This window comes from Anarhichas minor, unplaced genomic scaffold (assembly GCF_050575085.1).
Source record: "Anarhichas minor isolate MPS153535 unplaced genomic scaffold, ASM5057508v1 ptg000100l, whole genome shotgun sequence".
Lineage (NCBI taxonomy): Eukaryota > Metazoa > Chordata > Actinopteri > Perciformes > Anarhichadidae > Anarhichas > Anarhichas minor.
The window spans coordinates 18,868-90,105 of NW_027466546.1; the positions used below are offsets into that span (position 1 = coordinate 18,868).

The window sequence follows — 71,238 nt, forward strand, 5'->3', positions numbered from 1 at the left end:
CCCATGATGAACTTTCTATGTTTTATTGATGATTTTGGAAGCTTCAAACACAGCGCTGACAGATTTCAGTGCCACCGCGGGAGCTTTTCTAACGAGCAGTTTACATCCAGCAGACGTGGAGCTTCGTTAGCTTTTAGTCTTGTTTCTTTGTTTTCCATTTACTCTCTTTTAGCTCTGTTTTGGTCTCCACCAACCCTAACCCCATCCCGACTTGTTGGAGGTTACACTTTCAGAGAATAATGAAACAAACAGAATGTTGAGCGTAGACGCTTTGTACATGCTCAGAGCTCAGAGCTGAGACTGAATATAAGAAGTGGACGTAGTCGTCATGGTGACGTCTCTCGACGGTTTGTGGACGTTTTGAAGCCTCGAGTTCGGCATTTTGTCCGTCGCCATCTTGTTTTTTGTGCAACCAGTGAACAGGAAGTGACCATATGTGGACTGAGGAGGAGTGACGTAGAGACGCCGTATACGTCTCTGGTAGAGACCTGTCAATCACCGTGTAGCCCCGCCCTAAAGCATCCCCTGCTTTATGGTCTGTGTGACTCTAAATGGACCATAATGTACTAAATGAACATCATGCTGTATTGAAGAAGACTTGAAACTAGAGATTGAGACCATAAACTCATGTTTACAATGTTTACTGAGGTAATAAATCAAGAGAGAAGTAGAGTCATTTTCTCATAGACTTCTATACAACCAGAGGAGTCGCCCCCTGGTGGACACTAGAGAGAATGCAGCTTTAACACATGAAGCTTTGACTTCACTTTACAGTAATGGAGGTTGTCACAGACTGTTGACCCTGCAGCTAAACTCTGGGTGCCCAAACAACCCCCCCCCCAAACACAGAAACACACGCACAAACACACACACACAGGATTGAAGATGAAGACAGTGGAGGAATGTGAGAGCTGATAATCAGTCAGCAGAGATAAACTGTTGGATTCTTGTTGCTTTATTATCACAAACTGATCAGATCAGAACACCAGGTCTCATCACAGAGAACAGAACTAAAAAACAAACTGTTAGATTCAGAAACCAAAGTTTTAGACCGATTTTGACCTCGTGATGGTGCCGTTCCACCAACAGTTCATCCGATAGACCTTTCTCTCTAAACTAAATGCTGACCTGGTGAGAGAAAGTCAGAGGATCTCCAGAGTCATCACATTCATGTCTGAACCACATTCCTTCAGTCCATCCCATAGTTCATAGTTCAGTCCACTAGCATGGCTCAAAACAAACAGCATTATGATTTGAGTTGCTCTGATTGATGAGCGTTCATCACTGAACAGTTTGTCCTGAAGGGGGCGCCATACTGTCACATGTACATGGACTCAACAGCTCAACACAAACACACTCACTCTGTCTCTGTTGTGTCGGAGCACAAACATCCTCCAGAAAACTCAACAGAATAAGTCTATTTACATTCAGACATGAGTATGAATTCACCTTTTTCATAGAAATAGTAAATATAGTGCTGACTCGTCAGATTAATGCTTAAAGTCGTTCTGCTTCTGTGATGTTTCACTCTTTTCTTTTACAGTCAAAGGTTCTGTTGAGGTTCTGATGGATCTTTAAATGTGTGTCATCACTATGATGTCATCTAAACAATGAGGAAACCCTCAATTAGAATGAAGTGATTGATCAGATGAATGAGTTATTCTTCTTCTATTAAACCAACGTTCTTCTGCCTCTCTGTGTGAAAATGCTTTTAAAGGCTGAACACCAACAAACCGGATTGAAGCAGAATATCTCATGAGATAGAAACGTGTGAATGATCATTTTTCAACGAATATTTCTTTATTCGCTCTTATTGTGAATGTTTGGATCACTGAAACAATCCTACGCAGCTGGAAACTAATTCTACTGTAAACACTCAGACGTAGATTCAGAATTAGAACGTCAGCGTTGTGAATGAAGGTTTGACTCTAAATATAGAGTTCAATGATAAGTGTGACATTCTCATCGTAACATGTTGCTGCTCATCTCTTCTCCAACGTTGGCTTGAACTGGATCATAAATCTCATACATCTCATGAGTCAGCACATTTCAGTTTGTCACCTTTCTTATTATTTACGTAGAAACTTGAGTTGAATGCTTTTAGGTAATGTAGAAGTGACGGATGACTTCATAAAGATGAAGGATCTCCGTTACAGACCTGACCCACGAAGAGCTGACTTTAACGTCCCAGTCTGGCAGTGCTAGTGATGTTTTCAAATGCACCTGAAACAGAAGAGTGTAACGTCTGGACGTTAACTATAAATATTAACGTCTACTCTCTGAAGACGCTGATCATCTCACCGGGATATTCAACAACCAATCAGAGAGGAGCCCAGTTTCTGAGAATCACAAACAACCTGACGTGGTCCTCATGTCCATCCTGGAGAAGAAGGATCATCAACATCTCATGAAGCAAACTGAAGAAGTTCTGGCTCACTTCATCAGAGGAGCAGCAGAGACATTACAAACTACCACGAGGTGTTCAGGGTCCAGGAGATTAGAGCTCTACCAGCTAAAACCAGAACATCAGTGATGTTGGTGAGAAGAGATCAGAGATGTTGAGAAGGTGTACAGCCTAGCTGCGTAACCTCCTCCCAGTGCGAGTGAAGCGCTGGAAGACGGCTTGTTGAGTAACCTCCGACCTACATAATGAACGCACCCCCAAAATCTACACGCGAGACCGTCTATAGCCCGTCTACAGCCCGTCTACAGACCGTCTACAGCCCGTCTACAGCCCGTCTATAGCCCATCTACAGACCGTCTATAGCGTCTATAGCCCGTCTACAGCCCGTCTACAGACCGTCTACAGACCTTCTACAGCCCGTCTACAGACCGTCTATAGCATCTATAGCCCGTCTACAGACCGTCTACAGCCCGTCTACAGCCCGTCTACAGCCCGTCTACAGACCGTCTATAGCCCGTCTATATCCCATCTACAGACCGTCTACAGCCCGTCTACAGCCCGTCTATAGCCCGTCTATAGCCCGTCTACAGACCGTCTACAGACCTTCTACAGCCCGTCTACAGACCGTCTATAGCGTCTATAGCCCGTCTACAGACCGTCTACAGCCCGTCTACAGCCCGTCTACAGCCCGTCTACAGCCCGTCTACAGCCCGTCTACAGCCCGTCTACAGCCCGTCTACAGACCGTCTACAGACCGTCTATAGCCCGTCTATATCCCATCTACAGACCGTCTACAGCCCGTCTACAGCCCGTCTATAGCCCGTCTACAGCCCGTCTACAGCCCGTATATAGACCATATATAAACCATCTATAGCCCGTCTATAGCCCGTCTACAGACCGTCTACAGACCGTCTACAGCCCATCTACAGCCCGTATATAGACCGTATATAGCCCGTCTATAGCCCGTCTATAGCCCGTCTACAGACCGTCTACAGACCGTCTATAGCCCGTCTATAGCCCGTCTACAGACCGTCTACAGCCCGTCTACAGACCGTCTACAGACCGTCTACAGCCCATCTACAGCCCGTATATAGACCGTATATAGCCCGTCTATAGCCCGTCTACAGACCGTCTACAGCCCGTCTACAGACCGTCTACAGACCGTCTACAGCCCGTCTACAGCCCGTCTACAGCCCGTCTACAGCCCGTCTATAGCCCGTCTACAGACCGTCTATAGCCCGTCTATAGCCCATCTACAGACCGTCTACAGACCGTCTACAGCCCGTCTACAGCCCGTCTACAGCCCGTCTACAGCCCGTCTACAGCCCGTATATAGACCATATATAGACTGTCTATAGCCCGTCTACAGACCGTCTACAGCCCGTCTACAGCCCGTCTACAGCCCGTATATAGACCATATATAGACCGTCTATAGCCCGTCTATAGCCCGTCTACAGCCCGTATATAGACCGTATATAGACCGTATATAAACCATCTATAGCCCGTCTATAGCCCGTCTACAGACCGTCTACAGCCCGTCTACAGCCCGTCTACAGCCCGTATATAGACCGTATATAGCCCGTCTATAGCCCGTATATAGACCGTCTATAGCCCGTCTACAGACCGTCTACAGCCCGTCTATAGCCCGTCTTTAGCCAGGATAACTTAATACCACTAGCCACCCTCTATCACAAATTCAGGCTAAAAACGTTGGCCTTCCTGCCGGATATCAACGGATTTAGGTGTGTGTGTGTGTAACAAGTGTGTGTGTGCAACGGGTGTGTGTGATTAATAGGTGTGTATGTGCAACAGGTGTGTGTGCAACAGGTGTGTGTGTAACAGGTGTGTGTGATTAATAGGTGTGTGTGTAACAGGTGTGTGAGTAACAAACTAGTTTTATTTGTTTTTACAAAACATTTAGAAAGAAAGAAACACAGGACTTCCACCAGGAGGCCGCTGTTCACGTCCAGCAGTGAAACCACAAGTCTGTGTGGAGTTACTGTAAAGTACCAAACGTATTTAACTTGAATTCTGAGAAAAACGTACTTATTTAAACTCAAACCACGACTGTGTTCCAAATGTTTTCTTTTTACTTCCATTAGAAAGTGCAGCTGAGTACAGAGTACTTACTGGTCCATGCAGTATGCATTCAATTGGGATGAACTACCTCATCATAACATGCCACCTTGAACTTTGACCCTCTTACTCATATATCTGCTGTGCAAAGGATTGTGGGTCTGAATGACCAGAAAGCTGATCTGACGCTGATGTGGGAGCCAATGAGCTGTGTGGTCGTGCTGGACTTGTGTCGTTTATACTTCTGAACCCTGGTGTTCAGTTTGAATCAGTTGAATAGACTTTGAAGGTTTCAGCTTTATCTCTGCATCAAGTCTCTGTGGTTCGTCTGTCAGAGAACAGACATAAAGTGAAGGTTTACTACAGACCTGTTCCTCCTCAGGACCCAGTGGGGTCTGCAGGTCTCTGGATGTCACCTTATGTGTGGAAAGTCACGGCTGTGAAGGTTGCACAGATGTCATGGGGGGGGGGGGGGGGGCACTCCTCTCAGCATTCCTGCCTGTTGTGGCCCGGCGGCGTCACCACGCTGCCGTTAGCCGTTATCTCCCCCACGTGTCGGCGGGACGAGGAGCTGCTGGATGGCCCCGGGCCCCGCAGAGCCTTGTATGGCCATGGCCCGCTGGGAGAGGGACGATAAGCAGCTCACAGGCAGCTATGCCTCCATGTTTAGAGCAATGTCTGTTTCTGTTAAATTTAGAGCAGTTATCGGACGCAGCTCTCCCTCCTCAACACTCTCTCTGCTGCTGCTGCTGCATCAGGACCAGAGGTGAGTACCGGCTCACAGAAGGGACAAAAAGGAGAAGCTTTCACTGAGTTCAGCACGAGCACATCTCCATCCAGCTGGATAGGAGAAGATGCTGCTGTGATGCAATCAAGTGACCTGAAGTCATGGAGTAATACTGTGGTGTGGTAGTAATACTAGTAATACTGTGGTGTGGTAGTAGTACTAGTAATACTGTGGTGTGGTAGTAGTACTAGTAATACTGTGGTGTGGTAGTAGTACTAGTAATACTGTGGTGTGGTAGTAATACTAGTAATACTGTGGTGTGGTAGTAATACTACTGTAGTGTTGTAGTAATACTGTGGTATTGTAGTAACACTGTAGTGTTGTAGTAATTAATACTGTAGTGTTGTAGTAATACTGTAGTGTTGTAGTAATTAATACTGTGGTGTTGTAGTAATACTGTGGTATTGTAGTAACACTGTAGTGTTGTAGTAATTAATACTGTAGTGTTGTAGTAATACTGTAGTGTTGTAGTAATTAATACTGTAGTGTTGTAGTAATACTGTGGTATTGTAGTAACACTGTAGTGTTGTAGTAATTAATACTGTAGTGTTGTAGTAATACTGTAGTGTTGTAGTAATTAATACTGTGGTGTTGTAGTAATACTACTGTAGTGTTGTAGTAATACTGTAGTGTTGTAGTAATTAATACTGTGGTATTGTAGTAGTACTGTAGTGTTGTATAATTACTATAATATAATTTGATATATTGGTGCAGAAATAGGACTTCTGTATCGTCACTATTATCAAACCACAGAGCAGTTCTGTTTAAACTACAGTCTGACCCAGAATCAGCCTGAAACACTTCTACAGTCAATTCACTCAACAAGCAGAAAACATGTGAGACATCAGAGACTGAAGGCTGTCAGCAGGTCTAACTCCATCCATCTCCTCTGGACGTGTTGGAGACTCATCCCATGTGTCCCAGAGACTATATTTAGTTTCTGTTAGAATGACACATTTGTTCTGATCGGTCTAAAGTGTTTCAATCTGGTACGGATAAACTTTAGATTAGTGTCTAACAGTACAATCTGACAATTCTAGAGTCAAGGTGGAAAAACGCTACCATTGGGTTATTAGACGTCTTCCATATTCAATACATCTTAAACTGCATATATGTGAACATGTTTGATATTCATCTTTTTGTGAGTTCATAGATACAAACATGTGATTGTGCACCTTGTAGTGGCTGAGATTCAGACATTCTTTATAATAACATATTACATCATTTATTCTTATCATAAACTCTTTGTGCCCAAAAACTAAATATGTTGTGATAAGAAAAGCAATTTGAGAATTATGATTTAGAAAATGTCTCCCGATTTATGTTAAACCCAGAGAACACGTCCACCACAGAAATGTATATTATTATATTATTATAGTTATAGTATAGTTACTTATAGTATTAGAGTTATTGTGGCGTCAAAGACAATGAAGTCCAAAGAGGATTCAGGAGTGAGACGGATGATGTGAAAGCGTCGGCAGAGAAAGATGTTTCTTTACCATTTAAGACAGTTAAACAAATAAAGTTCAACAAACATAAATGTGTCTTTGATTGTCTTTAGACTGTGAGATCTTTTCCTCACTTATCACCATCTTTGTTCAGTTCTTTGTCCACTTTGTGAACTATCTTCTTCAGTCTGAAGCCTTCCTGCTTCGTGAGACCTCCTCTGTCCTTGCTTCTCATGTGAGCTCTGGCAGAGCTGGAGAGCTTCTCCTTGTCAGAGAGGTAGTCCTCCACTTTGGCTCCTCTCACGTTCTTACTCCTCTTCAGAAACTCCTTGATCTTCTCCACGCTGTAGTCTCTAGAGCTCCTACAGCTGCCAGCACCGTGTTTAGAGGGCTCACTGTCAGCAGCAGAGTCCTCCTCCTGACTGGACTCAGAGTCCTCCTCCCGACTGGACTCAGAGTCCTCTTCCATACTGGACTCAGAGTCTTCCTCCAGACTGGACTCAGACCTCACTTGCCCCGTCCTTCATCACCTCTTGTCCCCCACTTTCCCTCTCTTTTCTCACCTCCTGTACCCCACTTGTCCCCTCCTCCCTCCTCTTTTGGACCCCATCCGGCCCGTCCTGTCTGTCTTGCTTGTCCCCTCTGCCCTCTTCAGTACCTGTCTGGTTCTGGTTCTGGTCCTCATGAGAGCTGTTTTTCTCAGGACACGTTCTGCTCTGATGACCCACTTTTCCACAACTGAAACATTTAAAGTCATCAGTTGTTGCATAAACGACGTAGTCGAAGTCATCGACCCTGATCTTGAACACTAGGTTGAGCCCCTTGCTCCTGTTGTTTGGGATCAAGCGCAGCTGTCTCCTGTGAGACACCACGTGCTTCAGGAGAGGAGACCTGCACCCAGAGGACACCTTCTTCACCCCAGACACTATCCTCCCGTGTCTCGATAGTTCTCTGGTTATGTCTTCATCTCTGATGAACGGTGGGACGTTGGACACTGTTACCTTCACAGCCGGTGTGCAGAGAGGGTACACGGGGAAGAAGTTATCGCCCACCTCGATCCCGTTGTCAATCACCACTTCCGCATTTCCGATGGTGTCTAAAAAGATGACCACGGCATTGTTCATTCGCGCAGCGGACTTCACGCTGCTGTGGCCAACAAGTTCACCCACAGCCAGGCTGCATTCCTCCACTGACACCGGGAACGTCGGCGGGATCTTTATGCCGTGTTTCCTCGTTAATCCGGTCATGTCCATGGTGGCGTTTAGCAGCCGACAGCTCGCGCTGCTCGACTGCAACCACTCACAAAGACCCTAAAACCAGCTAAATGTTCACACAAACACCGTGAGATACACCATCACATCCAACGTTAACTAGTGACGAAAAAATACCGAAAAAATCAGTGTTAATCGCTTTCAAACACGCTCCGTCAACTCCACACTCCTTCCACTCAGAGAGAGAGAGAGAGAGACAGAGAGAGAGACAGAGAGAGAGACAGAGGAGAAGGTAGAGTGGGGTCCTCAGTGGGACTGCAGCAGACAGCAGTGTGGTGATTTGGTGGTTTGGTGGTTTAGTGTTTTTTTGGTTTAGTGGTTTAGTGGTCTGGTGGTTTAGTGGTTTGGTGGTTTGGTGGTTTGTTGGTTTAGTGGTTTCTGACAGCCTTCTGTTGTTTTTCTGAAGACGCTTTATTAGTGTTTCTGCCTCCACGAGGAAAACTCTTCTCGTTTCTTTGAGTTTCTGTCAGAGACTGAAACTGTTTGAGTGACGGTAGGTTTCTCCTTTACACAGTTCTGTGCTTTATATACATGTGTAACTGTGTTATTGTATAGTACTGCAATAGAGCAGGCAGTACAGCACTACATTTTATATAATACTACAGTACAGCACGGTGCTATGTTATAGTGGTGTTAGAATATTATTGGTCCATAAAACAGTGTTTAGTGTCCTTAAAAATGTATGAGTCAAAGAAAAAAGTAGTTTTTAATTTAATTGTCAATTGTCTTTGTTTTGTCAAGAACTGATCATAACTTCTAAATACTTCTACAAAACTACCTTTGTGTAGTTATTAGTCAGTTACTGTTCATGTTTGGAGAAAGATTGAAGAACATCTTGTGTTAAAATCACGTCACGTGAACATTCATAACTGTTTGTCTCTGTGATTCACGAGAAGGGAAGTCGAGAAGTCGTCCATTCAAACCAGTTTCAAACACGATCTGACAGAAAGGCACTAAAATCTCCTTCTGTGTCTTGCAGGTTTAAGCTCAACGGTCACCATGAGCCGATCCGGGACCTCGTCACGGTTCTCCACGTATCAGCTGCTTTTCCTGTCGATCATCATCTCAACTGAACTTCCAGATTCTGTGGCCGGAGGCTCCGCTCTGACCCTCACGTCCAACGACACGCTCAGCAACCACACCACCAAATGTGGAGGAGGCAGCGTCTGCGTTGAAGGCGTCATCCTGCCTGTGTGGAAGCCAGAAAACCCGGCCTTCACTGACCGCCTCGCCAGGGCCACTGTCTACTTTGTGGGGTTGGCATACATGTTCTTGGGCGTCTCCATCATCGCTGACCGCTTTATGGCGTCCATCGAGGTCATCACCTCCCAGGAGAGACAGATCACCATCAAGAAGCCCAACGGTGAGAAGATCACCACGACGGTGCGCATCTGGAACGAGACGGTGTCCAACCTGACCCTGATGGCGCTGGGTTCCTCCGCCCCAGAAATCCTCCTGTCGGTTGTGGAGGTTTGTGGTCACAACTTTAACGCCGGCCAGCTGGGCCCCAACACCATCGTAGGAAGTGCCGCCTTCAACATGTTTGTCATCATTGGCCTTTGTGTGTCCGTCATTCCTGAAGGAGAAACCAGAAAGGTGAAGCACCTCAGGGTGTTCTTCGTCACTGCCACCTGGAGCGTCTTTGCATACATCTGGCTTTACCTGATCCTGGCCGTCTTTTCTCCAGGCGTTGTTGAGATATGGGAGGGTCTGGTCACGCTCTTCTTCTTCCCCATTTGTGTTGGATTCGCTTACGTGGCCGACCGCAGACTCCTTTTCTACAAATACATGCACAAACGATACAGAGCAGGGAAGCACAAAGGAATGATCATCGAAACAGAGGGAGAACCAGAGCTTCCCTCAAAGGTCGACATCGAAATGGACGGGAAAATGCTGAACTCCGACGGACGGGACACAGGGTTTGATTTTAAGGAGCTGGATGAGGAAGAGGCCCGCAGAGAGGTGGCCAGGATCCTGAAGGAGCTTAAACAGAAACATCCCGAGAAGGAGATGGAGCAGTTGATGGAGCTCGCCAATTATCAAGTTTTAAGCCAGCAGCAGAAGAGTCGGGCTTTCTACCGCTGTCAGGCCACTAGGATCATGACGGGAGCAGGAAATATCCTGAAGAAGCATGCCGCCGACCAAGCCAAGAGAGCCACCCAGCACGACATCTGCTCCGAGGTTTCAGTGAACGATTTTTCCTCTAAGGTGTTCTTCGACCCCGGTACCTACCAGTGTCTGGAGAACTGCGGCACTGTAGCCCTGAACGTTGTGCACCATGGTGGAGACCTAACGAGCACAGTCTCCGTGGATTACCGGACTGAAGACGGCACCGCAAACGCCGGCTCAGATTACCAGTTCACTGAAGGAACTATCGTGTTCAAACCAGGCGAGACCGAAAAGGAACTCCGCATTGACATAATTGACGATGATATCTTTGAGGAAGATGAGCATTTCCTGGTTCACCTCAGCAATGTGAAGGTCATATCAGAGGGCGCCGGCTCAGACGAGCACGAGGCAAACCACGTGGACGCCCTCGCAAGTTTGGGTCTGCCGTGCTCGGCCACCGTCACCATCTTTGATGACGACCATGCAGGGATCTTTACGTTTGAGGAGCCGGCGGTGACCGTGAGCGAGAGCGTCGGCATGATAGAGGTGAAGGTGATCCGGACCTCGGGAGCTCGCGGCGTCGTGATGGTGCCGTACAAAACCATGGAGGGGACGGCTAAAGGAGGCGGCGAGGACTTTGAGGACACACATGGAGTCCTGGAGTTCGAGAACGATGAGATCTTGTAAGTACAAATCTTCTGTGTCAGTTCCTCTGATTTCTCTGCAAGGGGTCTTGGGTTTTCGAGTCTTTATGTCAAAACAAACTTTTAAATGTTAAGATTATTTCTGACTTTATTGATTACTGTTTGATGACTGATGGTTCTTTGTCTGTGAGGGGACGTTTAGACAAAGGGTCCTGAGTTAAGGAATTAGGCAGATGAAGCGGGTCAATGTGTCAGAGAAGGTTAAACATGCGCTGATGAGTTCACACGGAGCTCATGGACGTTGACGTGGGTGGGACCAAGGTGGACCTCAATGTATTATTCTCTCAATCAACATTTGCTTGACATTGCTTGTTAAATGTCTCTCGTGGACGTTCTGATGATTTGAACACTTTTTTTGACCAACCAGCCCTTCAGCTGCACAAACTGTCTTCAGTGGATGATTCTCCAAAACCTCACATTGTATTAAACAACAAGGCTCACATGGGTAAAGCAATGTGCAACGACATGAATGAGTATTACTGTGTGGTTGAAGTTAGAAATATCATGGCTACAGTTTAAAAACACAGACACAAATTGCTCAATTTTGAGACATGTGCTGCACAAATTCACTTTTCCACCTTACTGCGTATACTACTGAGGGAGGCTCCATTCATGACCTGAGAATGCTGTAAGTTACTATGTTAGCCGTCATTTAGCGCCCACTATGCAAACTTTAGTGGTGCATGTTTTTACCTGTTATCCATCTTTAAGGTATTTCAATATTCCTTCAAATTTCCACAACTTACTCGCGACGATAAAACCAACGTCCAGTGTTCTCCGGTTGAATGCTGGTTTATCAGCAGACGTGTTTCTGGTCACGTAAATACCTCTGAAGATGTAAACTGTTGGTGGAAACAGTTATAAAGATAACATTTAGATTTGCAGCCATGAAATATGATCCAGACATCCATTTGGTCCTCAGAAGATGAATCCTACTGATCCTCTAACTTTTCATCAGGTCAAAGATCTTTATTTATTTAGTGCTAAATAAAGATGACCAACGATTTTATGATTTTTATCAATATTCAAAACGATCAGAGGACAAACCTTTAATGTAGAAAGACATCTTATGTCCTTCCCCACTGATCCCTCACCGCCTGGTGGAAACAGAGACAACAGGGCCTGAAGCACCAATAATGTCAATGTCATCCAATACTTTCAGTGTACCTGATATGTTATTACCATTTTTTTATCCATAATGTACCTTTCAGCTATGTCAAACATTTTAACATAGAGGAAAAGATTTTTAGGCAGTATTGAACAAAATGGTCCCAAAATGTCTTTCAGCGATTGTTGTCGATGGATTGAAGTGCAGGTGATTGGCTAACACACACACACACACACACACACACACACACACACACACACACACACACACACACACACAGACACGGTGTGATGTCACAGGTCTGCAGAGGTACAGGTACTTGCAAAGATCTGTTTTTTTTGTGTCGCTTTTTTCCTGCAGACTTCAGTGGTGATCTGTGGTTATACGGATGTTTTCTAATCAATCAATACTCATCGATTCTCAGACTCCTAATTTATGGTGTATAAGTACATTTTTGTTTACCAGTATTTTTCTCGCTCTCTCATGTTTTTTGAGTATAAATGTGGTAAAATTCTGGTTTAAATCGGGAACTTTGCAATCAAAGAATCATAGAAAAGTCAGAATCTGAACATTTGGTGTCTTCACTAGAAGTGTTGTGGTAAGCAGCAGCAGCTGTATGATGGTCGGTATTGAACAGGAGCTCCTCCTGAGCACGATCATGTGACTCGGCCTCAGGCTTACATGCCTCTCAGACTCTTTCCACGTCTGCGGGCAGCAGGAATGAAATGACAACACGTTTATTTCCAGAGCGTAAACACGGCCGTTGGCTGCGAAGGCGACGGGAAATGAAATGGAAAAGGTGGCAAGCTCCTCTCGTTGTTTCAGTTTATTAATGAGGAAGCTGCCCTGCATTTACCCTGCTGAGCCTTATATAGAGCCTTCAGGTTACAGGTCGATGCTGAGGACCAGTCACCAGCTCACATCTATTTATTTTGGTGGGGGGGTTATCAACCAGTGAACAGGAAGTGACCATATCTGGACTGAGGAGGAGTGACGTAGAGACGCCGTATACGTCTCTGGTAGAGACCTGTCAATCACCGTGTAGCCCCGCCCTAAAGCATCCCCTGCTTTATGGTCTGTGTGACTCTAAATGGACCATAATGTACTAAATGAACATCATGCTGTATTGAAGAAGACTTGAAACTAGAGATTGAGACCATAAACTCATGTTTACAATGTTTACTGAGGTAATAAATCAAGAGAGAAGTAGAGTCATTTTCTCATAGACTTCTATACAACCAGAGGAGTCGCCCCCTGGTGGACACTAGAGAGAATGCAGCTTTAACACATGAAGCTTTGAAGAACCGGAGGTTGTCTTATTTTACTGAAGTACAGAAGTCACAAGAACAAACCTCTTACTCAGGAGGTCGCTGGTTGTTCCAGCTCCTCTCCTGCCGCCCAGTGTTTGATGAAGCGGTCTTCATACTTCCTCCTTCAAGATTGCGTCGATAAAATACAAAAGAATTTTGTTGAATATCTACAAGTTACAACTGCAATATATTTATGTCGGTATAGCTGTCGGTATAGAGGTGTTGGATGTGAGGTGTTGGATGTGAGGTGTTGGGTGTGAGGTGTTGGGTGTGAGGTGTTGGGTGTGAGGTGTTGGATGTGAGGTGATGGATGTGAGGTGTTGGGTGTGAGGTGATGGGTGTGAGGTGTTGGATGTGAGGTGTTGGATGTGAGGTGTTGGATGTGAGGTGTTGGGTGTGAGGTGATGGGTGTGAGGTGTTGGATGTGAGGTGTTGGGTGTGAGGTGTTGGGTGTGAGGTGGTGGATGTGAGGTGTTGGATGTGAGGTGTTGGGTGTGAGGTGTTGGGTGTGAGGTGTTGGATGTGAGGTGTTGGATGTGAGGTGTTGGGTGTGAGGTGTTGGGTGTGAGGTGGTGGATGTTAGGTGTTGGATGTGAGGTGTTGGATGTGAGGTGTTGGATGTGAGGTGTTGGATGTGAGGTGCTGGATGTGAGGTGATGGATGTTAGGTGTTGGATGTGAGGTGTTGGATGTGAGGTGTTGGGTGTGAGGTGATGGATGTGAGGTGTTGGATGTGAGGTGTTGGGTGTGAGGTGATGGATGTGAGGTGTTGGATGTGAGGTGTTGGATGTGAGGTGCTGGATGTGAGGTGTTGGATGTGAGGTGTTGGGTGTGAGGTGATGGATGTGAGGTGTTGGATGTTAGGTGTTGGATGTGAGGTGTTGGATGTGAGGTGTTGGGTGTGAGGTGATGGATGTGAGGTGTTGGGTGTGAGGTGATGGATGTGAGGTGTTGGGTGTGAGGTGATGGGTGTGAGGTGTTGGATGTTAGGTGTTGGATGTGAGGTGTTGGATGTGAGGTGCTGGATGTGAGGTGTTGGATGTGAGCACGTGCAGCAGGAAGTGTGACGCTGTAAACTTTGTTTCACTCGTTACTGAAGCTCCATGCTGGAGGTCTCTGTGAACAGAGCTGCTCTGTGTGACAGCAGCTTCACACTGCTGCTGTTTCTGTGATCAGGTTTCAGTGGAGCTGCTGTTTATGGAGCTTCCAGACGTCCTGTGATTGGTCGCAGGTGTTACCTTCAAGGAAGTCGTCCACGTGCTGTTTAAACACTTTCCTGGTTGATTGAGTGTTTTTAGATTCAATATATTATTATCAGTCAACTTCAGAGCTCTTCTCACTGTTAATATTATTTACTCTTCTTGTTATTAGGGCCCGAGCACCGACGTAGTCGGAGCAGAGGATCTATTGTTATTCGAATGTTTCTTCTTATTCTTATTTTTAGTGTTTCGTCGCAAAAAGGAGGTGCTTGGGATACTGGAAAACTTTTGAAATTTGGCTCGCAAGCCAGAATTTGCGAAAATTGCAGTCTGATTGGGGTGGAAATATTGGCTCGATAGCGCCCCCTATTGAGTAGCCCCAACACTGGGTTTCACCTAGCTGTATGAAATTTGGTAGGTATGTGGAACGTGATGAGACGCACAAAAAATCCTCTTGGAGTTTTTCATTAAACCAAACAGGAAGTCGGCCATTTTGACTTTTAGGACGTTTTTTGACCATTTCAAGGCGTCATACTTTAACGAACTTCTCCCAGAGATTTGACGCGATTAAATTCAAATTCGGTCAGTATACTCTTGAGACCTTGGCAGTGAAAAATTACTCAAAGATCAAAAAGTTATCGAACTATGTGTCCGTGGGGCGGCGTCAAAAAAACACCATTCGCCGCGAAACAGGAAGTTGTTGTAACTTGGCCGTACATTGTCGAATCTGCTCCAAATCTCTCATATGTCATAACATCCTGACCTGGAACACATCTATAAGACAATTTAGAATCATAGTAATAGCGCCACCTAGTGGCAACTGGAAGTTGTACGTTTTGTACTTTGACATCCTGCTCCTCACAGATTAATCAGATCCCTCTCAAATGTTGTCAGAACAGCCTTAAGACCTTGATAATGCTTCATTGTGAAAATTGTAAGAAGTTGTTGAAGGGCGGCGACGTGGCGGCTCGGCGAGTTTCGATCCTTCGCCATGAACGAATAAACTGATGTAACTCAACTCCACATCATCAGATCTTTACCAGATTTCACATGTGTGATTAGACTCCAGGCCTGAAGACATCTGCAGGCCAATTTTGAATCATAGTCATAGCGCCACCTACTGGTAACAGGAAGTTAAAGTCTTTATACTTTGGCTTGTTTCTCTTAGTAGGTAAATCAGATCAACATCAAATTACTTCCACACAAATGTAAGAAGTTCATAATGCCAGTTCATGAAGCTTTTGATGTTTCATCGAACGCCGTTGCCGTGGCGACGCAGTCTTCGCCGTGAACAACGAAGGTCATTTTGAGAGACTAAAAATGCTTGAAACATAAGCAAACTTGGCGAACAGATTTAAAGCCCAAAATGTAGTTGATAATGATTTTATTGGTTCAGAGTGGCAAATCGGCTCAATAGCGCCCCCTACAACATTTCGACGAATGGCAAATGGCACTACTGTTTTGTTAACTTTCATGTAAGTCCAAATACAATCAGCAGGACACTGCAGGGAGTTGAACCCCATCCCAGTAAACTGACAGTCTGTGATGTTACAAACACTGAAGCACATTCATTTTCTTTATGATCTTTAAAGGCTTACATTTATGATTGTATCGGATGTACACTCAAAACATTTGCGGCTTAAGACCTGGCAACATGATCTTGCTACGCTGCTGGTCTACGCAGGAAATATCTCACTCGTGCACGCAGAGTGTGATGGTCACAGAAATGCATGGCCGCGTCACCCAGAGTCCTGCCAGTACCAGGAAATACCGTTTAACTCGTGCACGCAGTGTATGACGGTCACAGAAATGCATGGCCAGAGTCCTGCTAGTACCCTCGACGTGCGTGAAGTTGCGAGGGCCCGATCAATGCTGCTCGCAGCTTTAATTTCATTTTGTTATTACTCCTCATGTTCTTATTTATTTAACATTTATCTATTTTCCACAAGGAACATGTAAATAGACAATAGAGGAGTAAAATAAATCAAGTTTCAGATTCATTGAAAAGAAATAAAAAGTTTTTTGGAGGTTGGAGGGAAAATATAAATCTTTCTTTAACATCTGTTTTTATTGGTTGATTATACGTTGTACACGCGTCTGATACCTGTTAAATACTACATGCTACTTCATAGTACACAGACGCTCAGAGAGCATGTCTCTGGCTGGCTCTGGTGTTAGCGGTTAGCTCAGCTCTCATCCAGCTTCACACAAACGATGAATCTCACTGTGAGCAGCGGCGTCACAATGTCTTCAGTTTGATCCACAATCACAGAGCAACGTATCCTGGTTTCACTTATTATTACTTTAAAAATACTTTTTATACTTCGTCCATTTTCAATCATCAGTTTCCTTTTCTAGTCAGAACGACGGAGAGAGAAAGAAAGATGCAGAGCTGACCCCCGAGGTGCAGAACTTTATCTAAACATGACAGAGTTTAGCGTCCAGAAGTGTCTGGAGACGCTGAGTCTCTGTGAGCTCCACTGCTTCTACATTGAGGCTCATTTACATTGAGGCTCATGTCGGCATCGTTCCTCATTTACATAAGAGACGAGAGACGCTCAGTTAAAGGAACATTTCAGCCTCACAGCTTTCTTTGTGTCGTGTTTGTGCAGGTTCAGCTTCTGCAAACAACCTTCAACCCTCGATGTTGAGTCAATGACTGAATTGACTGAATGAGTGGAGCGCTCCTTTAGTCTTTACCTGACGTGTTGTTGGATGTTTGTTGACCTGCAGTCGTCTCTATTCTCCGGTGAGTGTGAGTGGTTTCCAGCTCGGTGTCTCACGTGTCCTCTGTCGTGCTGCCGCTGTGTTGGCCAGATAAACATCACGCAGCTCTCTTCCTTATTAGGCCCGCCTGTGTGGAGCAGCAGCAGGATCCTGCTCATCGTCCAGCACTCGCCCCATAAAGCAGACAGATGAGTGCAGCCGCTTCCTCTCACAGAGGAGGTGACCTCCGACCTCTCGCTCTCTATTTCAGCCTGTTGGAGAACCGAGAGGGAGCGAGTAACACTGCAGACTTACTGTTGAACTCTAGCTTTACTAATCAGTATTCTTATAGTAACGGCTCACTGGTTTAGTAAAGAGTTTTAGCCTCTTTTAGAAACTAGTTTGGCTAATTTCTCCCTCAATAATTGATTTGCATTTGAATGCTTTTATCGTCTCCAGGTCAGTTCTTGTTTCTGCTGTGATACAGAATACACACGAGTATCAATGAAACACTATTAGTAGTTAGTAGTACTTTATACACAAAGTCAAGTAAAAGACGTTTTGTCTCTTACAGCGTCACATACAGATATGAAACATATCATGTTAGTTTGTCCAGAACTCTGTGGCCTGAAAGAAACACCTCGTACTGAAATAAATTAAAGTACTCTGAACGTGTATCAGCCAGTTATACTGAGAGAAGTATAAGTACCACTGGAACATGTTCTTCATCACTTTAATCATCTGTCAGTCTGTGAAAGCTAAACATCAGCTAACGTTAGCTAACGTCAGCTAACGTCAGCTAACGTTTAACTTTAACATGAAGCATAAATCCACTTTAAATGTAATTATTATTATAATACAGAGGCCATTGTATCACAGTTATTATTAGTCATCAAAAACAAAACTTTTATGTTTACTGTAGATTTAACTTTGATATTATTCTGTAACAATGTGAAGATATAAAAAACAAATGTTCTCCTTTATTTTAAAAAGATTACAGGTGATACAAACATTTATTAGAACCAGGACACATTCAAATATATGTGATTGTTGTCTATAAATAAAACTTTAACTGCAGGACTTGACTTTCACACTCAACCATATACAGACTCACAGACGGCAAACCTCCAAACTATCAATCTGCTCACATTAAATAAACATGGAAATGCATGAAGGCGTCTGTGAAGGCCGTCTGTGAAGGCCGCCGGCGTGGAAACACACACACACACACACACACACACACACACACACACACACACACCGTGGATGTGTCCAATCAGGGCTGCTGTAGCCTGCAGCCCAGTGAAGCCTCCAAACAAACTTCTAACTGTGTCAGCTGGTTTCTTCATGTTGGGTCACTGAATCTATGGGACCTCAAATCAAACTGGTCTGAACTGGAAGCTCATCACTAGTCTTTAATCAGATCAGCATCTTGGTTTCATATAAAGGATCCATTTGCAGCTGAAACTCACTGCAGAGCACAAAGCGTCAAACATACGATGATGTCGGCATCAAACCACGGAAACGTTGAATGACAACGCTTTTTGTATTGGGTCAAAGAAAGTTACGTAGTATATCAAGTGACCGTTCTTTTAAGTTCTGTTGTCGTTACGCTACGTCGTTACGCTACGTCGTTACGCTACGTCGTTACGCTACGTCGTTACGCTACGTCGTTACGCTACGTCGTTACGCTACGTCGTTACGCTACGTCGTTACGCTACGTCGTTACATTTCATTATCTTTGAACAACTTGAAGTATTTTGTTGTCTCATTTCACAGCATTAACCTCGTGTTGTGCGTTTCTGCGAGTGTGATCCAAACGGATATGAAACGTATTTATGAAACATATTTTTGGTTCAGAAACGACGACTCTCATCGTATCGGTGGTTTGCAAAAATGTACATTGCCAAGATGTTGTGCTGCTTGGGTTGGAGTTGTGTAAATCACCTTCAAAGTGTTTTTCAGGCTGTTTCCCTGCAGCCTCCAGCTCTGGTCTCTGGCATCTTTCATCACCTTGTTTTCCTCATCACGCCTCAGCCGTCTGCACACTTCTCCTTCTGCAACCTTTCTGTGTTTTTTTCTGTTTCAGCAAAACTATTCAGATCAATATAATTGATGATGAAGAATATGAGAAAAACAAGAACTTCTTCCTAGAGATCGGAGAGCCTCAGCTGCTGGAGATGAGTGAGAGGAAAGGTGGGGGTGTCGCCTTCCCATGCTGTAACCCCGCCCACATCACTAACGACCTGTAACCTCAGTTAATTCAAGCTCACCTCAAGACCTCACAGGGAGAAACATCAGAGATCAATCTATTGTCGATATCTGACGGTTAATGTCACAATGAATTTCATTATCTGTGAATCATCAAGTTTTCTTCAGTATCAAAGAAATCGCTACCGAAGCACAAAACCCGTTATCACGAGAAAACCAAAGGTTGTTTCTTGTTATTACGTGTAGCGTTAATCAAAGATCAGCAGTGTCAGTATGCTCAGACGGTATCTTGACGACAGCAGCAACTGATTTAAGCTGAAAAGGATCAAAGAGTTCTGATTATTGATCAGCGAACCAGACTCCACTTCAGTCACACAGGCAGAGATACTATTCAGATCAGCCCTCGTCACTTAAGGAGAAGAATGTTACTATTTAACGTGGAGCTAACTGTATTCTGGTTAACAGACATGTCTGGTACTGAAGCGGCTACAGTTAAACCCGGAGGAACCACTGAAGCCCGGTTAGCCTGAAGCAGAGCTGTCCAGGCCCCTGTGGTGCTGATCAAGCTTGGACTACTTATCTCCGCCTTTTGTTTTCTCTTTCAGCATAAATGAACCCATTATCACAAGAAGATAACAAAACAGTTAACTTGTGATCTCGAGATAACAGGAGTGAAAAATAATCCTTCCTGTTTACACCTCACAAACAGAAGCAAGACAACTAATACCAGTTACAAAACTATTTACATGAACTTTTATCATAGTTATTGTGTGTGGAAGCCTGTAGACAAAGTAGAAAAGAAAGAATTTCTTTTTTAAAGTTCTTCTAAAACAACTCAAATGCAAATTTAAAACTTATTGTGAAAATAACAAAATAAGTCAAACCGGGCTAAGACAGGTGGCTGCTCCAAGCCTGTAAATGAAGAGAAGATTAAACAAGCAAAATAAATGTTTTATCAGCATCACCTGAAGCTCTGTGATTGGATGTGTCTTACTCAGATGCATCATGGGATCCCAAAACACCTTTACTACTTTCCTCCTTAAAACCTGAGAAACCCAAACAACAGTCTGCGTGACTGCAATCCACCAGGTGTGAGCAGGAACAAGTGTTTCAACCTGATGATTTGGGTGAATTGGCCCTTTAACTTCCTCCCTGCAGGCCAGATGAGGTGAGCTCATCCCTGTTGCCACGGTGTTGCCATGACGACGGAGTCCTGTCAGATTGCATCCGTCGGCGTCTATGAGTGTGTTTGAATGTGTTTGTGAACTAACGCATGACCCCTGACCTCCCCTCCCACTGTACTCTGTCGTCCGCAGGAAGATCATAGCAGTTAGAGTAATTGACCATGACGAGTACGATAAGCAGGCCAACTTCTACATAGAGCTGCAGGAGCCATGTTGGAACCAGAGGAGATGGACAGGTGTGAAGAGACACCTCTGACCTTTCCTTCATCTACCTCGAGGCGCTCTTTTCCTACCTTTGTTCGGTTTTGTCCGGCTGCTGTCGCTGGGCTGCCTCCTCCTTCACCACCCGTCCTGAATGTTATCAGCTGATTGAATGAGCTTCATCAGTGGTCATCATCACCACGGTTCTACTGCCTCAGAGGGGCCAAACTGAAGCTGCGTTTAGAAACTGAAATAAAACAAATGTAGGTTTAGGCAACAAAACTCCTCAGTTGGGTTTAGGAAAAGATCCTGGTTTGGATTAAGATAAGAACGTTAGTTAAGTACATGAGTCATGTAACAAAAGTAAGTTGTCTTTTGGTTTCACACGGGACACTGACAGCTGTCTCGTGGTCAAAGTCCTGTGTCGGTTAGACCTCGTCCATCCAACCCGTCCTCCATGTAGACTTTGTGCTACGTCACCTGACTCCCTGCTTTGCTCCCGTCATAATCACTTCGGCCACTAGAGGTCGGTGTCATCTTCTTGCATTTTTATCGGTGATCAATCGTGATTGGAGGATAACAGTCTGCTGAACCTACTAGCAGGTGCAGCAGCCCCCCTTCTAACTCATATCTACGAGGCTGAAAACAAACATTCATTTTGGGTGATTACATTGGAAGCGTGCATCACAATGCCATCAGCTGAGCCCTATTGGTTTTAGAATCAGTCAGGACTGGTTCAGGCTGGTTAGCACTAGTTTGGACTGGTCAAGATTAACTATGACAAGTAACCAGTCAAGAGAACTTTAGTTAGGAGTGTTGACAGGACAGGTTAGAATGGGACTAGAGTGGTCTAGTGTGGACTGGTTGGGACTGAGCGCGAGAACTACAACTGGTGTTAGAATAAAATAGTTGTCTAAGGTGTTGGTGGGTTAGAACTAGTTAGGAATGGTTGGGGCATGGTGGGACTAGTTAGGGCAGGTTAGAACAGGTCTGGACTGGTTGAGACTGATTGAGTGCTAGGGACTAGTTTGGAGTAGTTGGGAACAGGTGAGAAATGGCTTGGAAAGGTTAGGAATGAGAAAGACATGTTGGGACTGGTTAGGACAGGAAGGGGTACTTTCAACTTGTTGGGACGTGGTGGGACACTCAATGGCAGGTCAGAAAAACTGGGACTGTCCGACAGTTAGGACTAGTTAGAACTAGTGTGGGAAGATTGGAATAAGTTGGATTGATTGGACTGGTTGGACTGGTTGGATCGGTTGGGTAAGGGGACTGGTCAGAACTGATTAGGACATCCTGGGACGGGTAGGGACAGGATGGGGTGCTTTCCACTGGTTGGGTCTCTGAGGGACAGAGAGGTCTGGACAAGTTCTGACCAGTTGGGACTGGTTAGGACAGAATGAGAATGACAAGAACAGAGTACGACATTGTTGGTCCTGGCTGGGACAGATTAGCATATACTTGGGAGAAATTAGGACTGTCTGGACATGACGGTTTTGGACACGCTGGAACAGGTTAGGACCAGTCTGGACTGGTTTGGTCAAGTTAGAACGAGTATAGACATGTCTGGAGAGGTTTGAATATGTTATATGACAGGTGAGCTTGCGGTCTGTTTGTCCCTGTCTCAGTAAACCTGCCTGTGTGTGCTTTCCCTTAAACACTTAACATCATCCAGGATTTGACATATAACTCCTACTGACATGGAAACAGGAAACGTTTGAACACAGTGATGCACTTTCATGTTGTGAGGAGTGAAGTTCTTCATGCGTGAATCCTTCATCTGGACTTGAACGTGGTCCTGCTATCGTACTCTCAGTCAGATCAGGACCGAATCATGTTCAGCTGAAACTAAACTCTCCATCTTCAGAAGATGTGAGCTCCTCTTTTTTAACTTCTTCTTTCTTGTTTTCCTGCTTCTTTTTTCTCTCTGATTTCGTCTCTCTCTGTTTCTTCTCTTCAGCTGTGCTGCTTCAGGAAGTCGGTAAGCTGCTCTAATGTTTCCTTTTCTGTCCTGCTGTTTGCCTCATTCATCATATCTCTGAAATACAGTTAGGTTCATTTTAGAATTCAAATGCGGACTGACTCTAAAATCAGAACTAAGTTTGACTTCTTCTTTCATATTTTCTATCCTTTCAGGTGGATTCGTCAAAACAGGTGGGTGAACAGGGACACTTTCTCTGCATCGTCTCATTGGTAGTGATATAATACCGGAACACTTCCTGTGAATCTGAGTTCATTTGTCCTGTTTGGCTCCTGGGCAGACAAACAGCTGTATGGTCAGACACCTCTCATCGGTGGAAACGTTAGCGTTAAAGCTTTACAACACTTAAAGCAACAACAGACAATAACAGAGCTGCAGCACTTTAATCTTCATCAGTCTCACCGCATTTCAGGAAATAGTCACGAGATGCAATCTATTGGTTTCAGTTTTTCATGTCCCTCGTAACTCATTTCTTTTCAGGACAAAACCACCAGTTAGGTTTAAGCAACAAAACCACCAGTTAGGATTAAGCAACAAAACCACCAGTGAGGTTTAAGCAACAAAACCACCAGTTAGGATTAAGCAACAAAACCAACAGTTAGGTTTAAGCAACAAAACCACCAGTTAGGATTAAGCAACTAAACCAACAGTTAGGTTTAAGCAACAAAACCAACAGTTAGGATTAAGCAACAAAACCACCAGTTAGAACTAAGCAACAAAACCAACAGTTAGGTTTAAGCAACAAAACCACCAGTTAGGATTAAGCAACAAAACCAACAGTTAGGATTAAGCAACAAAACCAACAGTTAGGATTAAGCAACAAAACCACCAGTTAGAACTAAGCAACAAAACCAACAGTTAGGTTTAAGCAACAAAACCACCAGTTAGGATTAAGCAACAAAACCAACAGTTAGGATTAAGCAACAAAACCAACAGTTAGGATTAAGCAACAAAACCAACAGTTAAGATTAAGCAACTAAACCAACAGTTAGGTTTAAGCAACAAAACCACCAGTTAGGTTTAAGCAACAAAACCAACAGTTAGGTTTAGACAACTAAACCAACAGTTAGGTTTAGGTAATTCTACATTGTGGATGAATTGAAAGCATCCTTCTCAGGAGCTGTGACTCTGTTTTGGATCTTTACTTGAATTGTACAGCAGACTCACTGTTCTCATTCTCTCTACGTTATAAATAAAGTTAAACAAACATCTGTAGCCTCGTGTCAGTGCAGTCAGATTCTCTGAGCACCACGGTTGTCTTTTCCTTAAGTCCTTAAGAATTCTCCTTCACATCTTTCCTTGACCTTGTGACATTTCCATTGAGGTCAAGGAGAAGTGGTTAGGAAAGGACACTAGGATGAGTAACTCAACCTCTGACCTCTTCCACCTATGAGGGCTGAGGGGTACGTTCATTTTCTTTTCATAGTTTCAGACAAAATTCCTGTTGGTCATGCCAGCATAGTTTTTAGATTTTTGCAAAGTTCATCTCTTCAAGATGTGGTTGTGGTTGTTGTTGTTGTGGTTGTTGTTGTGGTTGTTGTTGTTGTGGTTGTGGTTGTTGTTGTGGTTGTTGTTGTGGTTGTGGTTGTTGTTGTGGTTGTGGTTGTTGTGGTTGTTGTTGTTGTTGTGGTTGTTGTGGATGGAGATGGAGATGGAGATGTGACTTTCTCTGGTTAAGGTTCTGTTTCTGACATCAGTTTGTGGTTACCTGTTAAGGCAGAGACATCTACAGGAAGGTCCAGGGACGAGACCACCCCGTCCCCTCCACCATTATCAACATCGCAGGTACGTCCATCTTCATTCACTCACCTCCTCAAATTCATCCGTCCTCCCATCAATCAATCCGTCTATCAGTCCTTCCATCCATTCATCCAGTATGATTCTTTCTGACAGACTATACTGTGACATTTTAAAATGTTTTGATGGTTTCTGTACTATCACTATTTTATGACAATATTATGCCATACGATGCCTATACCACCCATCATGCATCCTCTCTCTCGCTTTCTCTATCTCTCCTTATCTCTCCTTCTCTCTCTCTCTCTCTCACTTTCTCCGTCACTCTCTCCTCCTCTCGCTCTCCTTATCTCTCTTCTTCCCTCTCTCTCTCCTTCTCTCTTTCCTTCTTTCTTTCTCTATCTCTCTTCTTCTTTCTCTTTCTCTCTCTCCTTCTTTCTCTCACTCGCTCTCTCTCTTTACCTCTTTATCTCTCTCTCCCTCCCCCTCTCTCTCTCTCTCTCTCTCTCTCTCTCTCAGATGAGGGGGGTGAGGAGGTTTTGACCAAGAAGGAGGAGGAGGAGAGGAGGATTGCAGAGATGGGTCGGCCGATGCTGGGCGAGCACATCAAACTGGAGGTCGTCATAGAGGAGTCGTACGAGTTCAAGGTGGGTTGAGTTTCTGTTTCTGTTTCATTACTGATCTTTAGATCGGCGACCAATCTGATGGGAGGATTTGAACAAAGAGGAACATGATCTGACTTGTCATTGCTTGACCTTGGTGATTGACGGTGGAGCTTCCTGTGACCTGCTGTCTTTCAGAGCACCGTGGATAAACTCCTTAAGAAGACCAACCTGGCCCTGGTGATCGGGACGAACAGCTGGAGAGAGCAGTTTGTGGAGGCCATCACAGTCAGCTCTGGTAAGAACTTACCTGAGTCAATCTAATACAACCCACCCAAGCTTTAAATGTGAATCAGTGTTGAGTCCCGGCTCTGCCTCCCTCTCCTGCCCAGGTGATGATGATGATGAATGCGGCGAGGAGAAGCTGCCCTCCTGTTTTGACTACGTCATGCACTTCCTCACCATCTTCTGGAAGATTCTGTTTGCCTTAGTTCCTCCCACCGACTATTTCAACGGCTGGGCCTGCTTCGTCGTCTCCATCTCCGTCATCGGCATTCTGACGGCATTCATCGGTGACCTGGCGTCGCATTTCGGCTGCACCGTCGGCCTCAAAGACTCCGTCACTGCTGTGGTGTTCGTAGCTTTGGGCACATCTGTACCAGGTCTGATTCACTTCCGATTACAGTACTTTACATTCATCTGGTTGATGCTGCTGTCCAAAGCGACTTCACAAGATTAGTAAAAAATGGTAGAGAGTCTGCCAAGCGTCAACCTAACCTTTACGGTAAAAACCAGTTCTGAACTCAAAAATAAACTGATACACTTTGACCACACCCAACATCACAGGTGTGTACAGGTGTGTTTGTTGTACTTGTACCAATACAGATATGACATGCAGCAACCACTAGATGGCAGTGAAAGCAGGATTATTGATCTGGGTTTGTTTTCTCTCTTCAGGGGAACTCCACTGGTTTGCGTTCACTTCCATAATTGTGAGACAGATTAAACAGAAATTGGTGAATAAATTGAGATATGGTTTTGATATCCTGACGTTTAGTCCCTAGTATGAGTCAAACAGCAGCAGTTAAATCGACTTGATGGATCTCAAACACAGCCGATCATCTCCACTTTCTCTCTCCCTCAGACACCTTTGCCAGTAAGGTGTCAGCCACCCAGGACCAATACGCCGACGCCTCAATCGGTAACGTGACAGGAAGTAACGCTGTCAACGTCTTCCTGGGTATTGGCGTGGCCTGGTCCATCGCTGCCGTCTACCACTACTCCAAGGGTGAGGAGTTCAAGGTTGACCCGGGCACGCTTGCCTTCTCCGTCACACTCTTCACCATCTTTGCCTTCATCTGTATCGCCGTACTCATCTACCGCCGCCGGCCCGAGATCGGCGGGGAGCTCGGCGGACCCAGAGTCCCCAAGATCCTCACCACCTGCCTGTTCTTCAGCCTGTGGTTAATGTACATTGTCTTCTCCTCGTTGGAGGCCTACTGCCACGTAAAAGGCTTCTGAAAGTTCTGCTTCTGACGGGTCCCCAAAGGTTCTGACAGGTTCTTGATGAACAGTTCTGAGGGATTTCTAAAGGTTCCAACAAGGTTCCTTTGATTTGTGTTATTGGTCTAAAGGTGTGGAAGATATCTAAAGGTTGTAACAGCTTCCTGAGAGTTGATGCATTCCTAAAGCTTCTGAAGTAAATGTTCTGACAGGCTTCTGGAAACCTGGATGAACTCATAATGGTTCCAACAGGTTTTCTGAGGTTTCTAAATGCTAAAAATGTAATTCTTCTGGACTCTTTATATTTCATTTTCTTTAAACGTCTAATAGATTCAAAACAACTTTGATGGCTTTCTACAGATCCTGACGCATTCCTTAAAGTTCCTATAGGTTCCTGCATAATGTGACAGGTTCCTGTCCTTTTCCTAAGGGTTTGAATAAACCTTTAAAGGTTCTGCTGGGTTCTGTCCAGTTTCTATAGTTTCTGTTGTTTGTCTAAGGGTTTAGATAGACGTCTTAATGTTGTAACAGGTTCCTGACAGTTGATGGATTCCTAAAGGTCCCAGTAGGTTCCTGCATATTGTAACAAGCTCCAGGTATTTGTTCAAAGTGTCTGAATAAACCTCTGGATTCTGCTGGGTTCCTGAAGGTTCCTATAATGTTATTTGTTATTTGTTAAAACAACGTTTGGATATAATTCTAGATCTTGTAGCAGGTTCCTGACAGTAGATTGGTCTCTGAGGGCTCTGCAGGATATTTAACAGTCTAACAGTTGTCTGGGTATTCTGAAAGGTTTCTGAACTCGTCTTGTTTGAACTCATAATAGCTGTTTTGATGATCTGACAGGTCTTTTTGGTCATTTTGACAAATCTCTAATATATTAACTGTAAAGTTCTCTAAAGATCTAACAGACTAAAAACATCTTTGATGGGTTTCCAAAGCTCCCACTAAAGGTGCCTGACAGATTCTGTGTGTTCTTGAATAATTCATTTCTAAAGGTTGTTGTGGAACCCTGAAACTTCTCTTTGACGTTCTCCGGTGTCTCTATTGGACTGTTATCCGGCTGCTGAGTGCTGGTAACCTCCAACAATGGACCGTCTTCATCCTCACGTACCTCCCAAACATGTATCATACATTCTTCATCTGTACCTTTGAGCAGTTTAGAACATAGAACATCTACATTTTGTTGTTGAAGGACGTTGAACCGCCGACATAATGAAAGAAGACTTCTAACTAAAACCTAAAAGACTTTTGATGTTAACGGCGACAGGAGCGGCAGTGTTGCACCTCAATGAATATCTGCACAAAATGTTTGAGAAAACATAATTGTGTATGTTTGTGTGTGAGTGTTTGTGAGTGCATACGTAACCTCAAAGAACACGAAGAAGAAGAGACAGCCCTAGTGATGTTCTGTGATGTGATTGGCTGTTTGGAAACAGCGGCTGCCTATTGGATGATGTAAACATGAGGGCTGCTGCATGTTCTCTGACAACAGAATACTTTGTCCTTTCTTCAGATATTAAAGTATAGTGTTGTCTTTCCTCTTGAATGTTTATGTTTCTCCCCTTTGATTGGTCCACAAAAATAGTTTAGTCACACGTTTATTTCAATATGACATATTATACACGAGGTAGCCAACACGGTGCACGCGGGGAACACGTGAGTCACCCGGGGGGTAGAGGCGAGGCTACGCAGTCCGACCGTAGAGGCCCGGACTAGAGGGTTGAACGCCGAAGACGCTCCTCACATATATTGTTGTTATTATTATTATTATTATTATTAAAAGGTGATTTGTGCAACTTTGTTATTCAGTAAGTTTGTATCAAACAAGTCCTTCGTGCTACTCGGTACCCTTGAAGTAGCTCTCAGGTTGGTGACGCCTGTACTAAACTATGACTTTATTCATGATATTTTTCGACATACTATACTATGATTATACATATGATATATGTATAGTCACATAGATAGATATATATATATATACCATACCTTTGCCTTTCATGACTTTTAAATGTAACTCATATTGAAAAATAAATGAAAGGAGACACATTCTGCTCATTTCAGCTTCATTTCTTTATGTTTGGTTTCTAAATGTTTACACGCTTTAATGTTCAAACTACTCATCATCCTAATAAAGCCCAGTGAGTCTCAGATGAGGGACAGTATATTCTAATGAGCCTGCATCTGATTGGCTTGTTTCTGATCCAGGCCGCCCACAACAACTGACTGGGTCGTCTTCTTTCAGTTCTTGTGCTGGTGGACGCTGCAGAACTCTACGATCTGTTATCCATGTGATTGTGAGAGACTTCCTGTTCGTGGGCAGCGTAGTTCTAAAAGTTGGAGCAAGATCATCCCCCAAACAGTCAGACGATTATTAATAATAAGAGTGAAGCGGTGCCTTAATACTGAATATAATGCTGTTGTGCTGCATCAGTGTTTTTTTATGACTGTGTTCTGGATGTCACAACAAACCAGATGTAACGTTTAAAGTATTCCTCTAAAGGTCCGTAACAGACAAACTGTTCTTCTCTTAGCTTGAGCCTCAGACTAACGTCGGCCTCCATCATCAGCGGAGATATTCTGGAAGAATGTAACAAGACGCCAATTTACAGTTTTGTTTATTGTTTCAAACTTCCAACAAGTTGTTCACATATTGTACCAAAGTGCTGAGTGTCTCTTTAAAGGGTTGGAGCTCTGCAGCAGCAGCTGAGGATCATGGGTAATGTAGTGTCTAGTGCTACCACAGCTCTGTGAAGATGTGAAGTGAAGTGAAAGACATTCCCTCCGTTGACCGACAGCAAAGCGTCACTTCCATCAGAAGCTCTGAGCTGCTGACTGTCAATAAGCTGCATAAACAACTGTGTTGTTGTTGTTGTTGTTGTTGTTGTTGTTGTTAGCAGACAAACACACTTGAGGCTGCGTACAGCATTTACAGGAAGTAATAAACATTAGTGGAGCAACGGATCAGCACAAAAGAAAGAAGGGAAACTTTTAGTTATTGATCGTTGATCCACATTAACAGATTCAGATCTCTTTGATCTTTCATTACAGCAGCCGGTCTACAAGGATCCACAATATTGTATCTTTTTTGTCATCGTCCAAAACATGATTTAAGTAAACCATCAAAAATACAAAATGTTATACTTCTACTTTGTTATACTAATCTGTTGTGTTTTTTTCTTCATAAACACACGATTCAAATGATCAGTTAATGATTCCACTTCATCACTAATGTTACTGTATTATCTAAGTTATTACTAAGCCATATTATGTCCTCCTCTATTTCTGTAAATATTATTTACAACTTGTAATCATTAGTTTCCCACAGAGACAAGTGTGTTTGTGTGTCACATGAGCGCCCCCTGCTGGGCTCCTGCAGACCGGTCTGCTGCACGCTGTCTCCGTGGTGAGCTACTGTATGCTGTCCTGTGAATAAACGGCTGGTTGGAGCCATAAAGACATAACGTGCCTGAATCAAAACACACCGCAGAGAGAGTACACAACTGCTCAATGGTGCCGTGACCCGTTCTCATCGTGGGGGAGCTGCTGAGTGTATTAGAGTCACCTTCTCCACGGTGCTGTGAGTCGCCATTTTGGCTTGTGTTAATAAGCATTGACGTTAAAACGAGGTGTTAAATGGATGCAGCTTTGTGGAGCTAAATCCAGGTCAAAAGTTTTGATCATTTGAAAAAAAAATTTGAACCTTAAAGTTCAAGTTGTGGTCTTGCACATTGAAAACTACAGCAATGTATTCAAAATACAAATAAGTGAATGAAAATGTTTTTTGGGTTGAATATAATTTTGATTCAGTTCTTTTTAATACATTTTTCTTTTAAATTTTTCACTTTCATATATATTTTGATATTTGAGTTCTTATATTTTTCAGTTTCAGATTTTATATTTTCAGATTCAAATCTTATTTTTTTCGGTTTCAGATTGTTTTTTTTCAGTTCAAACTTTTGGCCCTGATCTGGCGTGGGGGGGCGTGGCATCAACTGAGAGGGGCGTGTCATCATGAGTGACAGCATAACAAAGAAGGCTGAGGACTGTCCTCAACCACGTTGCCTTCAGATAACGTAGGCACGGCGAGAATTATGACTCAACACTTTCTATACACCATATTCACGTGAATGCAGTGGGGGGGAGGGGGGGGGGGGGACTCCACCAGCTATCCTGAGGGAAACTTCGGAGGGAACCAGCTACTAGATGGTTCGATTAGTCTTTCGCCCCTATACCCAGGTCGGACGACCGATTTGCACGTCAGGACCGCTACGGGCCTCCACCAGAGTTTCCTCTGGCTTCGCCCTGCCCAGGCATAGTTCACCATCTTTCGGGTCCTATCGCGCGCGCTCACGCTCCACCTCCCCGACAGTGCGGGCGAGATTTGGGCGAGTTTTAGTGATTTGGGGCCGATGATGAGGATTTCAGATTTGTCGGTGTTGAGTTTGAGAAAGTTGGCTTGCATCCAGGTTTTTATATCTGTGAGGCCTTTGGTGATGGTGTAGTGTGTGGTGGGGGTGATGGATTTGGTGGAGATGTAGAGCTGGGTGTCGTCAGCATAGCAGTGGAAATGATGTTACCATGGAGTATGAAGAGGAGGGGGTCGAGTACCGAACCTAGATTGAAGTTCTTGCCGGTACTACTACCCCAACACTCATTGCTTCATATTGTTCTCCGCCCACCCCCAGCTGAAGCCTATACAATTTTGATATATAAAATGAAACAGATAAAATGTTTGCTACTTTATTTTGAAGGAGACACACACAGATGTCTTCATGTGCTGTGTCATTTTCTGTTTTACACAATGAACTTAGGGCGACCGTGGCTCACGGGGTACAGAGGGCCGTCCGGCAACCGCAAGGTCGGCGTTTCGATCCTTGGCTGTTACGTGTCCCGTGCCGAAGTGACACTGACCCTCTGCACTGCTCCCTATATACATGGATGGGTCAAATGCAGGGAACAATTTCCCCTTGCGGGATGAAGAAAGTATAATAAAAAAAATAAAATTAAAAAAAGAACTAATGATAATTTCCTAAAATAATAATGATCTTTTTTTCCCTTCAGATGAGATAAATGACGTAACTCATTTTGAGAAGAAGCATGTTGCTTTGATGGTTGTTTCTTACAGCAGTTTATTCTTTCACGAGTTACACTAGTTACTGTATCTTAAATATGTTGGTAGGAGGAGAGTTAAATGGTGGAAACGCCGTAGAACAATAAGAGAAAAGTACAACTAAATTCATTGACAACAGTTTGGAAGCACCGTGTGTGTTCAGGGAAGTAACCGTACGTTATGCCTGCAGAGATGCAGAAGTCGCATCTGTTTGACCTGTAGATAGAATAAAACTCAACCTCAGGAAACTTGTTTTCTCATTTTACTTGGGGGATTTTTGCAAGAAACGACTGCCTGCCAAAAACCCGGAGAACTTGATGTCAGACAGCTGATGCAGTGGACGTTTGCCCCCAAGTAGGCAAACACAGTTTTGGAAAGGCAGCAAGCACAGACTATAAACCTACAGATCTGTGCTGGAGACAAACACACCGACACTGGAACAATTTAGAAGCAATTTATAAGAAAACTAGAATGACACCCACCACTCGGTGAGCGCAGATGCTGGTGCATACAGGTGCTCTTCAGATGGTCCCTTTTCTACTGCGTCCCGGCACTGAATCCTTTAGTGGTACGGAGCACCGGACCGTGCCGGCCTGCTTTCACCTCTGGTTGCTGCTGATTTGACAAAGGCCCAGTTTGGAAGGAAAAACACTGTAGTGTTATTGCTTGTGCAGATTTAATAAATAATAATTAATTAATTAATATAAAATATTAAACGATAATTTAAAAATCAATTACTGGGAAATATTCAAGATTATATATTGATCAATTAAGTCTCAATCAGATGGCACCGAGGTGAGAATTATATTTTAAATATGAGCTTTAAATTGTAGCATTCTGGTGTACTCTGAGAAGAAAATGAAGCGATAAGACAACATTTAACAACAACAAGCTGTTTAGACCTCCACCTTTATCCAGGCCCAGCTCCACCTTTATCCAGGCCCAGCTCCTTCACAGCTCAGCCCTGCTTCAAGCTGCACTACACAACCAGCCTCCTCTCCCTGGAGCTCTTTGACCTCATCATCTCATCAGTATCTGGGCCTCATGTTTCGTGGTCATGAAATGTATTATTGCATGTTTCATCACGTTATGTTTTTTCCCCCCATATTGCGATAATGACGAACGTTAACAGTCGACAAAGTTCCGCATGCAGTGGACGTTAACTTAACCCAGCATGTCTGTAGTTTCTAAGAGAAAGGCCGAGCGCTGAGCGTCTCTTTGTGACGCCCTGCTGGCTCAGGCTGTTTGGACCAAAGGCTTCAGCTGCTCAGCTGCTATAAACAGCAACCCTACAACCACCACAGACAGCAGCAACATCAGCAACCAGCTGAGCAACCAGAGACGCAACATGACTTCCAGCAGCATGAACATGAGCAGCGTGAGAACGAGCGACCAACGCGGCAGGAACACAAACATAAGTCTCTGTTTCTAAACGCTTTGTAGCTTCTAACTAACGCCTTTATTCACGCTTCATACGCTACTTAGTTACTTTAGTTTACATGAACATCAACGCATATGACACAAATGATTCATATAATGAGTATAAGCAGAATGATGATGGAAACATTATGACTACTAGTAATAACAGCAGCAGTGGATATAGTAGAATTATAATGATAATAAAAGTAATGATATCGGCAATATACATGTGACTAATAACAATAATAATGATAGCAGCAGTGGGTGTCAGCAGGACCAGGGTCCAGACAAAACCAGGATCCATGGAAACTGTTATGGCCATAACTTCACAGGGAGAAATCCCCCCCCCCCCCCCCCCTCCCTTGCAGCCATGTGCTCTCAATCGGCTCCAAAACACAACAGCAGGTTAAAGTAAAAATCAAATGGATTTATTATCCAAGAAGCATAAAAACAGATACAGACAGTCACAAACCGAATCACACCACTAATAACAAAACAAACATATGAATTCCATGAAATGTGAGATCCAATCCGATCCAATCCAGCTTCAAACCCTTTGTCCCCCCAGAGTTACATTCCTCAGCTCATCGATCAGCTCATTGATTGGCTGAAGTCCAACAAGCCCCACCTGGGCCGATGCCCCATTGTCCTGATAGTAACACCTCAGCCAGCCACTTTCACACAACCCCCGCTCCAGCACATTCCTCAAACCCCCTCTCACAGACACTTAATGCATGAAATGACCAGACTCCTACAAGTAAATATACTGTATCACATTATATCCATAATTAGGAGCGCTTTAAAACTTAAATTCCTCACAAAACCTGTGAGGAGAGAAAACAAAAGACTCTGAGGAAGAAGCAAAGTTAATAATGTGCATTAATGGGACATAAATTCAGAGGAGAGAGAGATGAGGTGAGAGGAGCTCAGTGTATCCTATCCTTCACTGAGTCCTACCTGAGTCCTACATAAGTCCTACATAAGTCTTACCTGAGTCTTACCTGAGTCTTACATGAGTCCTACATAAGTCCTACCTGAGTCCTACATAAGTCCTACCTGAGTCCTACATAAGTCCTACCTGAGTCCTACATAAGTCCTACCTGAGTCCTACATAAGTCTTACCTGAGTCCTACATAAGTCTTACCTGAGTCCTACATAAGTCCTACCTGAGTCCTACATAAGTCTTACCTGAGTCCTACATAAGTCCTACCTGAGTCCTACATAAGTCTTACCTGAGTCCTACATAAGTCCTACCTGAGTCCTACATAAGTCTTACCTGAGTCCTACATAAGTCCTACATAAGTCCTACCTGAGTCCTACCGGAGTCCTACATAAGTCCTACATAAGTCCTACCTGAGTCCTACATAAGTCCTACATAAGTCCTACATAAGTCCTACATAAGTCCTACCTGAGTCCTACATAAGTCCTACCTGAGTCGTACATAAGTCCTACCTGAGTCCTACATAAGTCCTACCTGAGTCCTACATAAGTCCTACCGGAGTCCTACATAAGTCCTACCTGAGTCCTACATAAGTCCTACCTGAGTCCTACATAAGTCCTACCTGAGTCCTACATAAGTCCTACCGGAGTCCTACATAAGTCCTACCTGAGTCCTACATAAGTCCTACCTGAGTCCTACATAAGTCCTACCGGAGTCCTACATAAGTCCTACATAAGTCCTACCGGAGTCCTACATAAGTCCTACATAAGTCCTACCTGAGTCCTACATAAGTCCTACCTGAGTCCTACATAAGTCCTACCTGAGTCCTACATAAGTCCTACCTGAGTCCTACATAAGTCCTACCGGAGTCCTACATAAGTCCTACCTGAGTCCTACATAAGTCCTACCTGAGTCCTACATAAGTCTTACCTGAGTCCTACATAAGTCCTACCTGAGTCCTACATAAGTCTTACCTGAGTCCTACATAAGTCCTACCTGAGTCCTACATAAGTCTTACCTGAGTCCTACATAAGTCCTACATAAGTCCTACCTGAGTCCTACCTGAGTCCTACATAAGTCCTACCGGAGTCCTACATAAGTCCTACATAAGTCCTACCTGAGTCCTACATAAGTCCTACCGGAGTCCTACATAAGTCCTACATAAGTCCTACCGGAGTCCTACATAAGTCCTACATAAGTCCTACCTGAGTCCTACATAAGTCCTACCTGAGTCCTACATAAGTCCTACCTGAGTCCTACATAAGTCCTACCGGAGTCCTACATAAGTCCTACATAAGTCCTACCTGAGTCCTACATAAGTCCTACCTGAGTCCTACATAAGTCCTACCGGAGTCCTACATAAGTCCTACCTGAGTCCTACATAAGTCCTACCTGAGTCCTACATAAGTCCTACATAAGTCCTACCTGAGTCCTACATAAGTCCTACCTGAGTCCTACCTGAGTCCTACCCGAGCAGTAACCATGTCGTATCACTCACCTGTTAAAATGTCTTCCTGCCTCCAGCTGCTGTTCATCAGGGCAGATACAGAGAGCTGTGGGAGCTTATCATTTATTGGTGACAGCCACCAGCTAAAATGAATATTGAACAAGGTGAAATGTTTTCAGCTGTATTTATTTAGTTTTACACGTGTGAGAGAGAGAGATAGCATCAGCAGCAAAATATCAACGCTGCACAACAGAACTCCGTACAACATGTAGACTATAATGAGGTAAAAATGAATAAAAAAGTAAAACTGTAAAATATGATAAAAATGATAAAATATAGTAAAATGTATAATGAAGTAGAACTTTATAACAAAGTAAAGATATATAATAAAGTACAACAGTTCTACAAAGATGATACTCTGACAGTAGGAGGATGTAAACGTATTAGAGGAGCATGTGGTTAATAACCAATGATCAGTTGATCAGCTGGACTCATATGTTAGGTTGTCTGTATGTTGAAGGGTTCAACACTACTTTATTACTTTAATACAAACTTTACTTTGTATGCTAATGTTACTTTTTTCATGCTGTTACTTTTATAATACTAACGTCTTCAAACGTCTATAAAATATGAATGATTATGTGTTATTAATGTTATATAATGTTATCTATAATAAAGTCTGTAATCAGAGACAGAGATCTGGATCTTATCTGATTATCTGATACAAGACACAATTACACAAAATGACGATTATGAAATAGACGAATAGCCTACAATCGCAGTCAGTGTTATATGAATGCTAATCATAACCGGGATTAGTAGTTATATCAAGTCTATTATCAACAAAGACTGAGCTCTGCTCTGTGTCTCTGATGTGAGAGGAAAGTCCACAGGTGATGATTGAGTCCTTCAGGTTCTCATCTGGCAGGAAGTCGGGGGCATTAAAGGGCGGAGCAGAAGTCACTGTAAAGCTGAAACATCCACAGACTCGACGGCCGTCTCTTCATCGTGGTTCTTGTCTGCTCTCTGGATCGCTGTTGTCGCCACGGCTTCCTGTTTCCCCGGCAGGCTGCTGCTGATTGGTTCACACGACGTCTGTAGGCAACAATAATCAATGATCTTCTGATAGGTCTGGTGGTTGGTGTACCACTGCACTGTCTGGTTGCTACGTATTGTATTCTACAGGTTGCAGCTCTGTTGGCCAAACTAAATGTCCCGTTGGTGACAATAAGACATATTTGATCTTATATATATATTATATACATATAACTCACATCTACAAGAATGAACCATTAAATGGCCGCCAGTTGTCATCAGTTAAATTAATATTTAAGTTCAGATCTGCAACGACCACAGCTGTTACTGTGATCGATGAATACGATCCACCATCGGCTAACTCAGACACACCGATTACACATTTCCTTAAAACTCAGAACTAGCAGCGACGAATGCAAGAAATCAGGTCGAAGTCGTCATACAAGACACGTCATCAAACTACATAGAACTCACCAAGCTGTCTGACGCGTAGCAGCGACGTACTCAGCAGCCTGTGTGCGGGTTGTTCAGTTAGCTGCTAGCTGCTAGTTACAAAGTAAGAAAACAAACCTCCCAACGTCTGTTAACACTCCTCCGTTGTAACTCCACTTCGCATGTAAACACTGCCGGTATCTGGCTCTAAAAATGGCGGCTGCCCTCTGACCTTTCGATTGACAGCTCGCTTGAGCCAATAGGAGCTTCCATGTCCTGTCCACAGCCTACAACAGCCAACGAGAGGCCGCGCTGAAGGACAGGGCCCGCCCCTCTTCTTCCGTGTAAAGACCGAGCCAATTGCAACCGATCGTACAGACAATGAAATTTCTAAAATGACGATAATTATGCTGCTTCAGCGGGAGGATTTAAAGCCACAACAAGGACGTGACTTACAGCGAGTCTGCTGCCTGCGTCCGTGCGTAAGATGCAAAGTGTGGTTCTGGAGACTTTAGGAAAGTCAATAATGGCAAAATAACTTATAAATTACTGTATTTTGACATAAATAAGCTTTAGTTTGAATTCTGAATACACATTTTGTAGATTGCCAGTGAGTCTGCTGACCTGTTGGGGGGGGAGGTGTTTGTGAAGTTTTATTACCCTTTTGTTTCACTGTGTGTGTGTGTGTGTGTGTGTGTGTGTGTGTATGTGTGTGTGTGTGTGTATTTAGGTGTTACTGCTGATCTGGGGAGGTATATATACATATATATATCTGTGTATATATGTATATACCCACATGAGGAGGTGTGTGTGTGTGTGTGTGTGTGTGTGTGTGTGTGTGTGTGTGTGTGTGTGTGTGTGTGTGTGTGTGTGTGTGTGTGTGTGTGTGTGTGTGTGTGTGTGTGTTTCATGGTGTGAGGCAGCGAGCTGTAAAAAAAGTAGAATGCAGAAAAGATTTTCAAAGTTTTGTCTAGTTTTGTAAATGACGAACTGTTATTTCTTTATTTTCACATAATAGGTGATCATGTGATGTAGATTCAGATCAGGAGACTAGGTATGTTACTATGGTTACCACGGGTCCCCAAATGTCCTTTTTTGGAAAGCGCCGAGACATACTCTTAGTAAAACATGTGTAAAATATAAATTTTCTGTGGTATTGTTATCAGATCTGAACCTGGACTAGGTAAGGCTTCATGCTGTGGTCCCATTGTGGTTTACAGCTAATAAGTCTCAGCTATAGTCATCTATAGTCTTCTGTTTGCAAAGAAATATTCAGGCGGAAATAAAAACCTTCTACTTCAGTGTGTTCAAACTTCTATTACTCAATACCAGCAGCACTTACAGTGATTCTGACTGTTGGACCTTCAGAGTGTTACCTTTCAAAAGAGACCATGCATGTACTCCACATGGTTCAAGAACAGCTGTCAGTTTACTTCGGTTACGCCCTGGATCGGCGTGTTAGGCTCATTTTACAGGAGTGGTAACAGGTTATAAACATTTTTCATGTGAAGGAGAGTCGATGTCGTGTTAAAGCGCTTTGAGTGGTCGGAAGACCAGAACAGAGAAATACAAGTACAGTTTATTTACCATTTAATTCATGTTGTTTATGATCATTTGTTTATTAACAGTTTGCTATATTTATTCATTTTATGTGTTTTTCTTGTTTCGTTCTTTATTAATTTATTCCATGTTTGATTCAATAATTACGAACTAAAGGATTGTCTCTGTTCGTATTCATCATCATGAATCTTATTACTTTATGACTGTATGAGTATCATCGTTGAACCTGTGTGAGATAAACATATCGTTTGTTTCCCTGGACGGACGAATGCTGCTCCTGCTGTAAAGTTGGGCATTTTAACACCGAGGTCTCTGCTGATTGACTTGTTTTTTGATCCTCAAGTGGACATTTGAAGAACTGCAATTTCTGACTTTGGCTAAAGTTCTCAGCACCAGAGGTTTCTGCTTTGATCAAACATGGCTGGGTTTAGAGAACAGGTAAAAACTACAGAATAGAATATAAAATAAAATAGAATTAAAAAATATGAATAGAAAAGAATAGAAAATAATAGAATAGAATAGAAAAAAATAGAAAAGAATAGAATAGAAAAGTGTAAAACCTTGGACGGGTTGGCCAAGAACTTTTCCCCCATTCTCGCTTTGAGAGAGTTCATCTTTCCTGAGTCACCCAACACCTGCACAAATATGGAATATAATAATAACAATGACAATGATAATAATATGAATAATGATCATAACTATCATAATAATAATAACAATAAAAATAAAGATAACGTCACCTGTGTGGCGAGTGCGTGAAGCACGTCCGAGCAGTGGATTCTGTCTTCAGGAAGCAGAGGCAGGTCCGTGTGGGTCAGTTTGATGGGGTTTGGTTTGGGAATCCTCAGAGGATCCTGCAGAGCGTCGCAGAAATCTGACAGCTCACTGTGGAACACAGGAGACACCATGAGAGTCCACGACAGACCACAAAAGCTTGGTCAGAGTAACACCCATCCTGTAGGGAGGACTCACCTATACTGTAGGGAGAAGGACTCACCTGTACTGTAGGGAGAAGGACTCACCTGTACTCTTGGGAGAAGGACTCACCTGTACTTGAGGGAGAAGGACTCACCTGTACCGTAGGGAGAAGGACTCACCTGTACTCTTGGGAGAAGGACTCACCTGTACTGTAGGGAGAAGGACTCACCTGTACTCTTGGGAGAAGGACTCACCTGTACTTGAGGGAGAAGGACTCACCTGTACCGTAGGGAGAAGGACTCACCTGTACTCTTGGGAGAAGGACTCACCTGTACTTGAGGGAGAAGGACTCACCTGTACCGTAGGGAGAAGGACTCACCTGTAGGAAGAAGGACTCACCTGTACTGTAGGGAGAAGGACTCACCTGTACTCTTGGGAGAAGGACTCACCTGTACTTGAGGGAGAAGGACTCACCTGTACCATAGGGAGAAGGACTCACCTGTAGGAAGAAGGACTCACCTGTACTTGAGGGAGAAGGACTCACCTGTACCGTAGGGAGAAGGACTCACCTGTAGGAAGAAGGACTCACCTGTACTTGAGGGAGAAGGACTCACCTGTACCGTAGGAAGAAGGACTCACCTGTACTGGATGAACTGCGAGGCTTCTGGGTCAAACTTCTTCCAGGTTTTATAAAACATCTGGAAGTCGTCGTCACTCAGCGGCTCTGCGTCCTCAGACTTGAAGGTCTCCAGGATGACGATGATGTACAGGTGGACCACCAGTAGGAAGGTAAGGCAGACGTGCGTGACCATGAAAACGATGGTGACTGCCGGGCTGCCACAGTTCCCCCTGATCGTGGATCCTGGGTTCTCCATGTGGGGATCGCATTCTGGCTCAGTGTTCATGATGGGAATCAGAAAACTGCCCCATGAACCTGAAGTAGTCATCAGTATCAAACAGATCATGCTGTTCCCAAACGTCTCAAAGTTAAACATGTCGTTGAACACAAGCTCCTTCTTCACATAGGCAAAGTTAAACATGCAGAAGACAGAGGAGGTGAACATGATGATGAAGAGGAGGAGGCCAATGTTGAAGAGGGCAGGAAGTGACATCATGAAGGCATTAAGCAGCTTCCGGATCCCCTTGGCCCAGTAGAGGATACGAAAGATATGCACCACTCGTAAGATACGCACCAATCGCACCACCATGAAAAGAGAACGCGACACAAAGTATTGCTCGATGAGGTAAGTAAAAAAAAAGCCTACAGAGAGACAGAGAGAGAGTTTGAGTTATTAAACAATCATAAATTCCCAAAAGATAATCTAGATTTACAATGGTTTACAAAAAACAATAATTAAATTAAAGACACACATCTGCAAAAGCAAATTTCAATTCCCTTAAAGTGAAAAGTGTGCCTTCATAATCTGACATATCTTCAAAAAAATCGAAATCCTCCAATTTGAAGTAATATTTATATTCTAACAATACCCATGCTGTAACTACACCTGAAAATAACACAAAAAATCAATCAATCAATCAATCAATCATTATTAACCTCATTATACTACATCAGTTGCACTGAGCGACTAATAATGATTTTGGTTTGTTTACGTTGGAGTTAGTTGAATGCGCGGTGTGTCGGTATCAGACGCAGAGGGACACTGATTTAGTTGGGAGTGAGACCTACAACTGTTGGGAGTGAGACCTACAACAGTTGGGAGTGAGACCTACAACAGTTGGGAGTGAGACCTACAACAGTTTGGAGTGAGACCAACAACTGTTGGGAGTGAGACCTACACTGTTGGGAGTGAGACCTACAACAGTTTGGAGTCAGACCTACACTGTTGGGAGTGAGACCTACAACAGTTGGGAGTGAGACCTACACTGTTGGGAGTGAGACCTACAACTGTTGGGAGTGAGACCTACAACAGTTTGGAGTGAGACCTACAACAGTTGGGAGTGAGACCTACAACTGTTGGGAGTGAGACCTACAACAGTTTGGAGTGAGATCTACAACAGTTGGGAGTGAGATCTACAACAGTTGGGAGTGAGACCTACAACTGTTGGGAGTGAGACCTAAAAAAGTTGGGAGTGAGACCTAGAACAGTTGGGAGTGAGACCTACGCTGTTGGGAGTGAGACCTACGCTGTTGGGAGTGAGACCTACGCTGTTGGGAGTGAGACCTACATCTGTTGGGAGTGAGACCTACACTGTTGGGAGTGAGACCTACAACTGTTGGAAGTGAGACCTACAGCAGTTGGGAGTGAGACCTACACTGTTGGGAGTGAGACCTACAACTGTTGGGAGTGAGACCTACGCTGTTGGGAGTGAGACCTACAACTGTTGGGAGTGAGACCTACGCTGTTGGGAGTGAGACCTACAACTGTTGGAAGTGAGACCTACAGCAGTTGGGAGTGAGACCTACACTGTTGGGAGTGAGACCTACAACTGTTGGGAGTGAGACCTACACTGTTGGGAGTGAGACCTACAACAGTTTGGAGTCAGACCTACACTGTTGGGAGTGAGACCTACAACAGTTGGGAGTGAGACCTACAACTGTTGGGAGTGAGACCTACACTGTTGGGAGTGAGACCTACAACTGTTGGGAGTGAGACCTACAACAGTTTGGAGTGAGACCTACAACAGTTGGGAGTGAGACCTACAACTGTTGGGAGTGAGACCTACAACAGTTTGGAGTGAGATCTACAACAGTTGGGAGTGAGACCTACAACTGTTGGGAGTGAGACCTAAAAAAGTTGGGAGTGAGACCTAGAACAGTTGGGAGTGAGACCTACGCTGTTGGGAGTGAGACCTACGCTGTTGGGAGTGAGACCTACACTGTTGGGAGTGAGACCTACAACTGTTGGAAGTGAGACCTACAGCAGTTTGGAGTGAGACCTACACTGTTGGGAGTGAGACCTACAACAGTTTGGAGTCAGACCTACACTGTTGGGAGTGAGACCTACAACTGTTGGGAGTGAGACCTACAACAGTTTGGAGTGAGACCTACACTGTTTGGAGTGAGACCTACACTGTTGGGAGTGAGACCTGCAACAGTTTGGAGTGAGACCTACACTGTTTGGAGTGAGACCTACACTGTTGGGAGTGAGACCTGCAACAGTTTGGAGTGAGACCTACACTGTTGGGAGTGAGACCTACAACTGTTGGGAGTGAGACCTACACTGTTGGGAGTGAGACCTACAACTGTTGGGAGTGAGACCTACAACAGTTTGGAGTGAGACCTACAACAGTTGGGAGTGAGACCTACAACTGTTGGGAGTGAGACCTACAACAGTTTGGAGTGAGATCTACAACAGTTGGGAGTGAGACCTACAACTGTTGGGAGTGAGACCTAAAAAAGTTGGGAGTGAGACCTAGAACAGTTGGGAGTGAGACCTACGCTGTTGGGAGTGAGACCTACGCTGTTGGGAGTGAGACCTACAACTGTTGGAAGTGAGACCTACAGCAGTTTGGAGTGAGACCTACACTGTTGGGAGTGAGACCTACAACTGTTGGAAGTGAGACCTACAGCAGTTTGGAGTGAGACCTACACTGTTGGGAGTGAGACCTACAACAGTTTGGAGTCAGACCTACACTGTTGGGAGTGAGACCTACAACTGTTGGGAGTGAGACCTACAACAGTTTGGAGTGAGACCTACACTGTTTGGAGTGAGACCTACACTGTTGGGAGTGAGACCTGCAACAGTTTGGAGTGAGACCTACACTGTTTGGAGTGAGACCTACGCTGTTGGGAGTGAGACCTGCAACAGTTTGGAGTGAGACCTACACTGTTGGGAGTGAGACCTACACTGTTTGGAGTGTCTTCACAGCCAGGTGAGGTGTTAAAAGATGTTCCTTCAGGGTCTCTAACTTTCTAACAGTGGAACAGGAAGTGGTCATCGTTGTGGGATAAAAACCAATGAAATACATTTAAAATGTTGCCTGAACAAAAGAAAATAATTATCTTGAATCCTACGTTTGTACTTTATATTTTAAAACATGTGATGCTTCTAAATTAACGACTTAGGCAACGACAGACTCACTTAGGATCACCAGGAAGTCCAAGATGTTGCAGCTGTCGCTGAAGTAGTGCTGTCTGAGCGCGATGATCTTCACAATGAACTCTGTGAAGTAGAGGATGATGACGACAAAGTGGAGCCAGTCCAGAATGTTTTCCGTCTGTTCGCTCTGCTGGTCTGACTCCACCATCAGGGTCACCATGTTCAGGCAGATCACCACCACCACCAAGACTTGAAAAGACCGTTTAGTCACCAGGTCAAAGAGCCGAGCCTGGAGGCAATTCTACATGAGACAATAAGCAGACGATGTCAAAGGGACATACGACACATAGAAACCAGTGAAAGCCTGTTATGAATTTATTCAGTTTATTATGAATTTATTCAGTTTATTCTGAATAAATTCTGAGATCACAATCCTCATCATCCTCATCATCCTCATCCTCCTCATCATGTTACTCTGACAGCTGAGAGTGAAGACACTTTAGTATCTTCTGCATCTTAACACTGATGATAAAAACAACAGCAAGAATATGATTTATGATCTGCATTACTGACTTCACGATTACTTTATTTCAGCATGTTGACCATCATCGCATCATTTCCCATCATGCTTCTTGTTTTACTAACTAATTACACAAAGACCTGGATCAGGTGTTTACAGGCCCCAGTAACTGCAGACCCTGCAGCTAACACTGTTCAGGGACTGTTTTCCTCCTCGGAGCTGCTGAATGAATATGGACCCTGGTCTGACCTGAACCCTGACCTGAACCCTGACCTGAACCCTGACCTGAACTCTGACCTGAACCCTAACCTGAACCCTAACCTGTATTAACTGTATATTAAGAATACCGTGAGACTGAAAGTAAATAAACACACCTGAGGTCGTGGAACAGGTTTCTGAGGTTCCATCATACGTTTCTTAACAGACTGGCAATATTTCTGCTGTTGCTTTGTCATAAAAATCTGTTTTCCTGCAGAGTAAAGACAAAAGTAAAGACAAACGTAAACACCAATATAAAGACACTCAGTCAGTCTGTCTCTCAATATAAAGACGTATCTTTTGTCTGTGCAGGCTGTCGATGATGACTCTGATGAAGTAGTTGAAAGTGAAGAAGGAGCTGATGAGGAAACCGATGAAGTACAGGTACATGTAGGTGTTGGACTCATAGACGGGCTGTGACTCCAACTAAACACACACACACACACACACACACACACACACACACATACAGTTGTATTTCCATCGCTTTAGAAGACGTAACATTGCATTAACTTCCTGCAAACTTCCCATAAACATAACTATTACATAACTATTACCATAACCATAACTACAACCATAACCATAACTATTACCATAACTATTACCATAACCATAACTATTTCCTACCAGTAAAGTAACAGTTGGTGTACTGACCCATGTGGCGTCCACAGCTGCGTACATGACATCCACACAGTCGACTGAGAGCGCCTGACAGAGAAACACACGAGTCATGAAAACACTGGATGAAGTTTGTTTCTAATGTAAACTCAGGTTAACGTGTCAGGTACTGCTGGACTAAATGATACATATATATTTCTATAAACTATATCTACGTGATCCTCATCTTTGTGGATAAATATGAAACAGTGAAGTGAATCATGCAATTTATTTGATCGACACACAAACGTTTTGGGAGTTTTTGTCTGTAATTCGAACAGTTTTATTGATGGTGGAGAAACACCCATCACAAGGTTAGAAGGGAGTTTGTCGAGCCACCTACAACAAATACTTCATTGTATACTTTATTTAAATATTGTTCTCTAGCTCAGACTACAAGTGATCAGACTACGAGTTATCAGACTACGAGTGATCAGACTACGAGTGTTCAGACTACGAGTGATCAGACTACGAGTGTTCAGACTACGAGTGATCAGACTACGAGTGTTCAACGAGTGATCAGACTACGAGTGTTCAGACTACAAGAGATCAGACTACGAGTGATCAGACTACGAGTGTTCAGACTACGAGAGATCAGACTACGAGTTATCAGACTACGAGTGATCAGACTACGAGTGTTCAGACTACGAGTGATCAGACTACGAGTGTTCAGACTATGAGTGATCAGACTACGAGTGTTCAGACTACGAGAGATCAGACTACGAGTGTTCAGACTACGAGTGATCAAACTACGAGTGTTCAGACTACGAGTGATCAGACTACGAGTGTTCAACGAGTGATCAGACTACGAGTGTTCAGACTACAAGAGATCAGACTACGAGTGATCAGACTACGAGTGTTCAGACTACGAGAGATCAGACTACGAGTTATCAGACTACGAGTGATCAGACTACGAGTGTTCAGACTACGAGTGATCAGACTACGAGTGTTCAGACTACGAGTGATCAGACTACGAGTGTTCAGACTACGAGAGATCAGACTACGAGTGTTCAGACTACGAGTGATCAGACTACGAGTGTTCAGACTACGAGAGATCAGACTACGAGTGTTCAGACTACGAGTGTTCAGACTACGAGAGATCAGACTACGAGTGTTCAGACTACGAGTGTTCAGACTACGAGAGATCAGACTACGAGTGATCAGACTACGAGAGATCAGACTACGAGTGTTCAGACTACGAGTGATCAGACTACGAGTGATCAGACTACGAGTGTTCAGACTACGAGTGATCAGACTACGAGTGATCAGACTACGAGTGATCAGACTACGAGTGTTCTGACTACGAGTGATCAGACTACGAGTGTTCAGACTACGAGTGTTCTGACTACGAGTGATCAGACTACGAGTGTTCAGACTACGAGTGATCAGACTACGAGTGATCAGACTACGAGTGATCAGACTACGAGTGTTCAGACTGACCAGGTGCAGCAGCGACAGGTAACCGTTCAACACGTCGTCGTAGTTTAAGTGCGTGTTCTTCCAGCGGACCTCAGTGAAGTTCTCCATCATCAGATAGAGACACTCCGACTTGTTGTTCACAACCTCAGGTAAAAAGATTTCCTCTGCCGTCTCGTTATAACAGTAATAAAACTTTCCAGCAAACAGATTCACTCCCAGGATGCTGAAGACCATCCAGCAGACCAGAGCCACCAGCATGAAGTCCAACATGGACGGGACAGTCCGGACTAGAGCCTGTACCACCACCTGCACACAGACGGGAGGAGAGGGAGACAGGTCATACTATCTGACTGTCTGAGACCTGCTGCCTGTCTGTCTGTGTTTACACTGTCTGTCCATATGTCTTTCTTTGAAGTGCGGTCTCACCCTCAGGCCCTGGATGCGAGAAATGGCCCTGAAAAGCCCCAAAGCTCTCAAAGTCCTCAAAGACTGAAAGGCTCCCAGTTCAGAGAATCCAAATGTGTCAGCAGCTATAGACACCAGGAACACCTGGAAGAGACAACACAGTGTTAACATCAATACTGGGACCAGAGTAAGCAATAGAAACTAGTAAAAACAATCCAGTTCACGTTACAGTTTATAATCATTAATATCTTACCAATAATCAGGGTTATGGATCTCTTCTCACCTGTAAAATGAGGAAGTCAATCCAGCTCCAGGCGTCGCTGAAGTATTTCTTGAGTCCGACGGCGATCCACTTGAGAATCATCTCCATGAGGAAAAGGCAGGTGAACACCTGATCCGCTCTGACCAAAACCGTCTTCAACACCTGACGGTGCTGCAGGTGAACGTCCTCAAACGCCTGTTCACAAACACACTGACGTTAGTACCTGATATTATAATAATAATATTGTATGTTTGTCTTCACCAGAATATTAATAATAATAATATATCATATTATATATATTTACCAGAGCTACACTGCTCAGCAGGATGATGAAGAAGATGGTGATATCAAAGCATTTGTGCTGCACAATAGAGAAACAGGCTCTTCTGAAGTTAGACCAGACCCTCCATCGGCCACGGGACGTGTCTACGTCCAGGAATGGACAGCAACGGTAACACTCTGAAACACACACACACACACACACACACACACACACACACACACACACACACACACACACACACACACATCAGGGCTGTTATCGACACTGACTCCTGCTCTTCATCACTTTTACAGAAATACTCATACTGTCGCTGCAGCAGTCCTCAGGGTCTCCATTCTGGTCCTCGGGGTCTTTGTGCTGCTGGACTTCAGGATGTCTCTGAACAAACACATTGAACGCATGACGTTTATTCATGAAACAGCAGTCTGAGGATCAACAAAGTTACTATGATTCATCTTGAGGGGAACATGAAGGATGAACCAGTCTTCATGTTTCAGTCACAGAGTCCTGGAGGAGTCCAGGGTCAGCATCACTACTGGGACTAAGACCTGCTGGGTCAGCATCACTACTGGGACTAAGACCTGCTGGGTTAGCATCACTACTGGGACTAAGACCTGCTGGGTCAGCATCACTACTGGGACTAAGACCTGCTGGGTTAGCATCACTACTGGGACTAAGACCTGCTGGGTCAGCATCACTACTGGGACTAAGACCTGCTGGGTCAGCATCACTACTGGGACTAAGACCTGCTGGGTCAGCATCACTACTGGGACTAAGACCTGCTGGGTCAGCATCACTACTGGGACTAAGACCTGCTGGGTTAGCATGTGAACTGTCTATATTATGAAGTTAAATATCGTTGAAAACAGTTTACTTTTTTCTCTTCTTCCTCTTCAGAGGCTTTCTTGGACCCAGCGGTGGGGACCCTCTGGGATCCATGGTCACCGTTGAGGTCCTTGACCTCTGACACCGGCGGCTTTGAGGCCACAGAGGTAAAGTCCAGATACTTCTTCCTGGTGACTTCCTTCTTGTCTACCTCTAAAATAAAGTAAATTACACAAAATACATTCAGTCATCAGAGAGATTTATAGTGAACGATATTTTAGAACTATTAAAAACGTTCTCGACTTATTAAGAAGGTTTCATCTCAAGATAAAGAAACAGATCCTAAACTCTGAAAACATTCAAAATACAGAAAATAACAAAAACTAAATATCTCAACCAAACAAAAGCAAATCAATATTATCAAGAACAGAAAAGTCCATTCATAAATAGTTTGCTCCAGGTCCAGGTCTGGTCCTACCTGGGTGATCTGGGTTCACATGTGTGTTCTTTCCCAGTAAAGTCCCCAAAGCTCTCTTGATCCGCCTGATAGTGATCTGCAGGGTACTTTGTTCTTCTTCTGGATCCAGCAGACAAACAGTGCTGAACGAGCTCAGCAGCAAGGTCAGGAACAGATTCAGGACCTGAAACCAGACCAGGAACAGAATCAGGACCTGAAACTCCAAAGTCCCAGAACAGTGACCTACAACAAGGCGAGCAAACAATATCAGGACCTGCAACAAGACCAAGAACAAAGTAAGACATAGATTCAGGACCTAAGGCAACGCCAAACAGATTCAGATCCTGCATCGAGGTTAGCAACAGAATGGGGATCTGGATTCTGGACCTAAAACAAGGCCAGGAACTGATTCAACACCTGAAACAAGTCTGGGAACAAAGTTAGGAACAAAATAAAGAGACTCAAGAACAAAGGGTGGAGACACATTCAGGCACAGATACAGGACCTGCAATAAGGCCAGGAATGAGATTCAGGACCTGTACCTGTAACACTGTGTACTCAGCCTAAACCTACAGTGAACTGAGATCTTTCATGATATTTGGGCCGATCTTCTAGAAAGACCAAAACCCGGAACCTTTGACCTCAGACATGGATCTGTTCGAGCTACAGCTGACCTGCTGGACCGGAGGATTAGTGAGATACAGGACCCAGGCTCAGGTCCAAATAGGCCAACCTATAGACTCACCAGCAGGTTTCCGATGACGAGGAACATCGAGAAGAAGATCAGACACGTGGTCTTATCCGAGACCTCCATGCAGTCCCAGGTGATCTCAATCCACTCTCCAAACAGGACCCTGGTGACGACCAGGAACGAGTGGAAGAAGTCCGTAAACTGCCAACGAGGAAGAAGGCAGTCCGCTGAGATGCGACAGACGTGGTCTTTGTAGTCCTGCTGGAACAGCTGCATGCCAACCACGCTGAAGATGAAGACCATGATGAGCAGAAGGAGGGTCGGGCTCCTCAGAGCCCTCAACGAGGTCCCGATGATCTTTATCAACATGTGGAAGGATGGCCACCACCTGGCCAGCCTGAACACTCTCATCTGTACAGGAGAACAGTCATATTATTTATATTGTGACATTTAAAGCACTTAATAAAAGTATTTCTTCATTTTGATGTGGTGATGATGATGATGTCACACTGACCACTAATAACCAGCGAAGACCGTCATAGACAGACAGCTCCAGCAGGCTGACGAAGACGATGCTGCTGTCAAAGACGTTCCAGCTCACCTGTAACGATGGCAACAGACACGTTACCATGGCAACATATGTCAGTCATCAGCACTGAGCTGGCGATAAACAGGAAGTCTGACCTGGAAGTATCCGTACGGGTCCATGGCCACGACTCTGAGGAACATCTCAGCTATGAAGATCACTGTGAAGACCTGCGAGAGGTCAGGGGTCAGAGGTGAGAGGTCAGGGGTGAGAGGTGAGAGGTCAACGTGTTTGGCTCTATCAGTCTTCATCATGGTGTAAAGTCAGCCCCTAATATAATGGTAGGGGAAACACTGACATATATATACATACATGTCATGTTTTATAAATGCTGATAAGAGAATCAGTGTAACTTGTAACTTGTTTCATTTCCACTTTAACTGACCAGCTGTGCTTCAGTCAGCGTCCTGTCGAAGCGCTCCGTCATTGGATAATGCTCCAAACACATGAAGACGATGTTGACGATGAGGCAGATGACGACCCCGAGGTCGAAGAACGGGCTTGTGATGAAGATGTAGAGCCGCTGTTTGAGCCACCGCCAGCAGCCACAACAGTTCCATTTCAGGAGGAAGTTGGCGAAGACAAACCAGCAGGAAGAACACGACCTCTGGTCCTCTGAAACACAACACAGTGGATCTCTGAGGCCAACAGGAAGTCAGCGTTACTCTGGTTCCCTTAAAGCCAATGAGATATCTGTGAAGGCATATCTCCTGACGTAGAACTAAGTGTTAAGATTTGTGTTTGTGTTAATGCTGACTCATGTCAGACTTATAGTCGAGGGAACCGGAAGTGAATAAATGCTGACTCACAAGTATACAAATCCAAACGTGTGTGTGTGTGTGTGTGTGTGTGAGAGTGTGCGTGTGTGTGTGTGTGTGTGTGTGTGTGTGTGTGTGAGTGAGTGAGTGAGTGTGTGTGTGTGTGTGTGAGTGAGTGAGTGAATGTGTGTATGTGTGTGTGTGTGTGTGTGTGAGTGAGTGAGTGAGTGAGTGAGTGAGTGTGTGTGTGTGTCTGTGTGTGTGTGTGTGTGTGTGTGTGTGTGTGTGTGTGTGTGTGTGTGTGTGTGTGAGTGAGTGAGTGAGTGAGTGAGTGAGTGAGTGAGTGAGTGAGTGAGTGTGTGTGTGTGTGTGTGTGTGTGTGTGTGTGTGTGTGTGTGTGTGAGTGAGTGAGTGAGTGAGTGTGTGTGAGTGAGCGACTGTGTGTGTATGTGAGTGAGTGAGTGAGTGAGTGAGTGAGTGAGTGAGTGAGTGAGTGAGTGAGTGAGTGTGTGTGTGTGTGTGTGTGTGTGTGTGTGTGTGTGTGAGTGAGTGAGTGAGTGAGTGAGTGTGTGTGAGTGAGTGAGTGAGTGAGTGAGTGAGTGAGTGAGTGAGTGAGTGAGTGTGTGTGTGTGAGTGAGTGAGTGAGTGAGTGAGTGAGTGAGTGAGTGAGTGAGTGAGTGAGCGAATGTGTGTGTGTATGTGAGTGAGTGAGTGAGTGAGTGAGTGAGTGAGTGAGTGAGTGAGTGAGTGTGTGTGTGTGTGTGTGTGTGTGTGTGTGTGTGTGTGTGTGTGTGTGTGTGAGTGAGTGAGTGAGTGAGTGAGTGTGTGTGTGTGTGTGTGTACCTTCCATGCTCTCTGTGTTTCCACCACCAGACTCCGGTGAGAGCGCCGCCCTGCAGGCTTCCTGCTGTAACAACAACAAGTTTTAATAAAAGCTGTATTTACATGAACAAGGTGTGAGAACTGAACAGATCTCACCTCCTCTTCTTCTCTCCTCTTTATCGCTTCCAGGATGTGACGGAACTCTTCTTCTCTCCGTTTGAGCTCGGCGACTCCGGCTTCCTCCCGCTCACTGGTCGCCGTGGCAACGACCGCCACAGCGAGGCTGAGGACGAAGAAGCAGCTGGGGAAGAAGACGAGCACGAAGAAGGTCAGGTGGGCTTTACCCACTGCTTGTAACGTCTGCAGACAGACAGGTGAGAGAGACAGACAGGTGAGAGACAGACAGATGAGAGAGAGAGACAGGTGAGAGAGAGACAGGTGAGAGAGAGAGACAGGTGAGAGAGAGACAGGTGAGAGAGAGAGACAGGTGAGAGACAGACAGGTGAGAGAGAGACAGGTGAGAGAGAGAGACAGGTGAGAGAGAGAGACAGGTGAGAGAGAGACAGGTGAGAGAGAGAGACAGGTGAGAGACAGACAGATGAGAGAGAGAGACAGGTGAGAGAGAGACAGGTGAGAGAGAGAGACAGGTGAGAGAGAGACAGGTGAGAGAGAGAGACAGGTGAGAGACAGACAGGTGAGAGACAGACAGATGAGAGAGAGAGACAGGTGAGAGAGAGACAGGTGAGAGAGAGAGACAGGTGAGAGAGAGACAGGTGAGAGAGAGAGACAGGTGAGAGACAGACAGGTGAGAGAGAGAGACAGGTGAGAGAGAGAGACAGATGAGAGAGAGACAGGTGAGAGAGAGAGACAGGTGAGAGAGAGAGACAGGTGAGAGACAGAGACAGGTGAGAGAGAGACAGGTGAGAGAGAGAGACACTGTTTTTGTTGTTATCACACTTTGAATTTTAGCGTTACGGACCAACTGCACCAGGCTCTCCAGGAAGTCTTTGCTCAGCAGTCTGACCACAGACATCAGAGACCACCCAAACGAGTCAAAGCTGGTGTAGCCGTAGTTTGGGTTGTTTCCCACCTTCAGACAAGTGTAGCCCTCCGGACAGCGCCTGAACACATCATCACCTTCATCGTCATCTTCATCATCACCTTCATCATCACCATCATCAGGTCTCATGTTATTAAGTGTCTGTGTTGTGAACGAACCCAGAATCAGAGCTGTTTCCACACACCAGAGCGTCGCGCTGACCGGGCAGGAAGTAATAGTTCACTGCCAGAGAGACGAAGGGCAAGAGCTGAAATACAGGGATCAACACTGTACATCTAAATATCATCATCATCTTCATCATACCAGGGTCTGTAGTCATATCGTGGAAAGTGATATTAGAATCAGGCCAAATGACACATTTGCTCTTGAGATCTCCCATGAAGAGCAGCAGACCAGTCACAGCCAAGACGCTGAGGACGAGCACCGTCAAAACGAGGACGCTAGCGAGTCCCTTCAGTGATTGGACGAGAGCTCCGACCGTGGTCTTCAGACCTGAGAGGGGGCGGGGCGAAAGACTGACTCACGACATCATCATTCATGAAAACAGCCTTTAAAAGAGGAATGAGTAACATCTGACCTCATGCTCCACAGAACTAGGGGGCAGCAGGACAAGAATGCATAAGATCCAACCAAACAGCTGAAACTCTGACTGCTGGTCAGAATAATACTGCCATCTTATGGAGACCCCCTCAACGTGTTGGCCGGTTAGGGAAGGGTGGGGGGGGCGGTCCAATGGGATCGAAACCAAATCTCTGCTTTGTTTCTGTCACTTTGTACTGAACGTGATTGACTACGTGTTCGTCCTCTCATGTGAAACTAAAGACTGCAGTGACTCACTATTACCTCTACAGGTACATTTTACAATATTATGCTGGTTAGCATCACTTCAGTAGATATCTGTCTTTGACATAACGTCAATACTGTGATGTTTGTTTTATGTTTTAAACTAAAATTCAGGCCATATGTTACATAATGCACCTTTGATCCATGTGTGTGACACACACACACAAACACAAACAAACAGACACACACACACACACACAAATACACACACACTAACCTGGGATGACTGTGATGATCTTTAGGACTAGAGGAACTGTCCTCAGCACAGAAACTTTGCCAAGGTCTACAAACCCCGCCACGAATCTGAAATACATCATCATCATCATCATCATCATCATCATCACCATCATCATCATCATCGTCATCTTCACCATCATCATCACCATCATCATCATTTTCACCATCATCATCATCACCATCATCATCATCATCATCATCATCATCAGTGTTGTTTTAATGGATAAAACAAGATCTGGCTGAGGGACAACTGTTGTAAACTATCCCACAGCTACAAAGAGATGCACGACGACTACAAAGAGATGCACGACGACTACAAAGAGATGCACGACGACTACAAAGAGATGCACGACGACTACAAAGAGATGCACGACGACTACAAAGAGATACACGACGATTACAAAGAGATACACGACGACTACAAAGAGATACACGACGACTACAAAGAGATACACGACGACTACAAAGAGATGCACGACGACCACAAAGAGATGCACGACGACTACAAAGAGATGCACGACGACTACAAAGAGATGCACGACGACTACAAAGAGATGCACGACGACTACAAAGAGATGCACGACGACTACAAAGAGATGCACGACGACTACAAAGAGATACACGACGACTACAAAGAGATGCACGACGACTACAAAGAGATGCACGACGACCACAAAGAGATGCACGACGACCACAAAGAGATGCACGACGACCACAAAGAGATGCACGACGACCACAAAGAGATACACGACGACTACAAAGAGATGCACGACGACTACAAAGAGATGCACGACGACCACAAAGAGATGCACGACGACCACAAAGAGATACACGACGACTACAAAGAGATGCACGACGACTACAAAGAGATGCACGACGACTACAAAGAGATACACGACGACTACAAAGAGATGCACGACGACTACAAAGAGATGCACGACGACCACAAAGAGATGCACGACGACTACAAAGAGATGCACGACGACTACAAAGAGATGCACGACGACCACAAAGAGATACACGACGACTACAAAGAGATGCACGACGACTACAAAGAGATGCACGACGACCACAAAGAGATGCACGACGACTACAAAGAGATGCACGACGACTACAAAGAGATGCACGACGACTACAAAGAGATGCACGGCGACTACAAAGAGATGCACGGCGACTACAAAGAGATACACGACGACTACAAAGAGATGCACGACGACCACAAAGAGATGCACGACGACTACAAAGAGATGCACGACGACTACAAAGAGATGCACGGCGACTACAAAGAGATGCACGGCGACTACAAAGAGATGCACGGCGACCACAAAGAGATGCACGACGACTACAAAGAGATGCACGACGACTACAAAGAGATGCACGACGACTACAAAGAGATACACGACGACTACAAAGAGATGCACGACGACTACAAAGAGATGCACGACGACTACAAAGAGATACACGACGACTACAAAGAGATGCACGATGACTACAAAGAGATACACGACGACTACAAAGAGATACACGACGACTACAAAGAGATGCACGACGACCACAAAGAGATGCACGACGACTACAAAGAGATGCACGACGACTACAAAGAGATGCACGACGACTACAAAGAGATGCACGACGACTACAAAGAGATGCACGACGACTACAAAGAGATGCACGACGACCACAAAGAGATGCACGACGACTACAAAGAGATGCACGACGACTACAAAGAGATGCACGACGACTACAAAGTTTGTGATTAAAATCTGTTGAACATTGATTTAGTTTTATAAACTTTGTTCAGGAACGGGGCCACGCCCAGAACACCGCTCATTTCCTCTGCACAGAGTATTTAAGCACAATGAACCCGTTCACTCCCTCTTCAACTCTTATCTTCACATCCCTCCCCCCAAACCCGTTTTTATCGTCCTATTTCTCTCTCTCTCCCTCTCTCTCTCTCTCTCTTGTAGGATTACAGGAACAACAGGGAACTCTGCACCGCCAGAGCTTCCGAAGAGACGGCCCCCACCCTACAGTCTCCAGTCCCCCCGTTCCCGCCAGCCGCCGGACATCAACGGTCCCCCATCGATCACCTAACCTCCTTGTTTCTTCTTCCTGACATCCCTTCATCCCTACCCTACAATAAACCTCTCAAAACTCATACTGTTATTGGCATGGTCCTTGTTAGTGAATTGATTATTACCCCGTGCTGATCACCATAACGTCCAGCCAGTTCCAGGGATCTCTGAGGAAGGTGAATTTCCCGACACAGAAGCCTCTGGAAACAACCTTTATGATGGCTTCAAACATGTAGATGGCTGTGAACACGTGTCTGTTTAAAGACGGAAAAACACAGAAATATTTAAATTCAGCACAAATACACTCAATTGAAATAGAACACAGGTGCAACAAAAATAACACTCCCGTTGTGAAGTTAAAGCTTATATAGCATTTAGCATAGCATACATAAAGGGATGAGATGGTTGTGTGGTTCTTACATTGGTAATGTTCAATACCAGAAAACTTCTCAACACTTGTTCCTGAAGCTTTGACCACATCTTAAGGCCTTCTTCTGAGATGGAATCAGTATCAATACAAAGTATAAAGTGAAATATATACGTACATTTTAAATAGTATTTTCTACTTTGATGCTATGTGACTACATTAAAGAGTGTTTCATATCATTGATCATATCATTGGGGTACAACACAGCGTGCCCAGAACATTATTATTCATATTATCTATTGCCATCTGCAGTCAACATCACAGCTCACACTGTGACTGTGACAAACCGCAGAGCTCAACTTGTGTCCCAGACATTAGTATGTAGCTTTCAGAACAGAGATTCAATTCAGCACTTACACTTTGCAAAGAGGTCAAAGTTCAAACTGAACTTTAGTGACCTTTTATATGCAGATGACAGCTTTGTGAACAATGAAAGATCGACACTGAGGACAGGCTGACTCTTTGTTCTTCTTCAAAATACAGTTTTATGCTGTGAATCAGTTCTGTTATTTCCAGATGTTATCTGGTCCTCCTGTGTGTGTGTGTGTGTGTGTGTGTGTGTGTGTGTGTGTGTGTGTGTGTTACTCACTCCACCATCCTGATCCGTGCTGGAGGATCAGTCATCGTCAGGAACACACAGTTGGTCAGAATCGTTACCATGATGAACAAACTGAATAAAGTTTTGATGAATTGAGGAAAGGTTCAGTCCAAAGTCAGTCTCACAGTATCATGAGTTCACCATGTCATAGTTTTGAATGTATAATGAGAAGGAGTAAACCCTAAATAGAGGACTCACAGTATCCCACAATGCATTGTGAACGTGTTTGACAATGGTCACTGAACGAGGCACAATATACCACGATAGAGATGGCCTGAAGATACTATATTTTTACCTTTTACAATAAAAATGACTCCAAACTACCAAAAAAGATACAAAACTACCAAAAAAGATACTAAACTATCGAAAAAGACACTGAACTACCAATAACAATTACTCCAAACTACACTACTACACTACACTTAACAACACTGAATTTCCAAAATTATATTATACAACCAATAAGACACTAAACTACGGATAAAGAATTAGAGTAAACTTTTAATTACACAAAACTACCACAAATTTCACAAAACTACCAAAAAGATACTAAACTACCAAAATAATATATATATTAGACACTGAACTACCAAAACTACAACAATTACTCCAAACTACCAAAAAATACACTGAATTTCCAAAATGATACTAGACAACCAAAAAGACACAAAACTACGGATAAAGAATTACAGTAAACTTCTAATAATAAAACTAAACTATCAAAAAAGACACCAAACTATTGACACAAAATTACAATAAACTACAAAAAAAACCGTTACTACTAAAAGAAAGACAAATGGACTCCATGAGTTCAGTAGAGGGTCACAAAGGATATGAGTTCACGAGGATCTGGATGGCGACGGTCCTCAGCGGGCTGAACGGACTCAGCAGGTAACAAGACGACTCAGCATTAAACCTGTGAATTATGTTGTCTTTACTGAGCACAATGAACGTCTGCAGAGAGACAGACAGGTCAGAGAGAGACAGGTCAGAGAGACAGACAGGTCAGAGAGAGACAGGTCAGAGAGACAGACAGAGACAGAGACAGACAGGTCAGAGACAGAGACAGACAGGTCAGAGAGACAGAGACAGACAGGTCAGAGACAGACAGGTCAGAGAGACAGACAGAGACAGACAGACAGGTCAGAGACAGACAGGTCAGAGAGACAGACAGGTCAGAGAGACAGACAGAGACAGACAGACAGGTCAGAGAGACAGACAGAGACAGAGACAGACAGGTCAGAGACAGACAGGTCAGAGAGACAGATAGAGACAGGCAGGTCAGAGACAGACAGGTCAGAGACAGACAGGTCAGAGAGACAGACAGAGACAGACAGACAGGTCAGAGAGACAGACAGAGACAGAGACAGACAGGTCAGGGAGACAGACAGAGACAGAGACAGACAGGTCAGAGACAGACAGGTCAGGGAGACAGACAGGTCAGAGACAGACAGGTCAGAGAGACAGATATAGACAGGCAGGTCAGAGACAGACAGGTCAGAGACAGACAGCGACAGACAGACAGGTCAGAGAGACAGACAGACAGAGACAGACAGACAGGTCAGAGAGACAGACAGAGACAGACAGGTCAGAGACAGACAGGTCAGAGACAGACAGCGACAGACAGACAGGTCAGAGAGACAGACAGACAGAGACAGACAGACAGAGACAGACAGACAGGTCAAAGAGACAGACAGGTCAGAGACAGACAGGTCAGGGAGACAGACAGAGACAGACAGACAGGTCAGGGAGACAGGTCAGGGAGACTTGATGTTGTTCATCTTTTAATGAGGATTCTATTAAAGAGAGATAGACCTTCTGTGATTGGTAGAAGGGATCCAGCTCCTCCAATGGGGTGTTCAGAAGCTGAGGGGGTGGGTTTCCGTAGAAGAATGGGAGGGGCTTCCCAGCCTCCAGGTCACTGGCTGGTTTGGGTTGGTTGTTCTCTGTTACCTGTCAGCCAGAGCCAGCCAATCAGAGAGGAGGATTTGGTTTTACCCGTTAACGTTGTTGAACTCTAATACATTTAGATTCTTAAACTTAAAATGATATTTAAATCAAAGCGTAAATGATGTATTAATTCTTTATATAAGTGTTTCTTCTTCAGGCAGCAGGTCTAACGTTCTGCCCCGTGAGCCGGTTCACAGTCTGCATGGTTCTCCTCAGAGTATTGATGAGTATTATATTATATTAGTACTGATTCCTGGGTATTGATTTGTGTGTTTTGTACCTCTTTGCTCCTCTTCCTCGTCTGGAGCTCCATCTCTTCATCTTCATGTTGTTGTTGAATCTTCTGAAGTGAAGCTGCTGTCAAACGTCTGAAGACCTCCGTACCAACAGGGGGCAGCAGAGACGCCGTCCTGGTCTTCTGCAGAGCTGCCCGAACTCCACTGTCACCTAGCAACCGCCTCCTGTGTGGAGACGGGGAGTAGAGGACCTCAAACAAAGACAAGACCTCCAGAGAGACTTCATGAGGACTGGTCTCAGCAGTGTTCTCTGACTGTGTGAAGTGATGAGGACGGGACCCTTCATCACATTGAAACATGAGACGCACCTCGAAGCTCAGTTCATATTCTCACTCTCACTCTCACTACCTGTATCTAAAGCAGCGTGTTCTCTGGTCACGTGACCACCGTATTTAAAGCAGAGCTGTCTCTATATTTAAAGAGAATCACACTTACAGCTGTGAAGGACGAAGTCTCAGCTGGTTGGCTCTCTTCAGAAGCTCTCCTCTCTCCTTCTTGCTCCTCCACATCTCAAAAAAGGACATTTTTCTGCTCGTCATGGCTGCACCCGTCTGTCCTCTGCATCCACCTGTCTCCCCCGTCCTGTCTGTCTGTCTGTGTCTCTGTGTCTCTGTCTGTGAGTCTTGTTGAGTCTCCAGTTGTCTGCTGCTCCTCATCTCAATGCACTGTTTTTATATTCACTCCACTCCTCCAGATTCAAATGTCTGCTGGGTGAGGTCATTACAGCCACACACAGACACGCACGCACGCACACACACACACACAGTGTGTCCGCAGCTTGTGTTCACACAAACTGACTTCCTGTTGCCTGCATATCTTCATTAGAACATCGATCTATTTTCCTGGAAACAGTGAAAGAGTCATCTAACACACACACACACACCCACACACACCCACACACACACAGACACCCACACACACACAGACACACAGACTCCCACACACACACACACGCACACACACACACACAGACACACACACACAGACACACACACAGACACACACACACAGACACACACACACACACAGACACACAGACACCCACACACACACACGCACACACACACACACAGACACACACACAGACACACCCACACACACACACACACAAGCAGACACACACACAGACACACACACAGACACACACACACACACACACACAGACACACACACAGACACACCCACACACACACACACACACACACAAGCAGACACACACACAGACACACACACACACAGACACACCCACACACACACACACAGACACACAGACACCCACACACCCACACACACACACAGACACACAGACACCCACACACACAGACACACACACACAAGCAGACACACACACACACAGACACACACAGACACACAGACACCCACACACACACACACACACACACACCCACACAGACACACAGACACCCACACACACACACACACAGACACCCACACACACACACACACCCACACAGACACACACACACACACACACACACCCACACAGACACACAGACACCCACACACACACACACACACAGACACACACAGACACACAGACACCCACACACAGACACACACACAGACACACACACAGACACACACAAGCAGACACACACAGACACACACACACAGACACCCACACACAGACACACACACAGACACACACACAGACACACACAAGCAGACACACACAGACACACACACACAGACACACACACACACAGAGAGAGAGAAGAAACAAAGAACCTCATTGTTTGTTAAATGAGAACTTGTGTCTATTCACTGCCAACATGCATGCACAGAGACACACACACATGCATGCACACAAACACACACACACATGCATGCAGACATGTGAACACATCACTTAAATGCATTTTACAAGTGGGCTGAATGTAGCTGTGTCTGCTAAATATGCGAAAGATAAATATCATTAATGCTGCATAACAATATAAAACACATTATAAACATACGTATAATGTGTTATAATCTGCTTATAGCACTTTATATTTATAGCTATAAGCATATATATAGATATATAACACATTATAAAGCATTAATGATGCCTCATAAGCTCCAGTTACAGACTACAGACTCGCTGACTTTTCTTTGATCAGGATCATAGAGTGTTCTAATGTTTACATAGTTGTCTTACATTATAATCATGCTATGTTGTTATGATGTAATATAATGTGGACAGTGTGTGTGTGTCCCAATAACACACTAACTGTGTGCTTCCTCTCCTCACTGGTTTCAATCGGTTATACCCGACACCCACTGCTATTATTATTATAAGTCACATTACTGTCACTATTACTGCTACTTCATCATTATTATTCCATTATATCAACCACAGCTGTTATTGTTTGTAGTAATCGTTTGGTGGTATTATTCTGCTGCTCCTGTCATGTATCATTAGTGTCCCATGCATCGATCATGTTCCCTCCAGGTTTCTTCCTTGTTGACCCCCAGCCTCTAGAGCCCTGTTCCCCGTCTGACCCCCAGCCTCTAGAGCCCTGTTCCCCCTCTGACCCCCAGCCTCCCCCATGGAGGGGAACAGGGCTCTAGAGGCTGGGGGTCAGACGGGGAACAGGGCTCTAGAGGCTGGGGGTCAGACGGGGAACAGGGCTCTAGAGGCTGGGGGTCAGACGGGGAACAGGGCTCTAGAGGCTGGGGGTCAGACGGGGAACAGGGCTCTAGAGGCTGGGGACCAGAGGGGGAACCGGGCTCTGACTGTGGCTCCGTGACACTGACACACACACACAAATGAAGCTTCTCGTCCCCGACTGAAGTCGTGCCGGCTGAGAGTTGAATCTCTTCTCACTGTTTATGTAGACGTCAAGCAGAGGAAGTCAGCTGTCATGCTCCTAACAGGTTACTGCTTAATAACTCAAATGACGTGTTATTGTAGAGATTTCATGTGTTCGCGTGTGTTTAGTGTATTTGTATGACGTGGGATAAAGACCTCTGAAACGTGATATTCTATTTGTGGTTTATGACCTAATTAACAGCACATAAATATGAGCTTCTTATTAACATATGAAGTTGAACAAACAATGTAATCAACAATATAGAATTGTTCACTATTACTTGTGAAGCCAAATGAATATATATTCATAAAGAGCGTCGTGTGAACATGAACGTCTTGATAATCAGTTCAATAAATGAAACATGGATGCTGTCAGTAAATCATGTTCAGAATACTGGAGGTCATAAGGTCGCGCTAAGAGTCACTTCCTGTTTCTTTCTCTGCTTCAACAGTTCAGTGGGTTTAAAGAAGAGGTCACACATGAGAGGACGGGTCTTTATTCTGTAGATCACAGAGTTCATCCGGCCGTCGTGTCTCCGTAGTCTCTGTTCCAGAGGACGTCCAGCTGCAGAGTGTGAGCACCGACGCTCCTCTTCATCTTCTTCAGAGATGCCACAAAGTCTCCGAGACAAATGTTTCTGACGTGAGCAGAGAACAGGTGGACGGACGTGTTCAATGCAGGGCCGTACCTTTAGGAGCTGCTACTTCAGGACTTTACACTTTCTTTCATGCTTTGTATCCTGTTACACGTGTGTGTGTGTGATTCTTATTAGCATGTTTAGCACATCCATTATTGAGTTATCACCCCAGAACATGAATTTGTGAGGTCACAGTGACCTTTGACCACCAAAATGACATCACTGCATCCTTGAGTCCAGGTGGAGGTCTGGGGCCAAATTATAAATAACAAAGAGCTCAAAGTGTTTCCTGAGATCACAAACAGACGGAAACTCTGACAAAACTCTGACAAAACACCAGCACAACAAATCACAACGCCGACATTCTCGGACCCGGTCAGTCGTCTCGGCCGGTTGTTCGGGGTCAGTTGGTCAAAGGACGGTTTGCATCACAAACAAAAATAGATGAAGCTATCAAGCATCAACAGCAGGTACAGGAGGAGAGACACACTACTTAATTTTAAAATGTATTTTACTACATTCTTGATTTATTTCTTAGTTTACTTTTATCGTATCGACTGAGTTTTCTGTTTTTATTCTCTTACTTTTGCTGCTTTGTCTGTCAAATCACTTTGTAAACTCTGTTTTTAAAGGCGCTTATTATTATTACTGATGGTTGGAACTATAAACCAGCATTCAATTACTAAAACACTATGATCTGAATAATAAGTCAAACTAAAAAAAACTACAAACGAGAGAAAAAAAAACAAAAAAAAAATTAATATATAAATAATAATACTAATAATAATAGCAATAACAATGAGTAATAAATAAGTCGTAAAGTATAAGTATAAATGAAGATGTATCTGTTAGGAGTAAAGTTAGAAACTAAAGAAGAAGAAGAGGATGCAGCACAGCGAGGATCACCAAACAGAGAACATGAACGTGGAGGATGGAGAAGAAGATGTGACGGTTGAAGGATAACGGGACGTCGCCTGAGACAGAAGTGTTCAGAGAGGAAAGCAGGAAGTGTGTTCAGCACAGATTGGAAAGCTTTTGGAGAATAAAGCATTAATTAGTGGAACCATCTCAAAGAGGTTGAACAGCAGCAAGAAGCAGCAGGAGGCAGCAGCAAGCAGCAGCAAGCAGCAGAAGGAAGCAGGACACAGCAGGAAGCAGCAGGAAGCAGTAGCAAGCAGCAGCAAGCAGCAGGAGGAAGCAGGAAGCAGCAGGAAGCAGCAGGAAGCAGTAGCAAGCAGCAGCAAGCAGCAGGAAGCAGCAGCAAGCAGCAGGAAGCAGCAGGAAGCAGCAGCAAGCAGCAGGAGGCAGCAGCAAGCTGGGATTAATACAGTACTGTCTATTGTCTATTTAAATATTTAATGTTCACTGGGCTTCATGGAACAATAGCGGGACATTTAATATATTCCATTATTTATATATTACAATATATTCCATTATATATTATATATACATTATATGAATACATTATCTTAAATATGTATTCATTTAATTATTATAATTAATTAATTAAGATTATAATTAATCTTCATTCTCAGATCTCCACCGCTTAATTAAACTACTCAGTCCAGCGCTCGGCATGATGGGAAACGTGCTCCGTCACCGCAATGTTTTAGTCTGAAGAGTCGTAATCTCGTCCTGGTTCATGAAGACACACGGCTGAAGACGACGGAGACATGCAGCGGCCAATAACACAAAGTGACATTTTACGCCGATGATGTTTAGTTCTATGTTTGTAATCCGGATGTCTGTCTTTTATTTGTGTAGCACAATAACACAAGATTCCTCAGAGGGCTTTACAATGTGCACAGGAAGAGACTTCCTCTGTCCTTGGAGCTCTGCATCAGAGCAGCAAAGAGGAAGACGCCTCAACAGGAGACACATGCTCCATATGTCGCAGTCGTGATGTACACTCACACTCTGCATTCCCTTCTGTTCCTCTGCTCCGGCTTCTTTCATGTTGTTTTCATGCTGTGCTTGATTATAAGATATGAAAGTAAGCCTTCTTACCACTTTGCATGGTTCTTTAGATTCACACTATTTATATTTAAGTCTCCGGGGCTGCAGCTAGAAGAAGAACACTACAACAGTCACACACGGCATGATTCCAATAAGGGGAAGAAAACATCTAAACAACACTTTAATACACACATGTATTTATAGTCCGGGAGGAAGAGTTCATGAATTCATGAATACTAATTAAAGTCATATTGGTACAGAAACACTGACATGAAGTCTGTATCTCACCTCTGATTGGTCCCAGCGAGGCGTCTTTAGCCAATGAGGTGAGGTCACTGCCGGAGTAGCCCTCTGTCATTCTGACACAACACGACGCTCAGCTGGGTTCTCTCTGCATCACCGTCTGCAGATAAAGCATTCTCTAATTAAGGTCCACTGATCACTCTGCAGAGAGAACTTCAATTATATGAAGAGTAGCTTTAGAGTTCTCATAAACACATCCATCACTATGGAAGTCTTTGGATTAAGGATGTAAATATATGTACCTGCAGTACACAGCATGATATACTCTACTCTACTCTTTACACATTGAACATCTTCTGTGGGATAATAAACGATGACCTGGCCAGCTGGCTCAGCTCTCTGTGTCAGCAGGTTGTTGTGTTTCCCAACAGGTTCTTCAGCAGCTTGAAGCGAGTCTGAAAACAGAAGCAGCTTCTCGTCACTCAGAAGAACCTGGAACACTGAGGTCTGATACCTTCACCTGGAGGCTGAGCTCGCCTGCTCCACCGGCAGAGAGACGACCTCGCCTCCTCCACCGGCAGAGAGACGACCTCGCCTCCTCCACCGGCAGAGACACGACCTCGCCTCCTCCACCGGCAGAGAGACGACCTCGCCTCCTCCACCGGCAGAGACACGACCTCGCCTCCTCCACCGGCAGAGAGACGACCTCGCCTCCTCCACCGGCAGAGACACGACCTCGCCTGCTCCACCGGCAGAGACACGACCTCGCCTCCTCCACCGGCAGAGACACGACCTCCCTGCTCCACCGGCAGAGAGACGACCTCGCCTCCTCCACCGGCAGAGACACGACCTCGCCTCCTCCACCGGCAGAGACACGACCTCGCCTGCTCCACCGGCAGAGACACGACCTCGCCTCCTCCACCGGCAGAGACACGACCTCGCCTCCTCCACCGGCAGAGAGACGACCTCGCCTCCTCCACCGGCAGAGACACGACCTCGCCTCCTCCACCGGCAGAGACACGACCTCGCCTCCTCCACCGGCAGAGAGACGACCTCCCTGCTCCACCGGCAGAGACACGACCTCGCCTGCTCCACCGGCAGAGAGACGACCTCCCTGCTCCACCGGCAGAGACACGACCTCGCCTGCTCCACCGGCAGAGACACGACCTCGCCTGCTCCACCGGCAGAGACACGACCTCGCCTCCTCCACCGGCAGAGAGACGACCTCGCCTCCTCCACCGGCAGAGAGACGACCTCGCCTCCTCCACCGGCAGAGACACGACCTCGCCTCCTCCACCGGCAGAGACACGACCTCGCCTCCTCCACCGGCAGAGAGACGACCTCGCCTCCTCCACCGGCAGAGACACGACCTCGCCTCCTCCACCGGCAGAGACACGACCTCGCCTGCTCCACCGGCAGAGAGACGACCTCGCCTGCTCCACCGGCAGAGACACGACCTCGCCTGCTCCACCGGCAGAGACACGACCTCGCCTGCTCCACCGGCAGAGAGACGACCTCGCCTGCTCCACCGGCAGAGACACGACCTCGCCTGCTCCACCGGCAGAGACACGACCTCGCCTGCTCCACCGGCAGAGACACGACCTCGCCTGCTCCACCGGCAGAGAGACGACCTCGCCTCCTCCACCGGCAGAGAGACGACCTCGCCTGCTCCACCGGCAGAGACACGACCTCGCCTGCTCCACCGGCAGAGACACGACCTCGCCTGCTCCACCGGCAGAGAGACGACCTCGCCTGCTCCACCGGCAGAGAGACGACCTCGCCTGCTCCACCGGCAGAGAGACGACCTCGCCTGCTCCACCGGCACCAAATAGTTTTATAAATACGTGTAGTTAAATTCATTATAACAAACTCTAATTTAATTATGTAATTGGTCCGATAAATATTTCATCCATGAAGAACTTGATTATTTTATGTGTATGAAGTAAAACGTCCCTGTTCACGTGATGACAGCTCTGTAGCAGATTAACAGTTAATTGATTCATGAGTTCTGAAGTCCTACATTCTGTTACTTACACTGATGCTGTCTTATAGCGTTCATCATTCTTTTTATACTAATTAATGGGTTTATGATTCATAATTGAGTTTTTAATAACCAATAAATACTTTGACGTTACTTCATTATTATTTAATAAATCTGCTACGAGCAATAACGCTCCATCATCAACGGTTGATCTCCTGGATGAAGGTCAGTGAAGCTAACGTGATCCACCTGCTCACTCATATCTTATTATCCTCATAACTTATTCTCTCCCACCACCAGAGACTTCCTGGAGCCGTCACCGGCGGAGACTCTGTCCTCCGGACCCGCGGGGCTTCCGGTCCGCCAGCTGCTCCTCCAGAGACTCATCCGCGTCCATATCACTGCATACCGGTCCGGTCCAGTCCAGAGAGCAAAGCTTCGGTTCAGATGGACGCGCTGCTGATTTCATAAACCGCTTCTTCTTCGTCTTCTTCTTCTGTTGTCTTTAAAACCAGCACCGCGCCAGGAGCGCCCCCTGCTGCACCGGAGGACTCACCGCACTGAAAACATTATGCATTAAATATATATTACTTATTATATGTATTATATTATTATATATGTATTAAATATTAAAGTATTTTATTTAATATATATTTAATTATAATAATTAAATGAATACATATTTAAGATAATGTATTCATATAATGTATATATAATATATAATGGAATATATTGTAATATATAAATAATGGAATATATTAAATGTCCCGCTATTGTTCCATGAAGCCCAGTGAACATTAAATATTTAAATAGACAATAGACAGTACTGTATTAATCCCAGGAGTGAATTGTACCTTAATAATGTGTAAAATATACTACTTAATAATACTTATCAACAATAGTTTAAATACAATAAATATTATCTAGTATACAAAGTACTGCAGAAGATAAAATAGAACATATATAAAATGTAACATACAAGATGAATACACTGTGACGTAAGACGTGACAGACAACACCACGTGATCCGCGGGGAACGTCACGAGATCACGTGGTGTTGTCGGTCAGCTGATTAACCGTCTTCCGGGTTGTCGGTTTACTTTGTGAGCTTCTTCTTCTCTGTTTACTGCGGCTGAACTCCAGGTAAACTCCATATATCTCTGTGTATAACTCTCTCTATATACTATATATAGAAATATATATACTATATATATATAACTATATATATATACTGTATATATACTGTATATATACTATATATATATACTGTATATATAACGCGTTCATGGGGAGCTACATGTCTTTGCTTACAGAAACAGTTCGCTGTAGAGACTTTATACAGTTTCATGTTCTACTCTATTCATTCAAAGTGAGGCTCATATATACACTGAACACACAGTAAATATGCATACATAGTATATATATATATATGTATACTATGTATTTATTTATCTTTGTGCCTCTGAGGATCTTAAATATTATCATCAACATGTACTTACATGTACTTGCATGTACTTGGCGTTTGTTTAAGTCAGAGATACTTTTTACTTCTTTGAATACTTCTGTGTACTTTAATAGCAGTACACAGTGTTTTGTGTATTACCTCGTTAATACTTGATAGTTGATCGTATATTCTGTCAGATAAACGCAGAGTAACACATGTTGTGGACATAAACACACTTATGAGGTACTTGTACTTCACTTATATATTTCTACTCCAGTTTAGACACAAAATACATCAGCTGGTAAAATATGAAGCATCTTTGTGGATTTAAACTACTAACTAAATACGTATATATCGTACAAAACACAAGTGGAGCTTTGAGTATTTATATATTGCAGTATTTCTATTCTATGTGAATACTTGCAGTACTGCTGATAACAGACGTTATTACACTAACAGGGTGAAGTAGTACTAGTAATAATAATACTTTAGCTGATCATTAAAGTATTTATTACAGTTTAACAGGTTTCTGCTCATCAACCTGAACTCAATGTAACGATAAGTCAACCTTTAAATCATCGTCTGCTGTTACTCTTTAAGTACAAGTACCTTTGTATACAGGTGCTGGTCATATAATTAGAATATCATCAACAAGTTGATTTATTTCACTAATTCCATTCAAAAAGTGAAACTTGTCTATTATATTCATTCATTACATACAGACTGATATATTTCAAATGTTTATTTCTTTTAATTTTGATGATTATAACTGACAACTAAGGAAAATCCCAAATTCAGTATCTCAGAAAATTAGAATATTACTTAAGACCAATACAAAGAAAGGATTTTTAGAAATCTTGGCCAACTGAAAAGTATGAACATGAAAAGTATGAGCATGTACAGCACTCAATACTTAGTTGGGGCTCCTTTTGCCTGAATTACTGCAGCAATGCGGCGTGGCATGGAGTCGATCAGTCTGTGGCACTGCTCAGGTGTTATGAGAGCCCAGGTTGCTCTGATAGTGGCCTTCAGCTCTTCTGCATTGTTGGGTCTGGCATTTCGCATCATCCTCTTCACAATACCCCTTAGATGTTCTATGGGGTTAAGGTCAGGCGAGTTTGCTGGCCAATTAAGAACAGGGATACCATGGTCCTTAAACCAGGTACTGGTTGCTTTGGCACTGTGTGCAGGTGCCAAGTCCTGTTGGAAAATGAAATCTGCATCTCCATAAAGTTGGTCAGCAGCAGGAAGCATGAAGTGCTCTAAACCTTCCTGGTATACGGCTGCGTTGACCTTGGACCTCAGAAAACACAGTGGACCAACACCAGCAGATGACATGGCACCCCAAACCATCACTGACTGTGGAAACTTTACACTGGACCTCAAGCAACGTGGATTGTGTGTCTCTCCTCTCTTCCTCCAGACTCTGGGACCCTGATTTCCAAAGGAAATGCAAAATGTACTTTCATCAGAGAACATAACTTTGGACCACTCAGCAGCAGTCCAGTCCTTTTTGTCTTTAGCCCAGGCGAGACGCTTCTGACGCTGTCTGTTGTTCAAGAGTGGCTTGACACAAGGAATGCGACAGCTGAAACCCATGTCTTGCATACGTCTGTGCGTAGTGGTTCTTGAAGCACTGACTCCAGCTGCAGTCCACTCTTTCTGAATCTCCCCCACATTTTTGAATGGGTTTTGTTTCACAATCCTCTCCAGGGTGCGGTTATCCCTATTGCTTGTACACTTTTTTCTACCACATCTTTTCCTTCCCTTCGCCTCTCTATTAATGTGCTTGGACACAGAGCTCTGTGAACAGCCAGCCTCTTTTGCAATGACCTTTTGTGTCTTGCCCTCCTTGTGCAAGGTGTCAATGGTCGTCTTTTGGACAACTGTCAAGTCAGCAGTCTTCCCCATGATTGTGTAGCCTACAGAACTAGACTGAGAGACCATTTAAAGGGGCTTTGCAGGTGTTTTGAGTTAATTAGCTGATTAGAGTGTGGCACCAGGGGTCTTCAATATTGAACCTTTTCACAATATTCTAATTTTCTGAGATACTGAATTTGGGATTTTCCTTAGTTGTCAGTTATAATCATCAAAATTAAAAGAAATAAACATTTGAAATATATCAGTCTGTGTGTAATGAATGAATATAATAGACAAGTTTCACTTTTTGAATGGAATTAGTGAAATAAATCAACTTTTTGATGATATTCTAATTATATGACCAGCATTTGACCAGGTATTTATTCATACCTTTATGTCGCTGCTGGACAACATTTAAATAGATGAAACAAAGCTGATGTTTACTTGTTTACTTGTTTACTTTCTCATGTTGGGATGTTTTGGTGTGAACGTTCTGGACTGTTGGACACAACAAGAGAGAAACAAACTAAACTACGTATCCCATGAGCCTTAGCGGTATGTTGCCGACAAATACAATAATATTAATGAAGTGATGATTAAAAACATTGATCTCAGTTCATGTTGAAGTGAAGTATGGAGAGCAAACAGCTGATCAGCTGATCGGGGGGGGGGGGGGGGGGGGGGGGGTGGTCTGTGCTCAGGCCTGTGTCACATGGGCTGCTTGTGTTTCTGTGATTCCAGTCATGAACACCTCGGACAGCGACGAGGACTCGTACAACGAGAGGACGGCGTTGGTCCCGTCTGAGAGTCCAGCGGTGGCCTCCTACAAACCAGAGCCTGACCTCGACCCCCCCACCGACACCCCGTCCAAAAGGGTAACGGAATCAAGAATAAAGCCCATAACAGTCATATTGTTGTTGATGTATTTCCTGCTGAATGTCCCTCTGGTGGTCAGTCTGGGGTCAGCAGGAGGGCGGGTCCGGCTGCCGTGGACGGAGGCGGCGGCTCGGATCAGGAGGTCGACGCAGACGATGAAGAGCTGACTCTGAAGTACGGAGCCAAACACGTCATCATGCTCTTCGTCCCCGTCACCCTCTGCATGGTGGTGGTGGTCGCCACCATCAAGTCGGTCAGCTTCTACTCGGAGAAGACCAACCAGCAGCTGTAGGTCCGCACGTCTTCGGTACGCCACGTGTACGATTCCTCCGCCCTCGGCTAAACCCCCGTTTTTTGTGTCTGCCGCCCCCCGCAGGATCTACACGCCGTTCACGGAGAACACCACGTCCGTCGGCCGCCGGCTCCTCAACTCCGTCCTCAACACCATCATCATGATCAGCGTCATCGTGGTCATGACCATCTTCCTGGTCGTCCTCTACAAGTATCGCTGCTACAAGGTCAGAAACCCGTCTCAATAAGAACTCTTTAAAGCCAAGGTTTAAATACCACCAGATCCGGCAGAGAGCAGGAGAA

General features: G+C 44.6%; 4 protein-coding genes and 2 long non-coding RNA genes across 30 annotated transcripts in view; 4 read left to right on the forward strand and 2 right to left on the reverse strand.

Moving 5' to 3' along the window:
• The first annotated feature begins 8,985 nt into the window (after positions 1–8,985).
• Positions 8,986–26,558, forward strand: slc8a1a (solute carrier family 8 member 1a). Of its 20 annotated transcripts, XM_076082675.1 has the most exons (10): positions 9,157–10,778; positions 19,211–19,317; positions 22,678–22,698; positions 22,854–22,871; positions 22,979–22,993; positions 24,415–24,483; positions 24,955–25,082; positions 25,236–25,335; positions 25,430–25,699; positions 26,182–26,558. In XM_076082675.1, exons 1-10 carry the CDS (start codon positions 9,253–9,255, stop codon positions 26,556–26,558), a joined length of 2,631 nt encoding a protein of 876 aa, XP_075938790.1. In that variant the 5' UTR covers positions 9,157–9,252. The 20 variants fall into 20 exon arrangements, with proteins under 20 accessions (XP_075938788.1, XP_075938789.1, XP_075938796.1 ...); XM_076082673.1 differs by lacking the exon at positions 22,979–22,993 and having other exon boundaries at positions 8,986–10,778; XM_076082674.1 differs by lacking the exons at positions 19,211–19,317; positions 22,979–22,993 and adding an exon at positions 20,649–20,752 and having other exon boundaries at positions 8,986–10,778.
• A 9,071-nt stretch (positions 26,559–35,629) lies between these two features.
• LOC142939519 (sodium channel protein type 4 subunit alpha B-like) lies at positions 35,630–59,397 on the reverse strand. 2 transcript variants are annotated; one of them, XM_076082695.1, is made up of 31 exons: positions 59,270–59,397; positions 58,819–58,999; positions 58,404–58,541; positions 57,424–57,542; positions 56,580–56,669; positions 55,689–55,817; positions 53,469–53,554; positions 52,712–52,900; positions 52,567–52,630; positions 52,328–52,469; positions 51,505–51,708; positions 51,370–51,430; positions 50,154–50,404; positions 49,867–49,938; positions 49,697–49,783; positions 49,237–49,593; positions 48,513–48,675; positions 48,084–48,247; positions 47,515–47,587; positions 47,231–47,385; positions 46,948–47,121; positions 46,686–46,808; positions 46,281–46,565; positions 44,838–44,891; positions 44,481–44,609; positions 44,300–44,401; positions 43,437–43,706; positions 40,044–40,639; positions 39,227–39,371; positions 39,047–39,121; positions 35,630–36,554 (listed from the first exon to the last, which is right to left on the reverse strand). In XM_076082695.1, exons 1-31 carry the CDS (start codon positions 59,371–59,373, stop codon positions 36,420–36,422), a joined length of 4,917 nt encoding a protein of 1,638 aa, XP_075938810.1. In that variant the 5' UTR covers positions 59,374–59,397; the 3' UTR covers positions 35,630–36,419. The 2 variants fall into 2 exon arrangements, 1 of the variants encoding a protein (XP_075938810.1); XR_012950103.1 differs by lacking the exons at positions 39,047–39,121; positions 39,227–39,371; positions 40,044–40,639; ... (25 more) ...; positions 58,819–58,999; positions 59,270–59,397 and adding an exon at positions 36,969–37,657 and having other exon boundaries at positions 36,418–36,554.
• LOC142939520 (uncharacterized) lies at positions 46,209–50,614 on the forward strand. Of its 3 annotated transcripts, XR_012950105.1 has the most exons (5): positions 46,209–46,298; positions 46,460–47,141; positions 47,234–47,377; positions 47,503–49,961; positions 50,157–50,614. It is a non-coding gene; the product is annotated as an uncharacterized LOC142939520 (long non-coding RNA). The 3 variants fall into 3 exon arrangements; XR_012950104.1 differs by having other exon boundaries at positions 46,222–47,141; XR_012950106.1 differs by having other exon boundaries at positions 46,222–47,103.
• On the forward strand, positions 55,121–55,646 carry LOC142939521 (uncharacterized). The gene is made up of 2 exons (XR_012950107.1): positions 55,121–55,236; positions 55,456–55,646. It is a non-coding gene; the product is annotated as an uncharacterized LOC142939521 (long non-coding RNA).
• A 4,303-nt stretch (positions 59,398–63,700) lies between the features above and the next one.
• Positions 63,701–66,851, reverse strand: LOC142939523 (uncharacterized). The gene is made up of 3 exons (XM_076082697.1): positions 66,759–66,851; positions 64,529–66,293; positions 63,701–64,348 (listed from the first exon to the last, which is right to left on the reverse strand). Exons 1-2 carry the CDS (start codon positions 66,849–66,851, stop codon positions 64,962–64,964), a joined length of 1,425 nt encoding a protein of 474 aa, XP_075938812.1. The 3' UTR covers positions 63,701–64,348; positions 64,529–64,961.
• Positions 66,852–67,523: 672 nt separating this feature from the next.
• Positions 67,524–71,238, forward strand: part of psen2 (presenilin 2) — a 9,213-nt gene continuing 5,498 nt past the window's right edge. Inside the window, exons 1-4 of one of the 3 annotated variants that reach the window (XM_076082659.1) lie at positions 67,524–67,607; positions 70,510–70,643; positions 70,724–70,932; positions 71,021–71,162. In XM_076082659.1, the coding sequence (XP_075938774.1) occupies positions 70,512–70,643; positions 70,724–70,932; positions 71,021–71,162 (483 nt within the window). In that variant the 5' untranslated portion in view covers positions 67,524–67,607; positions 70,510–70,511. Of the gene's footprint in view, positions 67,608–70,079; positions 70,324–70,509; positions 70,644–70,723; positions 70,933–71,020; positions 71,163–71,238 lie in introns of those variants that run through there. The other 2 variants (XM_076082660.1, XM_076082658.1) reach the window with 2 other exon arrangements.

Excerpts from the sequence above, each read along its gene's own strand:
- LOC142939523 (XM_076082697.1), bottom strand. The coding sequence starts at position 66,851 with ATGAGTCTCTGGAGGAGCAGCTGGCGGACCGGAAGCCCCGCGGGTCCG. Across the intron at positions 66,294-66,758 it reads GCTCCAGGAAGTCTCTGGTG|GCGAGGTCGTCTCTCTGCCG; the intron begins GTGGGAGAGAAT and ends CCGGTGGAGCAG.
- slc8a1a (XM_076082673.1), top strand. The coding sequence starts at position 8,986 with ATGAGCCGATCCGGGACCTCGTCACGGTTCTCCACGTATCAGCTGCTT. Across the intron at positions 25,083-25,235 it reads AGGAGTCGTACGAGTTCAAG|AGCACCGTGGATAAACTCCT; the intron begins GTGGGTTGAGTT and ends GCTGTCTTTCAG. Across the intron at positions 25,700-26,181 it reads TTTGGGCACATCTGTACCAG|ACACCTTTGCCAGTAAGGTG; the intron begins GTCTGATTCACT and ends TCTCTCCCTCAG.
- LOC142939519 (XM_076082695.1), bottom strand. The coding sequence starts at position 59,373 with ATGACGAGCAGAAAAATGTCCTTTTTTGAGATGTGGAGGAGCAAGAAG. Across the intron at positions 44,402-44,480 it reads ACAGCCTGCACAGACAAAAG|TCTGCAGGAAAACAGATTTT; the intron begins ATACGTCTTTAT and ends TTTTGTCTTTAC. Across the intron at positions 39,372-40,043 it reads TCGCAGTTCATCCAGTACAG|TGAGCTGTCAGATTTCTGCG; the intron begins GTGAGTCCTTCT and ends TGTGTTCCACAG.